Below are 69,043 nucleotides of genomic sequence, written 5' to 3'. Positions count from 1 at the left end.
TCCAATCTGATGTTAAGTAAAAACATCGGTTAAGCGCATACCGCTTAAAAGAATAAGTCGGATAAAAGCATCAGGATTTGCTTCTAGTTTGCATACTTCATTCATTTAATCCAGTGGTTCTCAACCTTTTTTCTTTCGTGGCCCAGTTTTGTTTGCATAAAAGTTCTGTGGCCCATTCAGTTTTCATGTAAGAAAAAATTACAAAAAAGGTTTATAAACAAAAAGCAGCAGAACATTGCCTTTGGAATGTTGCTGGAATCCCCTTGTTGAATCCAGGCGCTGACGCTTCACAGTACCTTTTTTCGTTAAAAAAAATTCACATCTTCATCCTTCTTGTAATTTGGATGACTAAGAACTTTACAACATAATACGCATTGTCCTTTTTCTTTTCTGTTATCAAAAATTGATGTAGGCTGCAGGGGCGCCGGAACGATTTTTGACTGGGGGGACAGGATTATGAAAAAAGGGCACTTTTGTGGCTAAAAGGCCATTATTTTTGAAGTTTTAGGCAAAGAACAATAGCACGGAAGGGCATCATGCTATGTTATAATGATGTAACATACTGTGATACAGAATTTTGTGTGGTGAATATTATTTTGAGGAAACAATGAAAGATTATAATTAGGCTAAAAGCGAATAGCAGAAATTGTTATATTGCAAAATGTGCAGTAGCTTACATGACCTCAAAAGGGCATCATTGCCCCCCTGCCACCCCATCCGCAGAAAAATTGGGGCTTTCTCCCCCCCTACCCCCGCTTCCGGCGCCCCTGGTAGGCTGCATACTGAATGTAATTTTATCAAACTTAAAGATTCAAGTACTGTATTGTCAATTCCTCCCCAAAAGAATCCACAAAATAAAATGCTGCACGTAGCCTACTAAAAAGTGGATCTGCAGAAGTTCAACAATTAAGGCTACCGCTTATATATAAAGATGGCTTAATTGTAACCACAAACTAGTCTATTACATTATAAAGTGTTGTAAAAACTGAGTTGATGGAAAACTGTAGCCTATGTTGCAATAATTAGAATGATGATTGCCACTTTGTAGCTAAAAACAGCAGCATCATTCATTGTAACTAAACAAACACACAAGTTTAAAATTGACTATAGTGACAAAATGAAACAAAATGTTTCAATAAATCTTTCAGTTTTTAAAATATATATGTATGTGGCCCACTCAAAATGCTTCTATGGCCCACCAGTGAGCCATGGCCCACTGGTTGAGAACCGCTGATTTAATCGTATAATTATACCCGTTAGTGAAAAGAGAATGTCTCTTTATTGCTTCACATTATTGTCTGCAATGTTCAAAGGCGAAATGAAGCAAAGGTGAGACAGACATATGCGATCAAAACAAAGACAAGTGTCTGTAATCCCAGGCCATAATCTTATGTGCTAGACATTGCACTACAAAGAACCAATTTTCGCACAGCTGGGCTTCATTAAAACAGAAGAGCACACAAAAGGAATAACCACACTAAAAAAGTTTAAATGCTTTTGATGTCATCCGTCGGCGACTGGCCTTCCAAGGAATGGACATGGACAAATTATTTCGGCTTAAAAGGGAAGTGTTGGAAAGCATGTCCAAAAGATTTTACCAGAAAACTTTGGAGAATTTTTTTTTAAATTGCTGAAAAAAAGTAGCCTACTGTTGTGAAATTCAGTGCATAATTTCATTTGCGCAGTTTCGTTCAGTTGAAGAACACTGCAAATTAATTATTTTACCAGACAGCGCAAAAGATTGAAAAAAAACTTTGCGATTTCAAAACAATGAGTGTGAGCCGTATACCACTATTTTCGTAGGCCACGTTCCATACTCAAAACTACACAGCTGGTACGAGCTAAAAATAGCACGCTTGAATCAAAAATGTCAACGTCAAAGTTCGCGTTGTGACGTCACAGAGATCGGTGAGATTAAAAGAAGTCCGATTGCCGCAGTTTGCAGAAAAATGCTTTGATCATACCTGCACAGCCAAGTCAGCAAAGCTGGTCTTTTTTACATTGTTTCAACGTCTGCAGATGATAAACCAATGTAAAAAGGACCAGTTTTGCTGGCTGGAACATACAGCATAGTGTTATGTAACACAGAACTAGTAAACTCTTTAAAGTTTAACCAGAATTGTAAACAGTTGTAGGAAGCATCAGTTGTAATGTGCGTTGCAGCCTAGTCAGCATAGACATCTTCCCAACAATTATGCCCATTCACAATAAACCTTTTTTTTAGTAAATTGGTTAAACGAAACAATCGTATAATCGTATCAAAACGTCTGGCAAATAGGTGATTCGATTAAGAGTAATTTTTTTATAAGACAAGAAATGGTGTGTAATGCCATCTCTCAGATTTTTACAATTTTTGAATGTGTAAAATAGAATGTATATACGAGGACAACAAAAAAAAAATTATCAAAATCAGAGTTGTACTTTTCAAGATGTCGCACATTAAAAAAATATGATTTTTAATTGTCACGCCTGAGCGATTTCGTTGATTTTTCTGTTTTCTCAAGATCTATTAGTAGGAATACAGTGAAAATTGGTTTTCTACCATTTTCGGGGTCAAGGAATTCAAAAATGTTGTCCTTGAAATGATTAACACAAACAAAATATCAAAAAATTTGATTTTAAATTTTTTTAAGCAGACTACCACCAGGAGGCGCCCCAGGAATGGTGACAAGTAAAATCAATTTTTTTTTTTTTTAAATCAATCTTTGTTGATGTGCAATTCCAGTAAACATAAGGAAAACAAGGCCCCAGCTTGTTTTAAGGTGCTATAATGCTGAAATAATAATGATAATAAAAAAAGAACAAAAATCCAGTGCCGCATCACCACAGCAAAAAATGGTAAAACACTAATTACAGATAAACATAATAGACCATATATGTAAGATTCACACACACATAAGGACAAACACTACTGCACAGTTTGATTACATATTATATATATTCCCAATTAACATTTTTATGTAGGTAGCTTGTAAAATTGACCTCTTGTTTGTGTTCAAGCTTTATTTTTACAGCAAAAAATTTCTTGAGCGGATAACTATCTTGTAAAACAACTATATATTCAATTTAATAAGTCACGAAATGCAAATATGCACTTACTGTATTTCTAAAGTACAATTCAGGTTACAAACTAGCATGAACTCAGCTGTAAATCAGACATAAGTGTGTTGTCCTGACTTTCTTGATTAGGAACATGACAGTCTAACTGGTGTTCTCTTCTAACTGCTTGCTGAAACTTCATCTTGTTTTGTAGCTCAGTTTTTCCAATCCTTTGAAGCTTTTCATTTTTCACTTGTAACCTCAGTTTATAATCATTGATAACTACTCCGTTTATAACTTCTCTTTACATTTGAATTGCTGCCATGTAATTCATTTCATCTTGAGTGAGTTTGTACTGCCTCCCATTGATTGTTGTTGGAACTTGCAGTTTAAGCAAAATGCTATCCAATGGAACCCAACAAGAATCCTCCGATATTGGCCAGTAAAACATCTGTGAAGGACCATGAGGATGCATAAACGTAATCAGTATGTCATTGTGCATAACGTCATGTTCTTTCACTAGACCTATCCACCAGGAATCATCATATTTGGCAACAACGTATGACGTATGTCTGTGGTGGAATTTCATTAAGTTGATACACATTTTTACACATAAAGAATGAATGACATCCTGCAAAATTTTCATCATCTGATACACGTTTATATTGTATTGTGCCAATTTCTTTTGGACTAAAATGGTGAAAGCTTCTTGTCCCATTGACAGTTTGTCCCCTGATATATCTATCTTGTAGCAGACTGCGTGTTTCTTCAATATCCGCTTTTAAGAAGGAGAAAAAAAGTTATCTTAGGCATTGTGTGACAGCAGTGGTTGTATGCTGTTTCAGCAGATAAAATTTTGTTGGATGGAGATGCAGTAAGACTAGCATTGGTCAGCTTTCGCTTCACACTACCCCCAATTCCGTCACAAGGTGACTTTCCGTGACTTGTGACAAAGAAGGACCAAGATGCTTTTATGCCAAAGTCTGAGTGATGGTATGTCAGGTTCAGAAAGTTTTTGAAGTTTTTGTACTGTCCACCACAGCCATCAGAGAAGTACTCAATATGTGTTAGTTGAGGATGTTGAAGTTTCACATGTGTAATAAGATGTTTCTGCAGGTTGTACACAAATGATGCATCATGTGTTAAATCATCGGACATGAAACACAAGGATTGCTCTTTGACTTGAAATATTGTTGAATCAATGTCACGAGTATAAACTGCAATGGGGTGAATTGTGCATTGTTCCTTGCACCAGTGATAACTTTGGATTTCATTTTGAACTACAAATTCATAATTTTCTGCAAAGTCTGTCAAAACAATTGCTTCATGTGGCTCCAATGTCAATTTTCGTGATTTCAAATAGTTAGCTTGTGACTTTGCAATATAAGAATGTGCTGTCAGTTTGTTGATTGCAGCAAGAGTATCTTCAACGAGTTCCTCCTTAATATATACCATTGTTTTCAAATCTGATCGGTCAGTAGAAGTCCATTGTTCTACCAAAACGGTCTCAGTCTCATCATATGTAGTCAAATTATCAAATAATTTACGTTTCAAAGCAGCCAAACCAGGACAACTTGGACAGCGATGAATCATGCAATTTTTATTTGTCACATCACATACAAGAACACTCATCATTTCTTTGCTTGGTAGCCCACATGCTGAGGCCAAGAGCTCTGCGTTTTGATGCATGCGACACACACATACATTGTGAGTTCCAGAAGCTCCTGGTGAAACGCACCATTTAGGTTTCAAAGACCAAAATTTGGAAAAACTAATTTTCAGTGTTGGATTTTGCTCTCTAAAGATATTGTAAAGTTCCCAGCCTGACCCTAGTAACAACCGTTTTTGATGGTAAACATTTTTTTGTATGCTTACTTTGTCCTTCATGCCTAGCAACATACGAGATGTTTCATCATTTTCAAAAAAATCCAAAATTTTTTGTTGTATCTCAGCTGGAGGACCAATGCTTTGTTTTCGATCATGCCGACCCAAAATCTGGGTTTTTTTTTCGGTCATTTATCGGTCATTGACCGATTTTTTAGCAAAATGTCCGAAAAAAATATAGTCAATTCGGTCAAAATGTCCGAAAAATATATAGTCAATTCGGGTGTTGCAAGGTTGAGTTTCGCTGATGAACGTTGAAAAAAGTTTTCTCAGATAAAACACGACAACGTTTCTCAGCGAAACTTAATGTTGTAACTCATAGGCGCCTAACTATTTTTTTGGCCGTGGGGGCGAAAGCGTGTTTCATCAGCAGCAACGTAAATTCAGCAAAATGTCACGCAGATGGATGACATAATTATGTCGTCACACTAGGATTGCTTTTATTGCCACACTCGGAGTTATCGCTACGTTTGACCTACCGGTACCGTTAATTATTATAAACAAAACTCGACCACTTCGGTTAAGCAAACACATGCCATGAGTCTGCGTAAACTAGCGGTTGATGGACTGCGACTCTTTAAGCTAAGCACATCATAAAGTTTAGCAACGAATTAGATTTATTACCATGAAATAAGAGACGAAAAGGTTTACTAAAAAGTAAAAGGTATACTGTAAATGGAATGACAATGTCTTGAAAATGGAATGCAAGTACTAACTTGATTATACGCTTGAAAATGTACCTGTTGAAAGTAAAATCATTCACGTTTACATCAATTCAACAGCACGTCACCTTGAATAAATTTAGAAGTTGCTGACATCCGTAAACAGCCCTTGAAAAATAGTTACGGAGAGACGTTTGATTATAGCTCCCTTTTCACTACAATATCGCAACTTATGACTGACCTGCTTTCAACTTTATGGTTGACCTGTTTTCGTGTTGCAGATGAAACAAAAGATGCGCATATTCCCGCCTTTGATCAGGTTTCTATGGCAACGGTCGTGTGTGCGCCATGCAGTTTGCGCGAGTCCGTTGTTGCGTTGATTATTCCGCATGTGCGCAATGCGGTTTGTACCAGCCTTTGTTGCGTTGGTTGGTGTTTACGTCGTGCCGAGACTTCAAGTTCATTTTCACAGCGAGCGGTTCACCGCCGCGACAATTCACTGCAGAGGTTTCGACTTTCGAAAGCAACATCGAGTCTGTTTGCAAGCGCGTAAAGCTAAACGCACGCTCCGTCTACGTAGCAAATTATGTTGTTTTTGGGTGCATTCAACATCTGATGACATTGAATCGACACAAAATGGTAGATTTTTGCTATGTCGCAGGCAGCAAAATCAGTCATTTTTACATTGATTCAACGTCTGCAGACGTTAAATCAATGTAAAAATGACAGATTTTGTTGTCTGGTGTGGAATTGTAGCATCCTACTCGTTCTAGTGATTATTTATCGCGAAGCTGTTGCGGTTTGCATTCAAAAAATGTTGTCCTGCTGCCGATCGCTAGTTCATCTATTGTTTTATGTATCAATACAGCATAAAAATTTGGCGCCTATGTTGTAGCTAGTCAGGAAGTGCAAATTTTGGTTTGTATCAGCTACTTGAAAGGAAATATTTTCCTCAGAAAAAATGACCAAAATAAATAAAAAATGACCGAATTTTTTCAAGTCATTTCGGACAAATGACCGAAAAGTGTCAGCGAAAAAAAAAACCCAGCCCAAAATTCCTTCTTCTTTTTCAATATTTCTAGCTTTGTAGATTGAGTACGTGGAGCAACCAAAATAAGTTGATGCTTTTTCAGCAGACCAAGACTGAGGAATTAGGGTCAGAATTTGTAATTTGTCAGAAAACTTTTTTGTGTTCTGAAATTTAATCTTTAATTTTGCCATGAGACTGTTTAAATCCATGCTGTCATTATGTAGTTGTTTAACTTTGTCTCTTAGTTCAAGGTCTTGGGAGTTTGCTGTCTCTAGCTCATTGGGATTCAAGCCAGACACTACAGCAAATTGTGACGTTAACTTTCTCTTGCATTTTTGCAATTTTTGGGAACATACTTTTAGTTTTTGGTGCTTGGGTTTGCTGTGCAATGGCACCAGTGGAGATTCATTCAATAGTGCGAAACTGTCATTTAAGTTTGCTGTAGATGCTTCCTTTTCTGCATTAAAAAATAAAAACTGCACTTTGAAGTTCCTTTGTGATTGGAGATGCACTCGACTCACCTTCAAAAATGCTACTATCAAAATCAATTGCCATGTTTCCTGCTTTGGTGAAACAGCGGCTGCAAAGCTTTTGTCCTGGAACAACATTTAAGTTTCCAAAACTTCTCAGTTTTTTTTGCTAATTCAAGCCCAATTGTGCGTCTACTCTGAGGAAGAGGTTTTGAAGATGCATCAACCTCATGTATTTCAAAAATGTTGCAGCATTTTTTTTAATTTATCTGAGAAAATTTTTTTAATAACCGCATTTCATGATGTGCACAAATCACAGCATCATCAGCTCTGTCCACACCAGACCTCCACCATAGTAGCTCCTGATCTTCTTCTGACAACTCCTTTACTAGCTTTACTTCATTTTCTACCTCATCTATCTTATCTTCCACATTGCACCATTCTTTCCAAATATTTCCAAAATAGCACTTGTCATTTGATCTTAACATTTTAACTGTAATCTTAAATTAATATTGCAAATGATCTGCAAATATATTTTTCATTAATAATTGCTTAGTTAGTGTATGTACAGTGTACACTCTTTATCTTCTAAACCTCTCTCAGACCTGCAACAGGCTAGGATGACAGCTGACATAGATGACCTTACAGGTCTTCGTTGCCATGCTGTTGTGCTGATAGACACTCAATTAGTATGTACTTTTAGTTTGTTTATCGCCAGCAAAACAATAAACTGAACTTAACAATAACTTCTTCTTTGCTGGAATCCAAACAGACATCGACAATCATTAATCATTTTCAAAGCATTTTCTAGAATGAGCTCTTTATTATCTGCTATTCAAGTTCTGCAGCTCTTCTTATCTCACAATTAATCATTGTTTACCAAAGGTGCATTCTCTGTTTGAAGCATAATGTTAATGCCAAGCTAGTCAGATATATACAGTCTATCTTAGAAGTCTTTCTAATTACCAAGTTACAATCTAACAGCTTATTGACTTGACTACATTGTTAACTAGGCTGAATGAGACTCAACTCAAAGTAGGTTGAAGATGTGCACTACCAGTATATTTAAGTGTTTTAGCTGTTCAGTGTTCATGCAAATAACTTTAATTGTTGACCTTTTGCTTATCTATACTCACAGCTGAAAATTGAAAATGGTTTAACTTGCAAATATGTTGTCAGCACACAAAACAAAGGCATATATTTCCATGTATCAGTAGGCTGCACTTTAGAATTGAGTTCATAATATACCCTGAACTCAACAGGCTTGGGGCACCTGATAACAAGCTGGGGCCTAGTTTTCCTTATGTTTACTGGAATAGCACATCAATAAAGAATAACTTTCAAAAAAAAAATTATGATTTTACTAGTCACCATTCTTGGGGCGCCCTCTGGTGGTAGCCTACTTAAAAAAATTTAAATTCAAACTTTTTGATATTTTCTTTGCAGCAATCATTTCAGAGACAATATTTTTGAATTCCTTGACTCCTAAAATGGTAGTTCACCAATTTTCACTGTTCTCCTACTACTAGATCTTAAGAAATAAGAAAAAACAATGAAATCACTGACGCGTGACAATTAAAAAGCACTAATTTTTAATGAGTGACATCTCGAGAAATACAACTCAGATTTTGATAATTTTTTTTTTATTCTGCTCCTATATACATTCTCTTTTACATATGTGGAAATCAGAAAAATCTGAGAGATGGCATTACAAAATCCTCATAAAATTTCTTGTCTTATAAAAAAATGACTCATAACCGATTTCGTCTGTATTTTGGAAATTTTTTTTAGTCCTGGGCAACGATCAAAACCCTAACGCTATTCCTACCTCAAACCCTTATCTCAACCCTTCCTAAATTTAATCTTAACTCTGGCAACACTAGATTGTATGGATGCAACCTAGTTCGTACCATGAACAGTTTGTACCCTCAGTTCGTACCTTGAAAAGATCGAGAAAAAAAATTAAAACAGCCAAAGTCGCTGATCGCAGTTTCCGCGATCATTTTAAAATTTTCCCCCTTAAAAGATCGTGAGAAAAATTAGCTCAAAGCCGAAGTCCGCTGATCGCAGTTTCCGCAAACAATTTTTCGCAGTTTCCGCTAACCCTAACCATAGAGTAATCTATGCTCTAACCCTAACCTTCGTTGATCGCAGTTTCCGCAAACATTTTTCCGCAGTTTCCGCTAACATTTACCCTAACCATAGAGTAATCTATGTTCTAACCCTAACCCTCGCTGATCGCAGTTTCCGTTAAACGCAGTTTCCGTTAAACGCAGTTTCCGCTTATCCATGGATCACGGAATTAGAAATTAATAAAAATTAAAAATAAGAATTAAAGATCTAATTAAAAAAATTAAAAATCTAATTCAGTGATCCATGGCTTACCCTAACTCTAACCATAGAGTAATCTATGTTCTAACCAAACCCTCGCTGATCGTAGTTTCCGCAAACATTTTTCTGCCATTTCCGTTAACCCCAACATCGAGTTTGTTTCAAATTGTTTGGGGAAACTCCAATCAGCGACTTCGGCGTTGTGTTATTAAACTGCGATCAGCGACTTCGGCTTTTTTTAATTTTTTCTCTTGATCTTTTCAGGGTACGAACTGACTGTACGAATGGTTCAAGGTACAAACTAGGTTGCACCCGATTGTATAACCATGGCATTAAGTGTGGAAAAATAGCCACTTCCTAATTATTTGTCTCTTGAAACATAGTGAACATAGCCGGGTGCTGCCTAATTCATACCATGAACAATTCGTACCATCAGTTCGTACCTTGAAAAGATCGAGAGAAAAAATTAAAAAAAGCCGAAGTTGCTGACCGCAGTTTCCACAAACATTTTAAAAGGGTTAGGGCATCGGAGTATCGGTTAGGTATCGGTATCCGCAAACAAACTGAAAAGATCAAGAGAAAAAATACAACATCGCTGATCGCAAATAGAACATCGCAGTTTCCGCAAACATTTTAAAATTTCTGGTAATGATCCTAAGAGTTTGCCGAAGTCGCTGATCGCAGTTTCCGCAAACATTTTAAAAGGGTTAGAGTTGATCGGAGTTTCCGCAAACATTTTAAAAGGGTTAGGGTTTAGGGTGTTTCCGCAAACAAACAAACTGAAAAGATTGAGACAAAAAAATAGAACAAAGCCGAAGTCACTGATTGCAGTTTCCGTTTTTCCGCAAACATTTTAAAATTTCCCGCAATGATCCTAAGAGTTTGCCGAAATCGCTGATCGCAGTTTCCGCAAACATTTTAAATAGGATAGGGTTAATCGGAGTTTCCGCAAACATTTTAAAAGGGTTAGGGGTGAGGGTTGATTGGAGTTTCCGCAAACATTTTAAAGGTAATGGTCGTAAGAGTTTTTGTTTGTTTGCGGAAAATCTTAAAATGTTTGCGGAAACTGCAATCAGCGACTTCGGCTTTTTTTAATTTTTTCTCTCGATCTTTTCAACGTACGAATTAGGTTGCATCTAAAATAGCCTACCATCATTAAACTTTTTTCTGGTGTACCGTCAGCAAATATTTATATTTTGGCATACATCTTTGCTGTAACAATCAGTATCTTGCTTTATGCCTCTTAAGTCTTAACAACCAACACAGGCTTACAAAGTAAATCAGTGAGGTAATGACGAACGCATGACCCAGTCCAATGATGCTGTTGACAAAACTCAAAACTCAAATATAATAAGATTTAGGAATAATAGGATTATTATAGAAGGGTTGCCAGATTCAAAATAATTCTGCAGCCAAACTTCAACCAAAAAATAGCCAAACACAGTAAAAAAATAGCCAAATTTCAAAACGTAAAATGCTACTAGGATTTTTGAGCTTTTTAACTGATTTATTCAAATTTTTTTCACAAATATACACCATTTATAAGGCTAAAAAGTCAAATTAACAATTAGTAGCTAATATATGTCTGGAGTGGGCAAACATTTCAACCTGGCTACTGGTGGGATGGCGCGGGGGATAAGGCGCTCGTTTTCCAATTATGCAATCCTGGTTCGACTCCCCGCTGATGCTGGTTGTTGACGAAACACCGCTTACCTCTACCCAGAGTGTAATAAATTGGGTGGGCTAGGTTGCTGAAGTAAAGGCTTCCGAGAGAAAGGAACTGCCCCGATAGCTTAATTGGTTAGCCCGATAGCTCAATTGGTTAAATTGCGCGTGACTTTTGGAACGAAGAAGCTTCAAAATCCAGCTGCGCTGGTTCGACTCTCATGGTGTGCGCTTGAGCAACGCACGTTAAGGACTGCTCTCCATTCAGCGGCATCTAATGGATGGAATAATTCCCCGTCAACAAGACTTCAACAATCGGAAACTTTACTCTGTCAATCTCGGTGACCAGGCCTGCGTCAGTGATTCAAAGCCTCTACAAGTACGGTATGCGAAACTGCCAGAATTAAACTCTGCAAGAAGCTTTCCCAGTCCGAGGATAAAGATTCAATCAAACCGGCCACCCAATACTCTCGTTAGTGCCGAAGGCTTAGTAGCCTATTAGGCCTAATGAGAACCTTATCTTCTCACCTCCCGATGCTTATGGATTCAAGTATGGGACTCACCTTTACCTAGCAAAAATTTCTCAAAGTTTGATAGGCGGGCCATGTGAGTAGGCTATCCTACAAAAAACGAATAGTGTTTAGCTGGCCAGTCAAACCAGGGGCGGATCCATAGGGGGGCAATCAGTTTGGCAAAATCGACCCAGTGATCGATTTCGAGTAGGCTAATGGATAGTACCAAATTTAAGTTATAAGTAGAGTAGACAACCGCAAACAGACATTGCAGTCAGCTGCAGCGTGGGTCAGGTGTACGTCGGAAGGCGTACACCGATGCATAGCGCTCAAGTCCGCTTTCCCGCAATGCAGGATAAAGATAATAAAACAAACAAAAAACAAAACCCCATAAGGTAGCCTACATGGACCAAACTTGGTCAAAACAAAGTCTTATGTCAGGACATCACAAAAATATCAAATCTAACAATATTTTCGGGTGGAAAGGTGATGTAAGATGCCTTCAAAGTGACTTCCCTTAATGTGACCCCCTCGGAAGGTTTATTCCACCCCATAAAGTACATGGACCAAACTTGGTCAAAATGAAGTCTTATGTCAGGACATCACAAAAATATCAAATCTAACAATATTTTCGGGTGGAAAGGTGATGTAAGATGACTTCAAAGTGACTTCCCTTAATGTGACCCCCTCGGAAGGTGTATTTCACCCCATAAAGTACACGGACCAAACTTGATCAAAACGAAGTCTTATGTCAGGACATCACAAAAATATCAAATCTAACAATAGTTTCGGGTGGAAAGGTGATGTAAGATGTCATCAAAGTGACCCCCAGAAGGTTTATTTCATCATAGAGTACATGGAGCAAACGTGGTCAAAACGAAGTCTACTAGGGCACCACAAAATATCAAATCTAACAATACTCTTGTTGTGTCCGCCTAGCCTGCTTTACACAACTTGATAGTTCAGATTTAACTTACTTGTCATAGCACTTGTATTTGCGTGGCGGAACAAAGAATCCATCCAGCGAGACACGGTAGCCACTTTAACGTAGGACAGTTTTCCATACGAATCAGCTGATTTCAGTCATGTGACTCAGTACGTGATATTCCGATCTTCTCCGATCTTTTCCGATCTTTTCGTCCGATCTTCCCCAAAGATTTTTGATACAAAGAAAATTAAGTGAATGTATCGCCACAAGCAGTGTGGCCTAATGGGTTAAGGTTAGGGCAAGGTAATAGTCATTTCGATTGCGTGGGTTCAATTCCCACCCTCTGCTAATGTTCTTTTTTCTTCTGCAACTGAACTGAGTGCAAGAAGGATCTTATTGACTGTAATCAATTGAGTTTATAAGGTTACAATCATGGCGTGAGTCACATGACTGCAAACAGCTGATTCGCATGGAAAACTGTCCTACGTTAAAGTGCCTACCGCGAGACACGAGCCATTTATATACTAGCACGTTACGGGTTTCCAATACAGATTATGTAAATACACAGACACTACATCTCTTTCCTTTTCAGAATCAAACACTATTTCGAAATGTAGTCAACAGATCAAGAATTAAACATAACAGTTCTGGTTAAACGGTAGCCACTTTAACAAGTCGAAATTCTGCCACTGAAATTGATTAGAATGCAACCGCCAACCAATCAGAACATGTTATAAGAGGCTACCGTCCAATTGTGATCCTTCTCGCACTCATCCAGAGAGTTAATGCTTGTTTTGAACTTTATTTGAAACTTCAAAATTAATGCACAAATATGAAAACAATTCACTACCATGTACTTTTTCTAATTATTTTAAAAAAGCAAAAAATGTACATTCTCGCAATACCAGAAATGCAATTGACAAGGATAATTTTTATGTTCCTCAATATTCATCTTCAATACTTCAACGTAGTTTCAAGTATACAGGAGTGGAAATTTGGAATTCAATCCCATTGGAAATAAGAAAAAAATCACCTAATTCATTTAAAAAAATTTATAAAAGTTTACTACTATCATTTTACCAATGATGATCTTCAGGACTATGTAGAACTTATATTACATGATGTATTTTGTGTTCATTCAAGCAATTATACCGTAAATTTATGTTTTAGATTCTTTTGCCTCGCTTCATTGATGTTTAATTTGTTACTTTTTCTTTTGTTGAGGGTGGCTGCTCGACTAGAAGACCTTCCAGGTCACTTCGCAGCCACCCGTTGCAGTATCCACACATAACACATTTTACGTTATCGTTTGTTTTATCCGATTTTGTTGAATATGTGTGTTTATACTCGCAACAAATAAAATGTCAATCAATCAATCAATTTGGTAATTACAGAAGAAAAAGAGAAATAGCAGTAGTGGGAATCGAACCCGCGTCAATGAAATGACTACTTTCTAGCCCTAACCCTAACCCCTAAGCCAACCAGCTGACAAAAAATCCATCACTTAATTTGCTTTCTATTATCTTCTTTTCGCCATTTTTTACGTCACTTAAACCGTAGCTTGTGATTGGTTGGCGGTTTCATTCTAATCAATTTCAGTGGCAGAATTTCGACTTGTTAAAGTGGCTACCTGGTTAAACACAACACAGTAAATTACATAACAAAGTCTTTAAACCGTTGCGGTGGTTTGATGTTGCGATGCGGCCTGGTTAGAATAACAGCGTCAGTAAGGTTATCAGGCGAAACATTTTGTTCAGGTATTACATCAGTTGAATCAGAGAAAGCCTCAGTCGAGACATTATGTCTCGAAGACACATCAGTGGTTAGGTCATTGTTTGAATCATGAAATTTCTTAACATGGGTTACGTTTCTTTTATACTTTGCATCATCATTTTCAACAATCACACAATTTCCATGCTTCTCTGTGACAATAAACGGATCTTTACGAAAGGTAGTAGAAAGTTTATCACGGCCATGTTGTTTCAATAGTACAGTGTCACCAGGTTTAATATCAGCTTGAACTGCACCACGTCTAAGATCAGCATATAACTTTCCCTTTTCCTTCATTTCTGAATCTCTGTCACGAACGGTACTACGACAGTTTATCGAACGACAGTTTATCGAACGACAGTTTATCGAAACGACAGTTTATCGAACGACAATTCATCGAACGACAGTTTATCGAAACGACAGTTTATCGAAACGACAGTTTATCGAACGACAGTTTATCGAACGACAATTTATCGAAAGACACAGGGCCGTAGCCAGACCGCAGAGCAAGGGGGGCCAACTTTTTTAAGGGGGGCCGAAAAAATTTAAATGGGCAAAATCATTATAAATGTAGTTGTTGCTCTTGAATGTTTGGATTTTGCCAGGGGGGGCGAATTTGTTTTTAGGGGGGGCGAGGCCTCCCTGGCTCCCTGCTGGCTAGGGGCCTGGAACGACAGTTAATCGAAAACCTAACCCCTAACCCCCAACCACTAACCCCTAACCGTAACCCTACCCCTAACCCTTAACCCCCAACCCCTAACTCCTAACCACTAACTCCTAACCACTAACTCCTAACCACTAACCCTAACCCTAACCTTAACCCTACCCCTTAACCCCCAACCCATACCCTTAACCCCTACCCCTAACCCTTAAACTCCAACTCCCAACCACTAACCCCTAATTCTAACCCTAACCCTTAACCTCTAGCCCCTAGCCCCTAACTCCTAGCCTCTAGCCCCTAGCCCCTTCGATGAATTGTCGTTCGATGAACTGTCGTTTCGATAAACTGTCGTTCGATGAACTGTCGTTTCGATGAACTGTCGTTTCGATAAACTGTCGTTTCGATGAATTGTCGTTCGATAAACTGTCTTTCGATAAACTGTCGTTCGATGAACTGTCGTTCGATAAATTGTCTTTCGATAAACTGTCGGGTCACGGTCACGAACAGATTTAGAATCATGGTCATAAGAACGATCAATGCATGGTAACTTAGTAGGCTACGCAATTTTCGTTTGAACAACAATTCGGCTGGACTAACTCCAGTCGTTGAGTGTGGTGTAGAGCGATACATAAGTAAATACGAATACAATTCATTTTTCCAGTTTTTACCTTCAGCTTGTGCAATTTTAATGCGTTTAAGCAATGAGCGATTTTGAATTTCAACTTCTCCGTTGGCTTGAGGCCACAATGGAGTCACTCTACGATGTAGCCTAATATTCCACATTCGCTCAAAAATGAATGAAATTCGTTGCTAATAAATTGCGGACCATTATCAGAACTTATTGAACAAGGTAAACCATGCGTTGCAAACATTTACTTTAAACTTTCAATCACTTTTTCACTAGTAACTGTTTTCATAACATCAATTTCAAAGTAACGACTAAAATAATCGATCACAACAAAAACATAATTACCGGAACGCAGAGGTCCCATTAAATCAATAGCAAGATCTTGCCAGGGTCCTTCCGGCAATTCGGTACGTTTCATGGGTTCAGGGGATACAGGTTTTGAAACAAGTTGACACCCAAAACAACTTTTACAAAAACGATCGGCATCTTTGTCTATGCCAGGCCACCATACTTTAGTACGAAGACGTCTTTTCATGACAACGATACCAGGATGGCCCTCGTGAGCTAACGTCAGAACATGTTGTCTCAATGTTTTTGGAATCACGATACGTGTACCTCGTAATAGAAGACGGCTAATGATAGCTAATTCACTTCGAACTGTTAGATAAGATTTACATTCAAGTTCACACTAGTCGTTCGAAAGAATGCAATCCATGACATTGCGCAACTCAAAATCAGCGTTTGTTGCACGCTCGATGTCACGTGTGCTCATGGAAATAGGCGCCGCTTCTTTTGCTACAAATTTCACATACTCATGCGTGTCATCAACGTGTTTGCACAACGCTTTTGAAGAAAATAAGCGAGATAAGCAATCGGCAATGTTTTGCCTCCCTGGGATATATTTCACTTCATACTGGTAAGGCATTAATCTTAAAATCCAGCGTTCCATTCTAGCATTCGGCTTGGAGCGGGGAGTGAAAATCAATTTTAACGGTTTATGATCGGTCAATAAATCAAAACTGCTCCCGTACAAATAAACGTGAAATCTTTCGCATGCCCACACAATAGCTAAAGCTTCTTTTTCAGTTTGCGAATATTTACGTTCAATTTCGGTTAAAGTACGGCTAGCATAACTAATAACATAATTTTTCCCATTTTGGTTTTGCACCAGCACTCCAGCTAAACCAAAAGGACTAGCATCAGCAATTACTTGAGTTTTAGCATGTTTGTTATAATAACCCAAAGTTACACAATTGCACAATAACGATTTTAGATTTTCAAAAGATTGCTGTTGAGCTTTACCCCAATGAAAATCAACACTTTTACGAGTTAACATACGAAGCGGTTCCGACACCGTGGCTAAATCAGGTATAAATCTAGCATTATAATTCACCAGTCCTAAAAAACTTCTTACTTCAGCAGCGTTTTCTGGTGCTCTTGCTTCCTTAACAGCTTCAACTTTTGCCTCTTCCGGGTCAATTCCTTTGGACGACAGCACATGTCCCATAAATACAAGTTTGTCTTTGTTGAATTCGCACTTTTCTTTGTTCAGCGTGAACCCACTATCTCGAATTCTTTCAAGTACCTTCTCGAGTCTTCGGTCATGCTCTTCTTGAGTCGATCCGTACACGATAATGTCATCAAGGATATTCTTGACTCCTGCACAGCCTTGTAGCGTTTGTTGCATTACTCGTTGGTACATCTCCGGAGCACAACTAACTCCAAACATCATTCTCTTGTATCGATATATTCCTTCATGCGTCACAAATGTAGTAATATTTCTAGAACTAGGTTGTAATTTAATTTGGTGATACGCCCATTTGACATCTAGTTTAGTGAATACCTTGCTTTGGTTCATGTCATGCAGCACTTCTTCAATGGTAGGCATCGGGTGACGTTCTTTTCTGACAGCTTTGTTAGCTTGGCGCATATCGACACACAAACGGATGTCTCCATTTTGCTTGGGCACGATCATTGCAAGTGAAACCCAAGTTGACGGTTCTTCAACTTTTTCTATGATGTCAAGGTCTTCCAACTGCTTCAATTTTTCTGTCAACTTGTCACGAAGGTTAAATGGAATTCGTCTTACAGGTTGACACACAGGCTTTACATTTTTATCAACAGGTATTGTTAATTGAAAGTCTTTTAATTTTCCCACACCATCGAAACATGACTTATATTTATTCAAAAACGAAGGACTTTTAGTTACAGCATTTAGTTCAGAATCAAATTTAATGATTTGTAACTTTGTGGCTGTTTTCAATCCTAGCAGCGGTTGCCCTTTTCCTTCGATCACTACAAATTCGACATTTTTCAGTGCTTTTTTTGTTGTTTCAACGTCTGCAGTGAAAATTCCTGCTATTTTTAAAGGTGCATCACTTCCATAAGCGTAGATTGTTTTGTCAGAAAGATGGCTTTTACACTTAATGCGCTGTTTTTTCAAATCTTCCCACAGTGCACGATCAATTACATTGCATGTAGCTCCCGAGTCGATAATCATTGAAATATTGATTCCACCAACATTTACCGAAACTTTTCCAGTATTGTAACTACATAGATTAAAGATATAGTCCAACTCACCATCAGCATTTCGTTTTACTTGTCTTACTTACTGTTTTACTTAATGTTATTTTTCCGGTTCGTCCTGTTGCTTCCATTCGTCGGGTTCTTTTCCACGTGGCTGGTTCCAACAGATTTTGTTCTGCAGCAGCTTGCAAAATGACCTATTTTATTGCATTTTCTACATTCTTTTCCTTGCGCTGGACAATTCCTGTCGCTGCTTTTGTGACCTTCCCTTCCACATCGGTAACATCGGAATCGAGATTAATAGCTTTTCTTAGCCGATTTAAACGTCGAGATTTTGTTGACTTCCTGACCGTATGATCTTGATTGAATTTCTGACACTTCGAATGCCAAGGCCAATTCTCTTAACGTTTTTAGATTTAAGTCACTTCCTTTTTCTAAGAGTCGCCGTCGTAACGCATCCGATCTACATTTTTCCACGACTTGATCACGAATTTGATCATCCATGTCTTCAAAACTGCACGTTTCTGCTTTTTGTTTTAATCGAGTTATAAATTGTTCTACACTTTCTTCCTCTTTTTGAAATGGAGATCTAAATACATGGCGTTCATACGGGACATTGTTTAACGGCGTAAAATAGTTAGTTAGTGCTTGAACAGCAGCTTCATAGCTGGTCAATTCCCCTTCTAAGGTAAAAAAAAATGTCCTGCACTGCCATTCCAGCACAATGCAGCAGTAGAGCTCGCTTTCTAGAAGCATTCGTGACATTCTTTCCTTCATCATACAACTCAAAAGCTCGTTTCCATCTGGTCCATCGCGTGCTTGCTCCAGGACTTTCACAGTGTTCTTTCTTTTTGATACCGTAACCGCTATGTATGAGCTGCTATCCAACCTGTCTTCTTCCTAACTTTCGACTCAAGTTCCACATGTGTTGAGTGAAGATTGATGGTATATTGTTAACAAGAGACGGGTTCAATTGTGATGTGGAATAGTCACTTCACACTCTTATTACGTCCGTCCGTTAGATTCACACATCGTAAAAGGAAGACGAAACACGTTTGTAAAACACAAGTTAAAAAAATAGAGAAAGAATGACGAGAGATTGTCGCTCAAGCGTGACAGTGCATCGCAATGATGACGTCACGATTGCGCGACAATCTGTCACAATACGGAGACAGATAACTTGGCCATAATTTCGTGAACATAGCAGCCTCCAAGATGAATATTACAATATCCATCTTCCAGAAGATTATTTTTACCTAAACGAAATTACTCAACATTGGCCAATGGCCATACCTAACACACATTAAACATAATTGCAATGTCGCATAATATTGTCGTATAAATAACATACATACGACACAGTCATGTAGATGAACCTGTAGTCCCGCACTGCTATCTGAAGGTATTTAAAACGGACCATGCTCACACGACATTACAGTACTAACATACCATACACCTAAAGTTATACAAAAACAAAGTTGTCATATGAAGATACTAAATTAAATGTGAAAGAATGAATAAGATGCTCAGCTTAGTCACAGGTATCACAAGCAAATTTGCTGTAAGCGATATTGGCGTGTACCGACTGCTGTCTTATATTCGTCATCAACCAATATTCTGCAGTGCAGTTATCTTAATTCAATTGTTTAGCCTACCGTACTCTCAACTGTTTCAAGTTTTAATTAATTAGCATTGCGTCTGGCAGCACTCGCCAAGGGTGACTGATTTCGCCTATAAAACATACTGGTGTGGAAATCTTCTCCTTTTTCGATCTACGCTCTCGCCACGGGAAGTCAGTGACGTTTCTGAATCCGCTCTGATCGCTGCAACGATTGCCGCAATAAAGATGAATTCTCAAATCTAGTGTTGCTTTCAAGTCCTACAACCCAGCAACGTCTACCCCTCAACCCAGAAGCCTTCCTTCTCCAATCCAGCAGCGTTACCACCCCAACCCAGAAGCGTTACAATGGTGACCCCGAGTACATCTTCAGAACTCACGACCTGCAACAAAGGCATCCACGCCACCTGGTAATGTACCACGTTTTTTCAAATATTTTTTTAACTTTTGTAATTATCTCCTGTACTCTACATGCATAGTTTCTAACTTCTATTTCTACGGTACCTTAACCTTGTGGTTGCCATACAAACCACTGCATGCTAAAATTTTTAACCTTATGTAATTATCTACGGTAGTCTTTATGCATCGTTTATAACTTCCATTTTTTTCTACGGTACCTTATCTTTACTGTTGCTATAAAACCACTGCATAAAATTTTTTTAACTAATTGCAAGTAGCCTATTGCCGCCCTTATTCCTCTTTCATTTCCCCACTATGCCTCGTTTTCTTACAGTTTCTCGTGGCGTCACTCCCCATACAACGGTATTCGTCATACTTACATTGCTTCAACGTTTGCTGACGTTGCATCAATGTAAGGGTGACGGATCCACCTCTGTGTCTTTATAATCAAGTTTATCGCCTTCATGACGTAGCCTAACCACTGCAATGTCAACTAACTACGTCATGATGTCTCATTGCGCGCTGGTCAACTGCCAGCGCAAATATTTCTGTGTTTACATAAGCAACCGCCATACACCTACTGTATTGTTTCACATGCTGCAAACCCACTTGTCAGCCTACCGATTGTATCTCGGTATGTAGCCTACATCACCGCCTCGCACACGGCTTCAGCCTGCGCTTGCCGCCATTTTGTCACAGCAATTTACTGTCCTGGCAAGACGTCAAAACTGCATCCATTCTGTAGCTTACGTCCTGGACAAGACGTCAAAACTGCATGCATTTCTCCATTCTACAGTCATGTGACGTTACAACAACTTTTTATGCTCGTGTTTTTTTTTTTTAATGAGTGCTAAGCCTACTCAGTAGGCCTACCTATACTACGACTCTCATAGTTTCTTGTCTCGTTTCCTACCTATCCAGCCGGCATTGCCTTGCCAATTTTATAACTTGTATGCCTGCATGTATCGCTATTCTTTTTTTCATTATGTGTCCCATCATCAGCCGGCGTCTGCCACCCATGGCACTGCCATGCAACATATTGCAACTACTTGTATCCCCGCATGCATCGCTTTTTTTTAATGTGTCTGAACTGCTTATGTGTAACTTTCTAGCGGTCGCTACTTTGTATCAATTTTGTTTCAGACCTGCCTATCAACACGGTTGCTGCGAGAGGTTGATGCGAGACTTCAAGGAACTTCAATACAGCACCACGATGATGACACGACAAGCTCACTGATGAGACCACTTCAACATGGCACCACAGCACCCCATGTTCTCCACGACTTGCACTGAGTTGAACAGTCCCTCATCATATACCTCAACACGAGATGCCTCCACGGAGATGACCCTCAATACGGCTATCCACAGCCACCGACGCAACTCTAACATGGTAAACCCCATGTCTGCCGCTACTTGCGACACAACCTTCGACATGCAATTGCTGCATTGTCCATCCTTCAAGCCTTCTCTGCGTCAGAAGCACACCACGACGTCTCAAGCCTTCTCCATGTCAGAAGCACACCACGACGTCAACCAAACCAGTGCCGCTATTTTGCGCCACTTTTGACATGCAATGGCGCATGTCACACAGCTTGCAATTATACAAGCTGGCCTCCTTCGTGTTATATTCGTCCCGTATCAACGGACTCACAACTCAACAGCTGTAGTGCTCGTCATCCATTAATGGACTACGAACTGAACTGCTTATCACCTGCTGTCGTGCTCATCATATATCATCGAACTTTCACATCAACTGCTGTCTCGTCCTCCCTCATCAAAAAAAAACTCGAACTAATAGTATGACTCTCGGACATTCATGTCTCGCACAATCCTGCGCGCGCACCGCTTAGCCTATGTACTTTTTACTTTTCTGGTTTGCTTCCATGGATGTCAAGTCCTATCTCTTCGGAGGCGGGGCATGGACAGCCATGGAAGCTTACCTGTTTGTGTAACCTACTTAATTCTACCACACTTGTAATTTTGACTATCATTGGAGTTTACCGTTGCGCCCCAGCATTCAATTTCACTCACTACATCATAACCTAATTATTCGTCATTCACGACGTTTCATCTACGTTTCAACGTCGTTTTGACTGGGGCCAACGTATGTACCGACTGCTGTCTTATATTCGTCATCAACCAATATTCTGCAGTGCAGTTATCTTAATTCAATTGTTTAGCCTACTGTTACGAACTCGCCCCTTCTCAAATTATGTTTAAATACCGTATTGTCAAGCATGAGCGATTTCGGACATGCGATGTTTTTGTCTCTTCGCTATGGTTAATTTTCGCTCTTTTCGGTTTCGTCTACTGCTAAGGTAAGAGCTTACATTTTTCTTGTAATTGTTTCTTTCATTGTTTGTTTGTGACTCATAGTGTTCTGCTTGCATAATATACTGTTTTCCTACTTAGTTGTCTATGGGCTAAGGTTTAGATAGGTCACAGTTTAAGCAAGAGGTTCAGGTCAACAGACTGGAAGGAGCGATCTGCAACTAGTTCTCAGGCAGTAGACAAACACATAGGCCACTTGTTGGTAACCGTGGAGTCGACTTAGGTTCAGATTCTACATTTATTACAAGAAAAGTAATTGGCTTTTCCTTTTGTTGGAATTCAGTCCCTTTAAGAAGGTACCTAGGTTGCTTTAAGCTTCTGATTTCATTTGGTTTAATCTAACATTCTTTGGAGTTGTTAGTAGCCTTTTGATAATTTATTGTTTTCATTGTAGTTGCTCATAGTTTCGCAACTGTGTTTTGGCTGTTAGTAGTTTTTAATGGTTTATTGTCTTTCATTGTAATTGCTCATAGTTTCGCAACTGTGTTTTGGCTGTTAGTAGCCTTTTGATAACTTATTGTCTTTCATTGTAGTTGCTCATAGTTTCGCAACTGTGTTTTGGCTGTTAGTAGTTTTTAATGGTTTATTGTCTTTCATTGTAATTGCTCATAGTTCCGCATCTGTGTTGGCTGCTAGTTAGCCAATTGATCTATTTTATCTCATTGTTGTTGCGGATAGCTTTAACTCTGTAGTTAACCTTGTCACAGTGGTTAAACTTAAGTGAGTTTACAGGCAATTACAGGAACCCTTATTGGAGAGAGTTGCTGCTACGAACAACTTCGTGGGTTGTTATTTGCTGTGTTATCATTTTTACAAATTGCAATAAGTAGGCATATCATAAGCCACTATGGCAGAGTCTGAGGATACGGTAGCAGTCAATCAGTCTTTTCCTAGTTCACCTTCAGTAAGTGCTGAGTCGGAGTTTGCTTCGATCCTGCGCGAGATGCAAAAGGAGATGGCTCTAGCTAGAGAGCAGGCTCAACGCAGGGAAGAGGCCTTGATGTCTCTGCTCACGGCCAAGTTGAAATTATCAGAATCAGAGCCTGAAGTGACTAAAGGGGAAGATGAGCCATCTGGGTCTAGTCACACGATGAAACCATCTGGGTCTAGTCACACGATGAAACCATCTGGGTCTGGTCACTCGATGAAACCATCTGTCAAACAAGAACCCCATGAAGATGAGCACGATCAAAATTATAGTCGCAGTGGTACTCCCCATGATGAGTCGATGTACCATGTGCTAGATGAGGTTGAAGGCAATCCCAGCTCCCAGGATACGACTCCAGTAGGTACCCTTGGAAGTCAGTCTGTGAGGGTTAGAGCATCCCATGAATCCCCAAGTATACCACATCGTTTACCTCCAGGTTTGCATCATCTGAATCCGTCCCCCATGCACCTTCCGCAACTTCAAATAAGGAAATTCTGTGGTGATGTCGCTCACTATCCAACATTTGCGCAAGAGTTTGGGGCATTTGTGGAACCCTATTGCACCAATGATCACCACAAATTAATGTTCCTTCAAATGTATGTTCAGGATGAGGCAGCCGAAGTTATTCAGGGTTGTTCTTCATACGTGGACAAAACTAAAGCTTATTACAAGGCTTGGGAGTTACTACATGGTAGATATGGAAGTGGTGTCCAGCTCATGCACAGAGCGAAGGAAGATCTCTTAAAGGGTCCACGAATTCTTGAGCATGAGTCTGGGTCACTTAATCAGCTGGTAATTAAAATGAACAGCTGTAAATGTTTGTTTGAAAGTAAGGGCATTTTAGGTGAATTGAACGGTTCAGAAGTGCTAGGCAAAATCTTGTTGCGACTTCCCGTTAAGTTACAGGAACAGTTTGCCAAGCTGTCATACAGCAAGGAAGGTTGTGGCCAAAGAGCTACATTTAGTGACTTGATTGGAGTGGTGGATGATGCTGCCCATTACTCACAATCAGAATGGGCGCAACAAGTGTTCCAGAATCGTGCTAAGCCTAACCCCAGTAAAGCAAGAGAAGCGACAAGGCAGCCAAGGTTCAAGACCTTTGCTACTAAGGCAGCCGGTGCAGAAGAAGCAAAGCAATCGTGCAAGTTGTGCAGTGATGTGCACCCATTGTGGTCTTGTTCTTCATTCTTGGACATGTCATAGGACGCAAGGTTTAAGTTTGTCAAGTCGAAAGGTCTTTGCTATAACTGCCTTAAAGAAGGTCATTTAAGTAGGGCATGCAAGTTCCAAAGAGCATGTAAGGTTTGTAACCGAAGACATAACACCTTGGTTCACCTTAATTCAAGACAGCGTGATTCCACAGCGAATGCAGAAAGTGTTTCCGATAGACAGGAAACTGTAGCCGTCGCACGCAAAGGTCCAAGTAGTAAGGTGTCTGCTATGCTCAACATTCTGCCAGTGAGAGTGTGGGAGGAAGGTTCGAAGAAATTCACAACAACGTATGCGATGATGGATACTGGGTCTACCACCTGTTTGTGCAGTGCTAGCTTGGTTCGCAAATTGAATCTAAAAACAAAAAGAGATGATATTGAGCTGCAATGCATTAGTGGGGTAAGTAAGTGTGGAATAAGCACAGGAAAGTTGTGTGTTCAGGGAATAAATGAGGATCAATCCTTTAGAATTCCTTCGTGTAGAGTGCTAAGCGAGTTGCCTCGTTTGGAAGATAACATCCCTGGTGCCAATTTGTTAAAAGGTTATCCTCACTTGGCAGATGTAAACCTTCCCCAATTGCAGTCAAAAAAGGTGGAGTTGCTAATAGGGGCTAATGCTCATGAGATGTTTAGAACGTCTGAGCAAAGGTATGGCCAGTTTGGGCAGCCATTTGCGCTACATACTGCTCTGGGATGGACTATCTTTGGGTCAGACTATGAGTCAGTATCGGACGCAAATGGTGTCTGCTCAACATGCTTGTTCGTTAAGTCGTCACCTGCTGACAGCTCATGTCAGCAGATAATTAACATTTTAAATCAGGATTTTCAGGACATCGACGAACCCCAAATAGGTGCGCCCTCTTTGAATGACCGACAAGCACTGAAGGTTATGGAAGACACCATTCGCAAACAAGGAGACCACTATGAGATGGAACTGCCATGGAAAGAGAATGCGACACTGCCTAACAACCGACCTGTTGCAGAAAAGCGACTTGGAGGTCTGAAACGTAAATTAAAGGCAAATCCGGATTTGCACGGTCAGTATTGCGAGAAAGTTAATGATTACATTCAAAGTGGTTATGCTAGTCGTGTGCCTGATGATAAATTAAAGTGTTCGGATACCGTCTGGTACCTGCCTCACCATTGCACCGGGAAAAAGTTCCGTGTGGTTTTCGACTGTGCTGCTAAGTTTCAAAACGTTTCCTTAAATGATAAACTCTTACAGGGACCAGACCTCAACAATAACTTAACGGGTGTATTGTTGCGATTCAGGCAAGGTAATGTCGCTGTTGCAGCAGACATAAAGGCCATGTTTCACCAGGTCTTTGTGTCTGAGAAGGACAGAGATGCCCTTCGATTTTTGTGGTGGCCGGATGGAGATATGAGCCAGACCCCTGTCGACTACAGGATGAACGTCCTGGTCTTTGGAGCTACATGCTCTCCGAGTTGTGCTGCGTTTGCCTTGAAGAAAACTGCCAGTGACAACGTAACTGCAGCTACTGAGGAAGTATTACAAACTGTACATAAAAATTTTTATGTGGATGATTTGTTAAAATCTTACGACACTTCGCAGGAAGCTATTGCAGCAGTCACCCAATTGAAGTCACTCTTAGCCAGTGGGGGTTTTAACCTTACAAAATTTTTAAGCAACACGGTCGAGGTGACAAGTTCTATCCCCGAAGCAGATCGAGCATCGTCTGTGCTGGACTTGAACCTTCGTGACCTACCCACAGAGCGAGCACTTGGTGTCTACTGGAACATCGCGACGGATAGCTTCACCATCAAGGAAGCGTGTCAGGGTGGAGCGACCTGGGATGAACCGCTGGAGGAGTCACGAAGACAGACGTGGGAGGCTTGGCTGAATGGACTTCCCCATCTTGGTGGTATTTCCATCCATCGAAGCCTCAAACGTCAGGACCAGGTAGTTGACCATATTGGTTTGCACGTGTTCAGTGATGCTAGCGTCACTGGTTATGGCGTTGCATGTTATATTCGAACCGTTTATGTTGATGGACAGATAGACAACGTATTTTGCATGGGTAAATCACGTGTAGCCCCTCTCAAGCCAGTGACCGTTCCGCGTCTCGAATTGACCGCCGCCACCATCGCTGTGAAGTTATGTTCGTTCATTTGTCGCGAAATGGACTTGAATTTTGATAGTGTGGTTATGTGGACGGACGCGACGATTGTGCTTCAGTATATTAACAATGTTTCTACCCGTTTTCAAACTTTTGTGGCCAACCGCCTGCAACAAATTCACGCACATACTGTACCCCGTCAGTGGCGCCATGTTCCTACTGAAGAAAACCCCGCTGATATTGCATCACGCGGGTTAATGCCTGACAAGGCTGATGTTGCTGACTTGTGGTTCAAGGGGCCACCATTTTTACGTAAACCCGAGGCTAGTTGGCCTCAACAACCAAATTGCATCAAGGACCTTACCTCGGATGACCCAGAGTTGAAAAAGACAAACATCTGCGCCATCGTCACATCTCCCGTGAGCTATCTGCATGAGCTGCTAGCGCGCTGCTCTAAGTACAAGACCGCACAACGACTAACCGCCTGGTGGTTGAAATGGAAGCAATTCATGAAATGGAAGTATTTGTCAGGTTTCTCGCCGCCGGTTGTAGGACGTCTCACCGTGGATGAACTGAACAACGCCACTATAGCAATCGTACAGCAAGTTCAATGGGACGCCTTTCATGACGCCATGCGTGCTTTGCCAAACGTGTCCGATTGTACGTCACCAGAAAGACTACACCCCGACAAAGAAATGCGAAACGCCAGCTACTTCCAAGAGTTGCGTCAACTAAGCCCCTTTGTTCTGAACGGGGTCATGCGTTCGGATGGGCGTTTACAAAATTCAGCTCTCCCTTTTCAAACCAAACATCCAATCATTCTTCCCAGCAAGCATCGAATAACTGACATGATAATTCAGGACCACCATGAGAAAGAAGGCCACAGTGGAGTATCTCATGTCCTAAATTCGATTCGTAAACAATTCTGGATACTGCGCGGACGCGCAGCCGTGCGAAGAGTGCTTCATTCCTGCTTTAAGTGCCGCCTTTGGAATAGCAGTACCGGAAGTCAACGCATGGCAAGTCTTCCCGAGGCCAGGGTCACAGCTGGAAACCCACCCTTTGCTGCGACAGGTGTGGATCTGATGGGTCCACTCGTTGTAAGGCTTGGCAGAAGTGACGTAAAGCGATACGTCGTCGTTTTTACCTGTATGGCAACTAGGGCCGTCCACCTAGAAATCGCCCAGTCGCTGGAGGCCTCCGCTTTCATCCAGTCCTTTCGTCGGTTCACCAGCAGAAGACAAAAGCCAAAGCTAATGTTCAGCGACAACGGCACAAATTTCAAAGGCGCCGAACGAGAGTTGAATGACGGCATCAAAGCTTGGAACGGCCAGCAACTTCAGGAGGCAATGCTCCAGGACAATATCGAGTGGTCATTTAATGTTCCGACTTGTTCCCACGCAGGTGGCGTTTGGGAAAGAATGATTCGTAGCATTCGAAAAATCATGCGTGCTGTTGTTGGTGAAGCCACTCTCGACGACTTCGATTTGCTTACCCTGGTAACTGAAATTGAATCGATCCTTAACAACCGTCCAATAACAGACGTGTCCACAGATCCCAGAGATTTAATTGCCTTAACTCCATCAATGTTGTTAACCGGCTCTATCGACGACTCATTGCCGCCAGACGTTTTTATGAAGAGTGATCGATACAAGCGGTCGTGGCGTAAGACGCAATACCTAGCAGAAATGTTCTGGAGCCGTTGGATGAGTGAGTACCTTCCTTTGCTGCAGCCTAGGCAGAAGTGGTGGGGTACTTCACCCAACCTTGAACCAGGTGATCTCGTGCTACTGATGGACAACAACGCTAAACGGGGCACCTGGCCTAAAGCCATCGTTCAAGAATGCTTTCCCGACAAGGACGGCCTTGTGCGAAGGGTCCGCGTGCGAACAGCAGATGCAGTGCTCATGAGGGATACCAGGAAGATCTGTCTGCTCGAGGGACATTTGCAAGACTATGTTTGAAATTGTCTGTTGCAGGACTGTAAAACTGACTTGAACTAATTTTGTAGTACCTTGTGGCCTTTCATCGGCGTTTTTATTTCAAAGGCCGTTTTTCTTTTATTATTACTGACTTGTTTAATATTCTGTAGTATTTGGTTTCGGTGGTGGCGGTGACTTTAATAGTGTTTCACCTGTTGTTTATTCCCGTACATGTCAGCTATTGTTTATCTCTGGCTTTGTGGCTGACTTATGTGCTACAGTGTTTCTCAGTTGTAGCGTGACTGAAGGCTTCACTCAACATTAGAATGACGTTTTAATCTTGAGTGAAACGGCTATGTAGGCCTAATATTATATTCCAGTCACTGTTGCATGCCTGTATTGGCGTTTATTTGTGTGGACGCTCTCATTCTTGTCGATTCATCTCGACGTTGCTGCTGCACCTGTTGTTTATTCCCGTATATGTCAGCTATTGTTTATCTCCGGTTTGTGGCTGACTTAAGTGCTACAGTGTTTCTCAGTCGTAGCGTGACTGAAGGCTTCACTCAACATTAGAATGACGTTTTAATCTTGAGTGAAACGACTACGTAGTATTATATTCCAGTCTCTATTGCATGCCTGTATTGGCGTTTATTTGTGTGAACGCTCTCATTCTCGTTGTCGATTCATCTCGACGTTGCTGTGGCATATGAAAATTTCGTATACTGATGTGTAATGTGCTGGTCTCTATTTTCCGCTGTGTCACTCGCTGCCTCGGCTTGCTCTGACACCGTTGACAATGGTGACCAGTTAGGCGTGTTTTCAATTTTACGTGTTCAGCCCAAGAGGCTTAAGTTTGTTACATGTAGCCCACTTTACCTTGAAGTTTTATAGTGTGACATTGAAGTCTAGCGTCAGCTTTCCAATCTGTCGATGTCGTTACTCCTTAGAGCCTTATTGTGTATAGAATTGTACGATGGGTCGTTGTGTATTTCATTCAATTCATACGCATTTTTCTGTTATTTGGCCGCTTTGGTCAGGCTTAAATTTCTGATGTTAGGCTATTCAAACATGTTACGATCACCCAGTGGAAATTATGTTCGGACTCGTTTTGTAGGGATAGAAAATGTCTTTCGCATTTTCGGGGCCGGTATGTTACGAACTCGCCCCTTCTCAAATTATGTTTAAATACCGTATTGTCAAGCATGAGCGATTTCGGACATGCGATGTTTTTGTCTCTTCGCTATGGTTAATTTTCGCTCTTTTCGGTTTCGTCTACTGCTAAGGTAAGAGCTTACATTTTTCTTGTAATTGTTTCTTTCATTGTTTGTTTGTGACTCATAGTGTTCTGCTTGCATAATATACTGTTTTCCTACTTAGTTGTCTATGGGCTAAGGTTTAGATAGGTCACAGTTTAAGCAAGAGGTTCAGGTCAACAGACTGGAAGGAGCGATCTGCAACTAGTTCTCAGGCAGTAGACAAACACATAGGCCACTTGTTGGTAACCGTGGAGTCGACTTAGGTTCAGATTCTACACCTACCGTACTCTCAACTGTTTCAAGTTTTAATTAATTAGCATTGCGTCTGGCAGCACTCGCCAAGGGTGACTGATTTCGCCTATAAAACATACTGGTGTGGAAATCTTCTCCTTTTTCGATCTACGCTCTCGCCACGGGAAGTCAGTGACGTTTCTGAATCCGCTCTGATCGCTGCAACGATTGTCGCAATAAAGATGAATTCTCAAATCTAGTGTTGCTTTCAAGTCCTACAACCCAGCAACGTCTACCCCTCAACCCAGAAGCCTTCCTTCTCCAATCCAGCAGCGTTACCACCCCAACCCAGAAGCGTTACAGGCGTAACTCAAAGTGACAATATGTACTTGATAAATACATACGGTTCCAGCCAGACTGTATCTATTTAATTTGTAAACAGCCAGCATAAGCATCATACATCACACAATTAAACATTAATAAAAAAGTGAACACATTTTCTATGAGTGACGTCCCTTAACGTCCATCTGGGGGGCCCGAACCAACTGGAGCGAGCACAGCAGTGCGTGCCCGCGTGCCCTCCACCGGAGCAACGCAAGAAATATCACGAAGCACGGTTTCAACGTGCGACTTCTTTGTGTTAGTGTCCCATGCTACCACAGCCACCCTCACCCTTCTCACAAACTCTTTTCCCTTTCGATGCTGTGGTAAAATTTCAACCACTCTGCCGATTCGGTAGTCCCCTCGTTTAGGCCGATCATTCATATCCCATACCAGGACCAAGTCTCCGGGTTCTAAATTGCGACAGATGTCTCTCCATTTTCTTCGACCCCGCAACTTAGGTAGACAGAAATCTGTCCAGTGACCCCAAAACTTATCAGCGAGTGACATGCTCTGCCGCGAATCTGCCAGCGTGGCCGCTTTTAACTCCTGCCTTAATTCATCCACCATGCAGTCGCGCGTCAAATTTTCACGTTTCAACCAGTTCACGTTCTCAAGATCATCGCAAACCTGTACTTTCCTGACTGTGGCACGACTGTCCGAACAAAGAGGAGACCGCCCCCCACCGGCTAGCCATCCCAACGGTGTGTTGATCGCGTGCGGCTCATACAACGTTTTACCAACTCGCTCTTCAAGCACAGTTAACAAGAATGGACAGTCGTCGCCTATCAAAATGTCCACAGTCTGACGATTTTCTAATTCAAACACACTAATGTCATCAAAATGTCTGTAACCACTCAATTCTTGCTTATGAGGCAAGGTTTCAATGTCATCGCTCCATGGCGTCGAACAAACAACATTATCTATATTAAAACTCTCACCAGTCGACAACGATTTTACCACAAATTTGACCAAACCAGCATCAACTTTCGCATCACCGTTTAATGTTTTCATGGTAAAGGAAATGTTTTCATAGGGCTGTAAACCCAACTCTGCACACAATGATTTTGATACCAGCGTTATCTGGGATCCATAATCAAGCTGACAGTACACCAACTTTTCTAAGCCAGTTGCCGGGTTTATGACCTTCACAGCAACTGTTCGGTTTAAAACTTTACAAGGTGTCACTTTCACATTTCTCAAAGAGACTGATTTTTCTCTACCTTGAACTCCAGTTTTATTAACCGCAGACTTGTCAACTTTGTCCACAGCGGACTCGCGTACCTTCTTTGGAACTGGTTTGTTTGCTGGCCTATCATTAACGACCCATTCATGCAACATAGAGAAATGCTTTGGCGTTTTGTAGTTAGCGTCCTGACACTGATCACAGTTCATGGCACAGCGACAATCTCTAGCCCGATGCTTTCCTCCACAATTATAACAGAGCCAATGTTTGTAGAAAAACTCTTCACGCTTTGCCACAGTCATACCCTGCAAACGATGACATACCTCCACACCATGATCCACATTCACACCAAACGAAAGGCAACACTCACACAACGAGACACTCGTTTTTGACGTTGCGGAATTTATATTACCATAGCCGTCAACCTTGGCCGCCGTATGTTTCACTTGAAATGCACCGCGTCCCTTTTACTCTCCGACTTACCAACAGAATGGTTATTGCTCGACTTATGGTCCTCACTCATTAACCAAACGCCAAAGTCGGTTGATTTCGCATTTTCTTCCGCAATGACAAATTGCAACAAACTATCAAAGGAAGGGTCTGCTGTACCACCAAATTTATCACCTAAGAAATCAATGAAGCGTTGACGCGCATAAACGGGAAAACGTTTAGCTAGATCACAGACAAATTTCCCTTCAAGGTAGTCCAACCGCTTGTATGCTGCCGCATATATTTGGCAATCTAGTAATTCTGCCCGAAACTTGCGCCAACCAGTAATGTCAGCCCCCGACACACGCGGCCCAAATCGGATACTTTTAACACAAGCCTCAGAATTAAAACCGCCGCGAACAGAAAATCTTAAAGACAAACGCTCCAATGCCATATTAGCACGCATTGCTTCGTTGTAACCTGGGGTGCTACTGATCACCAAGCTTATGTCTTGAGCAGCAGTTTTAATACATGCTGCTCTAATCAAGCTCAGTCTCATATCCTCATATGGGCATTTTTCTAACAAAGCATTTATCTCGTTTTTAAAAACAATAAAGGGCATAGAAAACCCGTCATATTTTATGAGCGAGGCCATGTCAAGATAGTCCTTCCTTGACGCCTTTTCGCACGCTCCGTCGTAGGCTAGGGGCGGTTGCTGTTCTCTCCTTGCCATCACGTCACTTTCATGCAGGGGTAAGCCATAATACCCATCATGGACTGCACTACCCTTAGGGATATACCTAGTAGTACCAGTAAATCCTGGCGGAGGTCTAATAGGTCTCTCATAGACAGGTACATTCAATCTAGGAGCCATTAACTTATCTGCTTCGTTAGCAGCCTCCATATGGGCACAGAATTTAGACAACACTGCGTTAGGGGTCTTTTTTGAAACAGCTGGTTTCTCGCTTTCATTGAAATGGATACCCTCTTTCACCTGGGCGCTCGTCTTGGAATCCCGCGTGCGATAACTCCTCAAGCTATGTGTCTTCTCTGTATAGCATTCCGACATGGCCATCTGCTTCTGCAAGCTTGCTCGCACTTGCAATTCCCTCAGCTCTCTGGCCAGCTTACGCTCTTCTCGGGCTTCCTGTTCCCGGGCCTCCTTCAATTTCCTTGTCTCTCGCGCCTCATCTAAGCGGTTCTCAATTTGAATCTGTTCTAATTGAGTTTCCAGATCAATCTGAGCTAGAATATGCGCAGACCTTCTGCTTTTCCCTGCAGATGAGGGAGGGACCCCAATTGTTATGTTTGGCAGGGAAGCTGAATTGACTGGGAGCGAGTCTGTTAGCTCCTCCCATCGTTCCTTACATCTCCTCACCAACATCTCGAACTCGGGGGCGACTCGAGGTTTGGCGTCCTCTTTCTGCGCAATGGCACAAAAGTCTCTAACCCTCCAATCTAGAGCCTTGACATGCTGTGATTCAAATTGTAAGACTTGGTCTCTAGTTCTCAATTCCTCAAGCTGTCTCGTGGCCGCACTGATGTCACTAAGTAGCTGACGCCTTCGTTGACGTGCTTCTCTGTCATTCGGTAGCCCTAACACTTCCTGGTGAACCTCCTCTCTACCGACCTCTGAGGGCAGTTGTGATCGTGCTAATGAGCCACTCACCGGAGGCCGCGCTACGGTGGCCCCATTCTCCGCCACAGATCCACCTCGCCCCACCAAAGAGCGGCGGACCAGCCCCTGTACTAGGGTGGTCCAAAAAAAACTTTTTTTGTAAATGTTAATGTCTCACCCTAAAATATTGTTACCATTGATGAGAAAATGATATATGTGAATTTTCATAAAGATTGGTTGATATTTAGGGGTTGCTACCGGGGTTCAAAGTTTTGTCGTTTGCCCCCATTTTAACGTTTTAAGAGGATGTGATACAGATATGATACGGTACAGTAAAAAATATGGTACAGTGCCATGGCATATTGCAAGAAAAATACAGTTTAATAATTACTCTATATAGTCTGTTTATAAACTCATGTACGTCTGTATTACGAATTATACTAACTGGTCTACATATATATACAAAATGTGCGACTTTGTATACTTGTGTTTAAAGTTCAGAGACTAAATTTGACAATCAATAACAGCTTTAGAAGACAGTAAATAAACTACATGTACAAATGTACATGATGTAAACTAATATACATAGTACATACATAGTTATTACCCTCTAAACCAGGGGTTCTCAACCGTGGCCTTCGGCCCCCCAAGGGGACCACAGAGCGTTCTCAGGGGAGCCACGATAAAAAGCTTCATTAATAAATTATAACATGTATTGATGAATTATAACAGAATTGTGACACAAAAAACACTCATGTAGGTGTTAGTATCGTAAAGCTAGCTAAAAGCATGTTTTTTCATCATATGTTCTATCTCACTGCATGTTGCATCATCTTTTGTGATTGTAACGTAACAATTAAGGATACGCTTGATTTACTAGCGTAGTCTATTACGAAAAAGAAAGCATTAAATCATTTAATCATTCGTTAACTGTTTTTATTGATTTCGTTTCATTGTTCTTTAAACAAATACATTTTTATTTTGCTCAAGGGGGCCATGGTCTTTTAGAGCCACAGTCTGGGGGGCCATGACTCAGAAAAGGTTGAGAACCACTGTCTAAACCCTTGACAGCCTGTTTCACCCTAAAAGGGTAATCATCAGAAAGTCCTCCTTTTAGGTTAAAACAGGCTGTCAAGGGTTTAGAGCAGTGGTTCCCAACCTTTTTGACCTTGCGGCACCCTATCGAAGAGATAAATAGTTTGCGGCATCCTGGCAAAACTGGGTCAATTTTATGAGATTTCTGTATTTCAAGTAACTGTATGAAATAGCACAGAATGAGTTGTACAGTATAGCGCGCATAAATAAATGTATTTATTCAAAATTTAGTGTGAAATTTGGGCTTGACTTCTTGCACAAGTCCCTTAATATCTCGAGGCACATTCGACAAAGCCACCCACATTTCTTCCTCGACTATAAGCAGTCGTTCTCGTTTTTTTAGTTTTAATGTTCGTTTGTACGGAAAATCCACTAATTTGGAGACCCAATTGTAATCGCAAAGCAATTCACAAAATATATTCATATAAGTATAAAGCAGTGCTCCGCAACCGGTGTGCCGCGGGATAACTATCATCAGAACATACTTTTTGAAAAGAAAGGAGTTTTTATGTTTTAAAAATTCTCGCTTTACCACTGCAAGACAACTCAAACTCTAGCTAGACTTCCCACAGTGCATTTATGATTTTTTTGCCTCACATTGAAGTTTTCGCAATGGGAAGGCTGCCCTAGTTTTAAAAAAGGCTGGTTAACGTGGTAGTGCGTTTTTAGAAGTCAGGCTAGGTCATTTTGAATTGTCAGTTAGCAGTGTTTAATGAAAAATTTCGTAATATTGAAAGCACAGCTATTAAGTGTAGTAGCCAACGTTTTGTCAATGGCGAGTCCATAACAAACGAGTAGCCTAATTATTTTGCAAAGAACTTCCAGCCAGGAACGAACGACTGGCCAGGAAATTTTTAGAGTGACCAACGAGTTTTTCATAACCCATGGTATCCATTGGAATAACTGCATCAACGTTTGCACAGATGGTGCTTCAGCAATGGTGGGCGAAGGAAGAAGTTTAGCTGCATGGGTAAAACGTCAAAATCCAGCCATTCAACTTATGTATTGCTGCTTACACAGGGAAGCCTTGATGATCAAACATTTTACAAGGGAGCTGACAGAAACAATGAATGACTGTATCCAAATTGTTAACTTTATTAAAGCAAGAAACAAGCGCAAATATCTCATTAAAAAGATGATAGTTATTTTTTACATTTTGAAAATGTGTCGGCCGAATTGTGCCGCAAAATTTTAAAGAGTTTTTAAGTGTGCCGTGAGTAAATAAAGGTTGCGAAGCACTGGTATAAAGAATAAATCAATTATAACTTAGCCTTTTCTCGATTAGCTATGTAGGCTATCGTGTTTGTATGCGCAGGTATGGTATCCCCCATGCAAAAGTTTCTATTTTATAGTGGTTCGCAAACAATCGTGCAATTTTATAATCGTGCTGGGTCACACAATCCGATAATCCATCACTGCAATTTGACTTTGTGCGCCGTGAAACGCAAAATAAAATCATGAAACCTGGCAATAATGATGCGTTTCAAACGTTTTTATGGAAAAAACAGCAACGATTCAAAATCTCTTTCACGCTGTTATTCCTGGGCGAGAAAACAAAGGCTTATTGTGGATTAGAGTTAAAATAAATAAATAAATTCCACACTTAACGGGTTAAAGTTAAAATATCTCGCGGCACCCTTGAGCATTGCAATTGGCACCCCGGTTGGGACATTGCCGAGCGTGGAGTGGCGTTGATCACGGAATACAACACATTACACACATGTGACGAAGAACAAAAACAGTATCTTTTGCGTGTCGTCGCCGATCACCGTCAGCGATATCCAGACTGCAGTAGAAAGACCCTCGCGCAATAATTCCTGTATGTAGTTTATTTGTTGTATTCTAAAGCTGTTAATGAATGTCCAATTTAGTCTCTGAATTTTAAACACAAGTATACAAAGTCGCAGCGGTGACGCGCTCGCTTTCCAATTATGCAATCCTGGTTTGACTCCCGGCTTATACTGGTTGTTGACAAACACCGCCCACGCCCACCTCTACCCAGGGTATAATATATTGGGTGGGCGTAGTTGCTGAAGTAAAGGCGGCCGAGAGAAAGGAACTGGCCACCCTACTCTCGTTAGTGCCGAAGGCTTAGTATAATGAGAACCTCATCCCTCGATGCTTGTATTCAAGTATGGGACTCACCTTTACCTTATACAAAGTCGCACATTTCGTACATGTACACCAGTTAGTATAATTCGTAATACAGACACATGAGTTTATAAACAGACCATAGAGTAATTATTAAACTGTATTTTTATTGCAATATACAATGGCACTGTACCGTATTTTTTACTGTACCGTATCATATCATATCCTCTCGAAACGTTAAAATGGGGGCAAACGACAAAACTTTGAACCCCGGTAGCAACCCCTAAATATCAACCAATCTTTATGAAAATTCACATATATCATTTTCTCATCAATGGTAACAATATTTTAGGGTGAGACATTAACATTTACAAAAAAAGTTTTTTTTGGACCACCCTACCCTGTACACTCCCCAGCCCGCCCGAGACCCACAGACAGTCCTCAACGGAAGCGGCACTCATAGTTATTTCAGTAACTTATTAAATGGAATATGTACGGTAATCAACAAATTATCTTTTACTACTAAATTGCAGTAGGCTACACAAATTTGCTATAAAAGCTCGATAACATACACAATCAAATAAGTAGCACACTGACCAGAGGCAGGAAATAGTCCTCGCACCACTGCCCTTACGAGAAGCGTCGCACTCTTTGTCCACGTGATCCAGTTTCAAAATGGCGTCGCGCGCTTCGTCTTGTGGTCGGTGGAATAACACAGTTTCTTGCTCTCCTCGGACAGTTCGATCGTCGACGGATTGTTGGTCTGGTGACCGTTCCCCAGCCGCTTCAGGCAGTATAAAGTAACCGTGCTTATACTGCCCCACAGTAGAATTAGTGACTTCTCTAGCTGGAGATCTAGTTTCGCTTTTTCGATTGCTGTTCTTTGGCCGCTTCGGTTGGCCAGCAATATGCGTTTTACAACACCAGTAAAAAACAATTCTTGTAGCTTCACGATTGAAGTGACCAGCGTGGCACAATTGAAGATGGGTACGGTAACTACAGATTCACGATTGAAGTGACATCCCGTTTCACAATTGAAGATTTTCTACAGACTCACGATTGAAGTGACCAGAGCCACACAATTGAAGATGGGTAACTACAGCCTCACGATTGAAGTGACCTCCCGTTTAACACAATTGAAGATGTTCTTTCTTTTTGATAACCGCTATGTATATGAGCTGCTATCCAACCTGTCTTCTTCCTAACTTTCGACCAGGGATATCTATAACTACGGGATTGGAAACTCTATGGAACTGAAAACCATTTTATACACCAGTAGGGTCACTTTTCTTTGTGCGCTGCTGTGATAAATAATCACATAAATTGATCTCAAAGGTCAGCAAGTAGTAGGCTAAACGAACAACCAAAAGTGTAACAATCAATTCACCTGCTGTAAATTGTAAGGTCTACTCTTGCCTGGTTTGTTTATTTGTTTGTATTCCATTAGTGGTCATGTTGTATTTTGCTTGCTGCTTAAAAAATTTCCAGACTGACTATTGGTTATAGTTCTGATGACATCTTAAACGAATTGGTTTCGTACTGGATTGGTCTGTGAACAAGTTGATGATACAACAACATATTTCACTGATTGCTGAACACTCCTCATTTACGTACTTCTGATCCGAATTGCAGTACGCAAAATGCTAAAGAACAACAGTAGGCGGTTTTGGACTTGTTGCATTTATTCATTTTTTGGATTCATTGTTTTTTTTCTAGCAGCGCAAATGTACTTTTATATTCAATTAAGTTTTAATATGAGTGTATATTTTGTATTAATATTGTAAAATCGAATTTTGTATACCTTTTAGTCGGCATTTTATTTTGTTAATCTTTCTGTAGTCGTAGTAATGTGATGACCCTACTGATGTATAGCACTGAATAGAGTTTCCAATCCCGTAGTTATAGATATCCCTGCTTTCGACTCAAGTTCCACATGTGTTGAGTGAAGATTGATGGTATATTGTTAACAAGAGACGGGTTCAATTGTGATGTGGAATAGTCACTTCACACTCTTATTACGTCCGTCCGTTAGATTCACACATCGTAAAAGGAAGACGAAACACGTTTGTAAAACACAAGTTAGAAAAATAGAGAAAGAATGACGAGAGATTGTCGCTCAAGCGTGACAGTGCATCGCAATGATGACGTCACGATTGCGCGACAATCTGTCACAATACGGAGACAGATAACTTGGCCATAATTTCGTGAACACACAGTCAAAAGGTTGTAAATCAAACGTAGGTATCTCCATTCTTTTCTGAGTATTATCCTCGTCGCCAGAATTGTTGTGTCCGCCTAGCCTGCTTTACACAACTTGATAGTTCAGATTTAACTTACTTGTCATAGCACTTGTATTTGCGTGGCGGAACAAAGAATCCAAACAGCGAGACACGAGTCATTTATATACTAGCACGTTACGGGTTTCCAATACAGATTATGTAAATACACAGACACTACAGATAGCTCATTTAGTGAGCTTTTAAACCGACGGCATCCAAAGTGGCTCTCTGTGACCTTTGTGCATTTGCACTTTGTGTATTACTTCGTTGTTTTTGTTTTGGATATGGACAACTTTGTCTGACGCAAATTGGCTCGCAGTCTAGAGCCTGCATGTTCGACTCCAGCCACCCGCACTTGCTGTTGTTTCTCTGGGCAAGAAACTTAACGATAATTGCCTCTACCTAGTGATCGATTTCGAGTAATGGGTAGTACCAAATTTAAGTCATAAGTAGAGTAGACAACCGGAAACAGACATTGCCGTCGGCTGCAGCGTGGGTCAGGTGTATGTCGGAAGGCGTACACCGATGCATAGCGCTCAAGTCCGCTTTCCCGCAATGCAGGATAAAGATAAACAAACAAACAAACAAAATAATAAAATAAAAAATTTAAAAGTGATCTTCTGGCAACACTGGTTTGTTCATTTTTTTTCGGTAGGCACTTTAACCATAGATATCTTAAATATAGATATGCAACTCAGCAATCGTGGAATTATCGTCACGCTCGACTGACTTTATGGACACAATCAACAATCAAGGTTGCCAGCTTGGCTAGCGTATCTATGGTAGGCTATTATTGTACGGTTTGGGCTTGGCGAGTGGTAGCTTTTGAGCTCCTTTGGAATATTTTTGATGGCGTATCATATATTTCAAGTTTTCACAGAATAGCCTACTATGAAAAATCAAGACAATAATCTTTCTTCACGTAGGTTATGCAACTTCTGTTTCATGATCGTTGGAACTATCATTTAAGCTTATTTCCAGTGACTCATTAAAGCTTGTTGTAGGCAGTTTACAAACCTGAGATAGAGAGGCGCCGGAACGATTTTAGGGTGAGATATACGGTAGCGATAATTGTCAAACATTTTCAGGGGTTGTCGAGGATTTTCAGGGGTTGTCAGGCATTGTAGAGTAGCTACTTTCAGGCATTGTTGGGAATTTCCAGGCATTGTCGATCAATATCAGTGGTTGACAGGGTTTGGTAGTCATTATGGAACATTTTCAGGCATTGTCGAACATTTTCAGGAATTGTCAAACATTTTCAGGGGTTGTCGAGAATTTTCAGGGGTTGTCAGGCATTGTAGAGTAGCTACTTTCAGGCATTGTTGGGAATTTCAAGGCATTGTCTAGGATTTCCAGGCATTGTCGATCAATATCAATGGTTGACAGGCTTGTCAACCATTATCAGTCATTATCGGAAATTTTCAAGAATTGTCGAATATTTTTAGGTGTCAGGGGCTCTCAGGCATTATAAAGTACTTTAGATTCTTTCTGGCAGGCATTGTCGGCAGTGGCGTAGCTAGGGAATGTGCCGCCCGGTGTGGATTCAGATTTTGCCGCCCCTTCAAGAAAAAGCATGTGAAAACAGGCCCGATTTAGGGGGGGGCAGAGGGTGCAGGTACCCCGGACCCCCCGACTTTTAAAGGGCCCCCCTACGTGAAAAAAATGTGATTTTTTTACTATTAGCTTTTGTGGTTTCTGCAAAATGCTGTGCAGTGCTGGATTGATGCTACTGTAGACGTCGAGGGGGTGTTTCGCGCCGTAGGCAAATTTTTTTGCACGGGGGCACCTGATCTAAAAGTACCCGGGCCCCCCATTAGCTAAATCCGGCCCTGTGTGAAAATGAAATGCGTTTTTTATCAGATTATAATCAAAATCAAAAATCGTAGTCTGAAATTGCCGCCCCCAGACGTGCCGCCCGGGGCGGTCCTCCCCTCCTTCCCCCCCCCCTAGCTACGCCACTGATTGTCGGACATCTTCAGGCATTGTCTAGGATTTCCAGGCATTGTCGAACATATTCAGTGGTTGATGGTTTGTTAGGCGTTGTCGAACGTTTTCTTGGGTTGTCGATCATTACCAGGTTTTGACAGGTTTGTCAGGCATTGTCGATACTTATGATAGCCAGGTCATTTAAACGCTGCTGTGTTTGTGTATACCGTAAATACGTTTACAACCTACGCAAAATAGAAAGGGATCATTCTGCTGCGCATGCAAAGCTGGGAATAAAAATGCATGAAAATGTTCGACAATGCCTGACAAACGTGTCAAAAACCAATAATGATCGACAATGCCTGGAAATCTTAGACAATGCTAGGAAATGCCCAACAATGCCTGAAAGTAGCTTAATCTAGAATGCCTGACTACCCCTGAAAATGCTAGACAACCCCTGAAAATGTTCGACAATGCCTGACAAACCCGTCAACCACTAATAATGATCAACAATGCCTGGAAATCCTAGACAATGCCTGGAAATTCCCAACAATGCCTGAAAGTAGCTACTCTGCAATGCCTGACAACCCCTGAAAATGCTCGACAATCCCTGAAAATGTTCGACAATGCCTGAAAATGTTCCATAATGACTACCAAACCTGTCAAACACTGATATTGATCGACAATGCCTGCAAATCCTAGATAATGCCTAGAAATTCCCAACAATGCCTGAAAGTAGCTACTCTACAATGCCTGACAACCCCTGAAAATGCTCGACAATTCCTGAACATGTTCGACAATGCCTGAAAATGTTCCATAATGACTACCAAACCTGTCAAACACTGATATTGATCGACAATGCCTGGAAATCCTAGACAATGCCTGGAAATTCCCAACAATGACTGAAAATAGCTACTCTACAATGCCTGACAACCCCTGAAAATGCTCGACAACCCCTGAGTATGTTCGATAATGCCTGAAAATGTTCGACAATGCCTCACAAGCCTGTCAACCACTGATAATGATCGACAATGCCTGGAAATCCTACACAATGCCTAGAAATTCCCAACAATGCCTGAAAGTAGTTAGCCTACTCTACAATACCTGAAACCCCTGAAAATGTTCGACAACTCCTGAAAATGCTCCACAACCCCCCAAAAAGCCGACAATGCCCGACAATGCCTGACAATGCCCGACAATGCCTACAATGCCTGACAAAGGGTATTTAGAGGTATCCTCTGTGACTGTGATTTGTTTTCAATCGCCAGAATCTCCATAAAGCAGTCCATGCGGAACGAGAATGTGACGTCATCACAAGCAATCCATACGTCAACTTGAAAACGAAGAAAGTTTTATTTAAACAAAAACCAAAAAAATATATTAAAAATAAAGTTGTTTTGCTGTGCCAAGTTTGAAGTCAATGCATACAGCCATAGCTACGCTGTTAGCCTTCAAACATCTTACGCACCACTGAGTTGCATATCTATATATAAGATATCTATGCTTTAACGTAGGACAGGTTTCCTTGTGAATCAGCTGTTTGCAGTCATGTGACTCATTGTGATTGTAACCTTATAAACTCAATTGATTACAGTCTTTAAGATCCTTCTTGCACTCAGTTCAGTTGCAGAAGGAAAAAGAACATTAGCAGAGGGTGGGAATCGAACCCACGCAATCGAAATGACTATTCCCTTGCCCTAACCCTAACTCATTAGGCCACGCTGCTGTGGCGATACATTCACTTAATTTTCTTTGTATCAAAAATGTTTGGAGAAGATCGGAGAAGATCGGAATATCACGTGCTGAGTCACATGACTGAAATCAGCTGATTCGCACGGACAACTGTCCTATGTTAAAGCATAGATATCTTACATATAGATATGCAACTCAGCAATCGTGGAATTATCGTCACGCTCGACTGACTTTATGGACATAATCAACAATCAAGGTTGCCAGCTTGGCTATCGTATCTATGATGGGCTATTATTGTACGGTTTGGGCTTGGCGAGTGGTGGCTTTTGAGCTCTTTTGGAATATTTTGTTTGGCGTATATTTCAAGTTTTCACAGAATAGCCTACTATGAAAAATCAAGACAATAATCTTTCTTCACGTAGGTTATGCAACTTCTGTTTCATGATCGTTGGAACTATCATTTAAGCTTATTTCCAGTGACTCATTAAAGCTTGTTGTAGGCAGTTTACAAACCTGAGATAGAGGGGCGCCGGAACGATTTTAGGGTGAGATATACGGTAGCGATAATTGCCAAACATTTTCAGGGGTTGTCGAGGATTTCCAGGGGTTGTCAGGCATTGTAGAGTGGCTACTTTCAGGCATTGTTGGGAATTTCCAGGCATTGTTGGGAATTTCCAGGCATTGTCTAGGATTTCCAGGCATTGTCGATCAATATCAGTGGTTGACAGGTTTGGTAGTCATTAATGACTCATTATGGAACATTTTCAAGCATTGTCGAACATTTTCAGGGATTGTCGAACATTTTCAGGGGTTGTCGAGCATTTTCAATGGTTGTCAGGCATTGTAGAGTAGGCCTACCGTATAGCTACTTTCAGGCATTGTCGGTAATTTCAAGGCATTGTCTAGGATTTCCAGGCATTGTCGATCATTATCAATGGTTGACAGGCTTGTGAACCATTATCAGTCATTGTCCGAAATTTTTAATCGAACATTTTTAGGTGTCAGGGGCTCTCAGGCATTGTAAAGTAGGCGTAGCTAGGGAATGTGCCGCCCGGAGTGGATTCAAATTTTGCCGCTCCTTTAAGAAAAAGCATGTGAAAACAGACCCGGATTTAGAGGGGGGGCAGAGGGTGCAGGTACCCCGGACCCTCCGACTTTTAAAGGGCCCCCCTACGTGAAAAAAATGTGATTTTTTTTCTTTTTTTCTTTTAGCTTTTGTGGTTTCTGCAAAATACTGTGCAGTGCTGGATTAATGCTACTGTAGACGTCGAGGGGGTGTTTCGCGCCGTAGGCGAATTTTTTTGCACGGGACCCCTGATCTAAAAGTGCCCCGGGCCCCCCATTAGCTAAATCCGGCCCTGTGTGAAAATGAAATGCGTTTTTTATCAGATTATAATCAAAATCAAAAATCGTAGTCTGAAAGTGCCGCCCCCAGACGTGCCGCCCGGAGCGGTCCGCCCCTCCCTCCCCCCCTAGCTACGCCACTGATTGTCGGACATCTTCAGGCATTGTCTAGGATTTTCAGGCATTGTCGAACATATTCAGTGGTTGATAGGTTTGTTAGGCATTGTCGAACGTTTTCTTGGGTTGTCGATCATTACCAGGTTTTGACAGGTTTGTCAGGCATTGTCGATACTTATGATAGCCAGGTCATTTAAACGCTGCTGTGTTTGTGTATACCGTAAATATGTTTACAACCTACGCAAAATAGAAAGGGATCATTCTGCTGCGCATGCAAAGCTGGGAATAAAAATGTATGAAAATGTTCGACAATGCCTGACAAATGTGTCAAAAACCAATAATGATCAACAATGCCTGGAAATCCTAGACAATGCTAGGAAATGCCCAACAATGCCTGAAAGTAGCTTAATCTAGAATGCCTGACTACCCCTAAAAATGTTCGACAATGCCTGACAAACCCCTCAACCACTAATAATGATCAACAATGCCTGGAAATCCTAGACAATGCCTGGAAATTCCCAACAATGCCTGAAAGTAGCCACTCTACAATGCCTGACAACCCCTGGAAATCCTCGACAACCCCTGAAAATGTTCCATAATGACTACCAAACCTGTCGAACACTGATATTGATCGACAATGCCTGGAAATCCTAGACAATGCCTGGAAGTTCCCAACAAATGTCTGAAAGTAGCTACTCTACAATGCCTGACAACACCTGAAAATGCTCGACAATCCCTGAAAATGTTCGACAATGCCTGAAAATGTTCCATAATGACTACCAAACCTGTCGAACACTGATATTGATCGACAATGCCTGGAAATCCTAGATAATGCCTGGAAATTCCCAACAATGCCTGAAAGTAGCTACTCTACAATGCCTGACAACCCCTGAAAATGCTCGACAACCCCTGAATATGTTCGACAATGCCTGAAAATGTTCCATAATGACTACCAAACCTGTCAAACACTGATATTGATCAACAATGCCTGGAAATCCTAGACAATGCCTGGAAATTCCCAACAATGCCTGAAAGTAGCTACTCTACAATGCCTGACAACCCCTGAAAATGCTCGACAACCCCTGAATATGTTCGATAATGCCTGAAAATGATCGACAATGCCTCACAAGCCTGTCAACCACTGATAATGATCGACAATGCCTGGAAATTCTACACAATGCCTAGAAATTCCCAACAATGCCTGAAAGTAGTTAGCCTACTCTACAATAGCTGAAACCCCTGAAAGTGTTCGACAACCCCTGAAAATGCTCCACAACCCCCCAAAAAGCAGACAATGCCCGACAATGCCTGACAATGCCCGACAATGGGTATTTAGAGCCTTAGAGGTACCCTCTGTGACTGTGATTTGTTTTCAATCGCCAGAATCTCCATAAAGCAGTCCATGCGGAACGAGAATGTGACGTCATCACAAGCAATCCATACGTCAACTTGAAAACGAAGAAAGTTTTATTTAAACAAAAACCAAAAAAATATATTAAAAATAAAGTTGTTTTGCTGTGCCAAGTTTGAAGTCAATGCATACAGCCATAGCTACGCTGTTAGCCTTCAAACATCATTACGCACCACTGAGTTGCATATCTATATGTAAGATATCTATGGTTAAAGAGTCTACCTTTTTTTTCTTTGTGAGTAGGATCAGAGTCAGGGTTGCCATATTGGCGTTTTTCCTGCCAAATTCCACAAATTTGGCGTTTTTTGAAAGCGTTTGGCATGAGAAAATTACGTTTGGCAGTTTGGCATTTTTTTGGCATTTTTTATTTTTGCGTCTGGCATTTTTTTGTAATTATTACGGTACCGGTACAACTCACCACTACAGTTTTTTAAAAAAACTTTTATTAATGAAAGTCCATCAAAAAACTTTAATTTATGGTCTGGAAACTCCGAATTCCTAATTTATTGAAATGGAAGCTCCAGACCAGAGGCCACTGGCCAGTCACACCAGTGTTGTCAGATTGGGCGATTTATCTGCAATTGGGCTACTTTTAGTTGGGCTTGGCGCTAAAAAATGTTGGTTTGCGACTTGCGCTTTTTTGGGCTACTTTCAGACTTTAATTTGGCGCGAGACCGCGCTTTTTGGCTTTCTATTTGTATTTTTTAACGCAGGCCAACGTTGGATCGGTGTGGAAGTGGCGAGTTTAGCTGACAGGGGTCTAAAATTATCGCTTTATCAACGCAACTTTTATCAAAGCACGCTTGATATCTTTAAGACATAACTTCCCTAGGTATAATTGAATTTCGCAAGATGATGATGTTGTTTTTTGCTAGTTTGTTTTATTTGTTTTTTGTCATTGTTTCATGTCGTCAAGTTATAGCCTATCTATTTTGTGAGTCGTGCAAGGCCTGGTGCGTTGCGCTTGAAATGGCTTTGCCCGTGGTAGGATTTCTTTGTGGGGTTTTCTTTGCCTGCCTTGCTCTTTGCTATGAGCTAAACGCATCAAGACGTGTTCCCCTTACGACCATCAGCACTCTTGATAACGCACCATGGCCGATCTTCATAGCAACTGTCCATACAAATCTTCAATATATCAGCTAAAGTTATGTAGGCTAATAAAGTTATAGCCTATATATGTTTATTTGTTTTGTAACATTTTTTATTTTTTTATTTTCCCTTTATATCTTAAATTTTTCTGAAGGTGTTGCGACCGTGCCAAATTTTTTTCAACTCAATAACTTACTTCGATCACAAGCACGTTTTAACGTTCGCGTTTTGTCGCTTCTACCTTTTTCTTGACCTTTGCTATGTTGATGTGTATTGTTTTGATATGATGGTCAGAAATAAAAAAACAACTGAACTGAACTGAACTATTTGCATTTATTCGTGGGTATCGGTGTGAAATGTGGAATGATAAATTATAACAAGTCGTAACAATTGATGTATTGTTACGCTATCATTGCTGTAACGTGCTGACCAAAAGTAACCTTACGCCTGCTGCTTTTCTTGAGTGTCCTTGCGTCATATTGCCGTTGTGAAATCTGCGTTTGTTAGTAATTTGAAACACTAACAGTAATTGTGCGTTCTCTTGCAATCGGTAGTTTGATCCACATCTACGTAGTCTTACATTTTTTTAGCGCTGTAGCCTACATCTGCCGCATGCTGCATTGTTTGAAGCACTCTAATCACACTGAGTTTCCTTTGTTTAAATCAACCGTCTAGCACAGGGGTCACCAAGCTACGGCCTGCGGGCCAGAACCGTCCGCGAACTCATTTCATCTGGCCCGCCACGTGCTGCGGAAATTACAGCTGCACTACAACTGTTAAGGAAAAAAGTTACCAATCTTTTTGTAAAGGAGTGACGTGTTCTGTTTTTATCGTTAGGCCACCACAAATGGGAACAGCCTAGGCCAAATTTGGAAAAATGTAATGTTTTTTCAAGAGAACGATGCCCTCTAGTGTATCACAGCAGGGGATAACTATTCCAGCAACCTTTCAATTTTCATCACAACTTTGCTATTCCACCGCTGACTTTGTTATTTATTGTGCTCAATTCAAGTCAATGGAGATTTTAAATAGTCGTATATCTTTTCGCAATTTACATCCGGCCCGCAGCTGTTAATCTCGCAGCAATCCGGCCCTCAGAGAAAAAAGTTTGGTGACAGCATTAAACTAAAATCAGTCTGGCTTTTGCTCAGTCATAGGGTGGTGTGTTAATTTCAGTCTTTTCTTGAAAGTCACAGTGTCAGTTCAGTTATGGTTGTAGTTTAGTGATTTCGATTCAGTTCATTGTATTCTGTTTGTTATCAAAGCATTATTTGGCTGCAAAGTTTTCGATCAGGAAGTTTGTTTTTACTTTGCAATAAACTCATACTAGCAGAAAACTAAGGTATCATTTTCAGATCATCCCCACTAGCCTACTATGCTTGTACTCGGGATGTTGCTTTAACAGTTACAGCTATATAATTCAGAAGAAGTTCAGATAATTCGACGTCCGCTACAGTGAACAAAGATGTTCTTTTTGCCATGCCCCTTAGGGGGCATGCCCGCAGACGCCCCTAGAAAACTCGCGCCTTCGGCTGTCGACGTTGCGACGTCAAATTGGGCTACTTTTAGATTGCTTTGGCGCATTTTTGGGCTCTTTTTTTGAAAAATTTCTGGCAACACTGAGTCACACCAGTCAGTCCAGGGCTCCCATTCCTGGGTTTTTAAACCCAGATCTGGGTTTTTTGCTACCCGTCTGGGTTTTTAAGTTTTTTTTATATAAAACGTTGATATCTGGGTTTTTTTTCTGCATTTTTAACTTTTCTTAAATATCTATTGATTTTGCATAAAATTATAGAAATCGCGAGCTGAATTATCCATTCTAAGTAATTATTTTGCTACAAAATATAGCCTATCTAAAATAAATTCTGTTTGATTTGAAAGCTATAAGCTAGTTCCCTCTCTTGATCACAAGTAATGCATTCAGTTTCCAGTTTGAGTACCGGTAATGACTTTCAGTCAAGTTCAATTGCAGTTTTACCAGGCTGCTCTGCTGAGTGAGTATCACTAGTTTTGGTTCAATTGCTAGTTTTGTGAAAGATTTGTTGATAGCAAAACAGGCCATAAAAAGAGCGGGGCAAAATTGTCATACCTGGGAACCTAAAAGAAAATTGGTGAGCAAAGTAATGGAGGGTGTTTGCCATCAATGTTATGAAAAACGACTCCAAGGACAAAAAGACTTGCAGAAAATAACTCTTGTAAGTTTAGAATGAAATGTATTTGCATAGTTGATGGGTGGTACAAAATTTAAAGATAGCAGAAAGTGTAGTAGACATCTCAAAGCTTTTCTATTAGCTATTATGAACATCTGGGTTTTTTTTAGGCAATCTGGGTTTTTTTAAGATAAAATCTAGGTTTTTTTCAAATTTGTGGATGGGACCACTGCCAGTCACCATTCGGCATACACCAACCAAAGTTGGAGTTGGACTGGGCAGCTGGAGGGATGCGGTTTTGACATTTATTTTCTTGCCAATAGTAAGTGTTAACAGGGTATGGTTAATGATGCGTAGTCGCACTGTTTGAGTTGAAAGCATAGCTTAAGCCAGAGATCTTGTAGAAATTTGAACCGGAACGTATTTGGCCTACCGGTATGCTGTACTGTGTATGAATGGCTGGCTGGGCTGAACATGTTGACATACAGGTAGGCAGTAGGCTATAAACCTATACGGAAGGCTACTGTCTCGAAGAGCACACGGTCACTGTGCAACCTACCAGGAATTTCGTTGACTTGAGCTGCTGAATTGGTACCGGAAGTTCCTCACCAGTACCGTACATGCAGTCTATTATATATGGCATGTGAAAAAGCAGATGAAAATGAAATGCGTTTTTTTATCAGATTATAATCAAAATCTAAAATTGTAGTCTGCAAGTGCCGCCCCCAGACGTGCCGCCCGGGGTGGTCTGCCCCCCCACCCCCCTAGATACGCCACTGTAGATCACCTTCAGTTAAGCTTATTCAAACAGAATATTTGCGATACAAAAGTTTCAGACAGCTGTTTGATATTATAAATGCATGTGAAAACCCATCGAATGCCAGAATAGCTCCACATCCACTTGTAAAAACATGCACTACAAGGCCAATTGTTTTTTATCACCTTCCTCTGGTTGCGCTTGGTTGATGCTTGATAGCTCCAGCTATGTGGCCGCGTACAACCTTTGAAAGTTTGTTTTAATTTAGCTTGATACATGCAGTTTGTGTTTTATTATTCATACTAAGTGGTTTATCAAGTTAAATTGAGACAATATACCATCAGACAGAGCTATATGTAGCACCAAATAGTATGGTGTATGACCTTTCTGACTAACAGGACAAGTAAATCAGAGTTGCCAACCTTGCGGTTTTCACGCCCAACTGGGCTAGTTTTCGTCCTGAGTTGCGGGATTTTTTTGAAGTTGCGGGTTGCGGTTTTTTGGGCTGGTTTGGGTAATGTGTCTCAAACCAACATGAGATTGCTAAAACTTGTTAAAAGGAGAGAATTTAGTCCAGATTCAAATGTAGCCTACTGTAGTTAGGTTGAGGTAAGTTGTAGGCCTATAGAATGCTGTAAGTTGCTGCTCTAGTGCTGTCATGTCAGCCATTAGATTGGTCTCATAAAGAAGGCGAGTTTATTTTGTGCGTGTGAGATGCATAAATTAAAGTTTTATTATTTTTCTATTTTCATTAAGAAAGTTTACATAAAAGTTCAGTAGGCTTACAAAGCTTTACTTAACGCTGTTGTGTTCATAGCAAGGCATTGTTTACCATGAGAAAGTGGTCAAAATATGGCAAACGTTACAGAAATGAATATAATTAAGACAAAGCAGAGAAACAAAATGAATCAGGACATGCTTGAATCCCTCATGCATGTGCGTGGATATATGGACTGCCACAGCATTTGTTGCTACAGTTTTAAGCCATCTCTGAAATTGTTAAATAAGTTTGACGTGAATATGCATGATCAATGATCATAAACATGTAGATAATGTGTAATTGGTCAAAATTGGACATACCATGCCTGCTGAGCTGACCTGTGTTTAGTAAAGTTACATCCTATTACAGTAGTATTTGTTATTTTGTTTGCAAAGTAATTATCTCAATTTTTACACATTGATTGTTCTTTTTTTGCAGGTACATGCTAAATTCAGCGTAAAATTATGAGATCTAGATATATTTGACATCAGTAGGCTATATATGATTGAATTGAGTCTGACAAAAATATTTTGAATGTTTGAAGTATATTGGAAATTGGGCTGGTTCAGTGATCAGTTTGGGCAGGAATCATTTTCAAAGGTTGGCAACCCTGTTAGGATATCCTAGGCTCATAGCGAGCAATAGCAAATAAAATCAGTCAGATTTCAATCAATAAATCATTTTATTTTTCGTCATTAACGCGTCTGGGACGAAAAAAATACTAACTACAAAAATTGATATAGACCTACCAGCACGTTAATGAACAGGAAAAGGTAGCAAAACCTTGAAAGGTTTTCACAGTATATTGGTTAGCGCGTCACTTCTGGAACGAAGAAGCTTCAAGATCAATAGTGGTGCTGGTTCGGCTCTCGGGGTATGCGCTTGAGCAACGCACGTTAAGGACTGCTCTCCATTCAGCAGCATCTAATGGATGGAATAATTCCCCGACAACAAGACTTCAACAATCGGAAACTTCACTCTGTCAATCTCGGTGACCGGGCCTGCGTCAGTGATTCAAAGCCTCTACGGCTATGCGAAACTGCCAGGATTAAGCTCTGCAAGAAGCTTTCCCAGTCCGAGGATAAAGATTCAATCAATCAGTACGTGTAGTAAATGCCTGGAATAATTTACCACCAACAGTTATAAATGCACTTAGTTTGAATGCATTCAAGGCAAGGCTTGACAAGCACTGGAGCAGTGATCCATTGAAATCATCTTATGATGTTATGTATTAAGTGACAGTACTATTGTGTATGTATTTTTCATGTACGTATGATCGTATTTTTAATGTCTTCTAAAAGCTTATATATGTTATCAGATGTTAATTGATGGTTAGAGTTATTAGTTATGAAACTAGCTGTTAACCTAATTAACAGCAAATGTGTATGTATATCAGAATGATGAAAAAGCACCTCGGTGCTTACAGCATCAAATATTTATTAGGCTGTGGCTATATTTACACTATATAGTGTAATAATAATAGCCTGAATAGTGTTGCCAGATAAGGAATTCTGCCCAAATTTGAGAAAAGTTCAAAGCTGTTGAAAACAAAAACTTGTATTTTGGAAAATTTTTTTTAGTCCTGAGAAGATCAAAACTTTAATCTTATTCCTAACTCTTACCTTAACCCTTCCCAACTCTGGCAACACCAGATTGTGGAAAAATAGCCACTTCCTATTTATCATACCGTACGCACCGACTTCCAGGGGGGCCGGGGGGCGGCGCCCCCCATAAATTTATGATTGAGGGGCAACAAAAATGGCGATTACATGTGGTGTTTCAAAGATAGATACTTCGCGAAAAAGATTTAAATCGTTTAAACGGACTTAAAGAACGCCGAAAGCGAAAAGCAGCCTACGTTGCTTTTGACGCAAAAAAGCAGCTGATCGCATGGCTTTCTCTGGAACGTGAATTACTACTGAGATGCGCACTGCATCTTCCCGCGCGTTAGGAGCAACTTCAAAGTCAAAACGTAGTGAAAAAGCAAATGCGAGGTTGAATTTTTTTCTCAGTTCACGAGTTATCCAAATGTCCGTTAGGTTTTTTGTGTTTTACTTCAAACATGAAATCGATTTTAGCAAATTTTATCGAGTTGAAACTACGACACAACGAACAAATACAACTTGAAGAAAAAATGCATTTTTCAAATATTGCATTTTTCAAATATTTCAATTGTGAAAATATATACATCTCATACACTCATGCACTACCGTATAATTTTATAAATTTACAGTTAAAAAGTGGAATTTTCCTGCTATAATCAAACAGAAAGAAAAGTTAGTGTGGTATTTTGCAAAATTTGTAAAGAATTTTATGACGGAAACAAATCGGAATTAGAAAAGCTACGGGGTCCAGTGATGAAAGTAGTACGAAATTCTATATCATAAATGGTTCTTTGGCAGTAAAGTAATGCTTCCGATCATATGGCATCGCGCGTTCATGAACGGCCAGTTTTGCGTCTTCAAGTATTCCAGTGACGACGCGACAACCTCATCCTCCGATACAGCATCTGATGATTCCGATTCTGACAGCTAGTTCTTTATCAAACAGACTCGTGTTTGCTCGCAGTATCTCAATTGTACCGAAATTATGTTAGTGTAAACGTAAATCGAGGCAATCATCTCGCAGTGAGATATTAATTTGTTACCGGTACCTGGTTGAACAATTAACGTTATTTTTTGATAATTCAACGTCACTAGATGTCGAATTAATGTAAAACAAACGTAAATTTCTTCTTGGGCATTGTTACGCAGGCAGCAAAATTCGTTATTTTTGCATTGACTTCACTGTAAAAATGATGATTTTTGCTGTCTAGGTAAGCAATGTAACCCGCCAGGAAAATTAAATAGATTTGTGCTGACTCGAACGTTGAATCAACCCAAAATTAACTTACTTTTTCCCCCTGAGTTATTTAACGTAACAGCGTGCGTATCGCTACTTTTGGTATTATTACATCACAATAAATCAAACAGTGTGGTCGTGATAGACTACTCTAGTATATTTTTCGCGTCTCGTTTTTTCGATTCAACGTCTACAGACGTTGAATCAATGTAAAAACGACGGGTTTTGCTAGCTGGGTTATGTGCTTTTGTGAATGCAAGTGCAAAATCGCCCATTACGTTACCACAGAAACCCTTCTAGTGGGTGGAAGTCGAGTTGCAACCGTGTTTATCTGTCTACTATTTTTTATTCACATTGCAAAACATTTCTGCAATCTTGAAACAACAAGTGCATTAGTCAGACATAAATACAAACTTGCAAACACGTTGACAACTAAAAGTAGCTTACTTCGGTTATTTTATCTATAAAAGAAAACCGTTGTGTCGAATAGCACGAAACGTGTGTGGCGAAATGTTTGATGACAGACGTTAGAACTTCAACCAAAGCATTTTCCCGCAGTGTTCAAAATGTTCTGGGAGAGAACTCCTTTCCATAAAAATAGCGGCTTTTTTCATATGTATTTCTGAACATCTGGTCGGAAACTAGGCTGTTTTCTACATGTGAAAAACTTTCATAGCAAGTATCCAACAGTCATTTTACCAGAGCAATATTGTTAATTGGCTCAAACGGCGAAATACAAACTGGCATAGACGTTCACAACTCAACGTAGCCTAGGTTATTTCATCTATAAAAGAAACCCGTTGTGTCGAATAGCACGAAACGTGTGTTGCGAAATGTTTGATGCCAGGCGTTGCAACTTCGATCAAAGCATTTTCCCGCAGTGTTCAAAATGGCGGCGCTGACGCCTTGGGAGTTTCTCGTGTGAAGCGTCGTTTTTAGACCTTGCTTTGAAGTAGGCTACCTGGCGCAAGAAAGTTTACGTAAGTCAGCACTCTTATGATTGCATCACGTGATGCCCCCCCCCCCCCCCCCGATTGTTCCTCGACCTGACGACGTTTAGTCCTCTCTCAGTTTTTTTTCCTTTTTATTTTCCTTTTTTTTTTTCGTTTTTTTTTTTTTTTTCCGTAACGCACGGCGTTTGTCAAATAGTGATGGCGCGTGTCGAGTGACCTCGTCACCAAAAAAGGCAAAAATGCGTCGTTCGGCATGGGACACCCTTTTAAATGGTGAGGTTGTCAGAAAAAATGACTCCGGCAAAAAATTTTTGAAATTGGAAATTCAGTTTGGGTGGCCCTCTAAAGTTTTCCGCCCTCCTCCAAAATACTAAATCTGCATAATTATCTCAAAAACTGCTTGATCTAGAGATTCAGTTTTTGTGTCAAAAGATGCAGAAAGCATGATTTCCTATCTGCTTTCTGAACAGTGATTGCTTCTATCTTGAGTAGAAACTAGAAATACAGTTATTTAGAAAAACCTGTTTTAGGTATTCTAGCGCAAAACGGCGCTGAACAAGTATTGTGGCCCAAGCTATTCAATAAACAAAGTTCATAAACTAAACTATAAAACTGGTAAAGCAATAAACGAAATAAGTGTTCTTAAACTTTTATGTATTCAACTATTCATACATAGCTAAAATGCCCGTTTTTTGTCATATTCCTTGGAGAAACTCCTGAGCGTGGAATCCGCTTTCAAGCTTCAGGTGCCGTGCGTCGCGCTCGTTGGATGGCGAAGGCGATTATGCAAAAAGCTTGGTCTGCATTTATTGCATCTGTTTGAAGAAATGGTTGGACTAGCCTCGTTTGACTCTCGATTGTCTGTGGAAAGTAAAAAGGTAATGGTGGCAACCATGTTAGATGAAACAGCAGAACATCCACCAAGGAGACCAAGAGTCAAAGTAGTAAGTAGAGGCGTTTCTTGGCAATAAGAGTCTAGAACAGTAGGCCTATTGCACCTCTAATTCAAAATGGCTTCTTCAGCTGTTGGGTGAAGATGAAGCAATACTTATACTTTTAAAAGATCCTGTTCATTGGACTGAAGATGGTGCATTTATTCAAGCTTTGCACATGGTGAAGGGACTTTCAGCAGTCAATGACAGAGCAGAGAGAGAAGTTGCTCTAATCCAAGATTTTAACAAACTCTTAACTGAAGATGAGGACCAACTTCAGTTTCTTTTGCAAGTTGTTACAACACAGGAAACTGTTACCAAATTGCAACAAGAACAATGTGGTCGATTCTTCTTCTTCGTTTAAACCATCTTCGTCACTCCAGGGGTCGAGGGGCTCTGCCTTTTACCACCCTTGGGCAGTGGTGGTGACGCGGTTTAGATGCTTGAGCAGGTGTCGAGCAGCCATTGAATTGATTCATCATCCAATTCAAGAAGATCACGCACATCATTTGGTGCAGTTACAGATGGTGTGGTCTGTGGTTTGTTCCTCCTTGCCACACTCACAGATTGCGGATGGAGCCATACCCCATTTGTGCGTGTTGGAGCGGAATAGTCCGACGCCAGTAGCCCAGTACACAGGCGGTTGAGCCGCACCCAGGCCTTCCTTGGCAAATGCATTTCGATTGGATGGGGGCTGGTGTCGGACATAAAACTTGTGGAGTTCTTGTGGAGTCTTGTGGAGTTCTTCTTCCACTCTGAGCTCCATTTGTAATCCTACCAGGCCGCTGCGCTGGTGGATTGGTCTTCAGCGGTTTTCATCAGGAGTTGTGCAGCACGTACAAATGGGTGTCTCGATTTCAGTCGCCGAGGATGCTCGATTACTCGCTCACAGACTCATAGAGACTTGAGTGGAGCAAGTGGTTGGAGTTTGTAGTGTGGCGAGAAAGAGACAGGATGGCTTCTTTGCGACGAAACTCAGCTGGTTGGTTGCCTGCAAGGACAGCAAGATTGTCTGATGGTGTAGGTCAGTGGTTTCCAACTCATGGGTCGCAACCCAAAGTTGGGTCGCTTGTTTTTCAGGCATATTGTATCTAGTGTGAAAAAAATAACAATAAAAAAAAGTTAAAACGTGAAGAGATCGATCACGTGAAGAGATCGATCACAAAACTGAAAATATAAACACAAGTCATGAAGCGTTTCATGTCGAGACATCGGAAAGCTTTGTAGCATGATCGTAGTGCAAGAAGTTTTAACAATTTTCGCTTTTATTATTGTTATTATTATTATTAAATGTAAACCCAACAAAAATTTCAGTCTCAAACATAAATTAACTTGACAAAGTTACGGGATGTATATTGTAACGTGCACTATATGTCACGAACGCTATGTCGGACAAACTATGACAAAGTTTTCCACACGTTGGACCAGTATAGTCTGGTGTGGTAAAACGCATCAAAGACAAAGCCCCAAGTGCTGTATGGTCTTATTGCTTTCTCCACAGAGAGGCCTTTGCTGCAAAAAAGCCGTCTCAAGAGCTGCACGAAGTGTTGAATGATGTGAAGTGTGTAAACGTCATCAAAACAAGTCCACTAAATTGGCATTTGTTTTCGTCTTTGTGGATTCTGATTATTATCCAGCATTGCTGTTGCACACAGAAGTGCGATAGTTGTCACGAGGTCGTGTCCTGAAGCGAGTTTGTAATTTGCAAGAGGAGATTGCTATCTTCCTGAGGCAACAGAACTGTGTGAGATTAGCCGAGAAGTTTTTGCAAGAAGATTTCAAGGCAAAAGTTGCTTACCTTGCCGATATATTTGATTTTCTGAATTCTCTAAATTTATACCAAGGCAACGGTTTTACGGTGATTGATCGCGTCGCAACAGTTTCTGCTTACAACAAAAAACTCATATTCTGGAAAAGTTATGTCACCAGAGATGAGTACGATATATTTCTTCAGCTAACGCAATATATCTGTGGCAATGAAGTTGATATTAAGCAAACGATATAATTAAACACCTGGAACAGTTTGCCAAAAAGTTTGTGCACTACTATGGAGAATCTCTAACACTTAATAACCAAAATGATTGGATAATGATCCATTTGTTGGAAAAGATCTGCTTCAACTTTGCATCCATGTTGCAGAACAGTTTATGGACATAACGACAGTAGTAGCAAACCGTATTTCTTTTGCGTCCTTCAAAGACAAATACCCCAAAGATTCTGCAAACATCCACTTTTGGGCTTCCGTGTACAAAGTGTATCCCACAGTTTCACAATTAGAAATTCAAAAACAGGTTTCATTTGCAACAACTTGGCTTTGTAAGATTGGATTTAGCGCCATGTGTGTATTGAAAACTGAACAGCGAAACCGGCTGGAAGTTAAAGCCGACATGCGGCTATGCCTAAGCAAAGTAACGCCTCGATTTCAAAAACTCACTGACAGCAAGCCAGCACAGCTAGGCTATCTCATTAGTGATTTGATAAACATATTATTTTCGGAAAAAGTTACTGCTTTTGTAGTGCTGTTTGTTTGCAACACAATCTTGTATGGCTTTTAAAATATTACAATTTGCTTGGGTCACAAGATTTTACCGAACTGAGTTTTTTTTTAAATGGGTCGCCTTAAAAACGAGTTGGGAACCACTGGTGTAGGTCACAGACATCCTATCACGATACGCAAGGCAATATATAAAATATTGTCGATAATATCGCTTCTCGCAGTACTGACCTGAATTACATTTTGAAATGATATTCGTCACCAGTGTTCCCTCTAAAGTGCAAAAATTAAGAAAAAAAAAACGAAATTCTGTAGACGTGGTCACAAAAAAGGTTGTGAAATCAAGGTTTGGACAGATTTCACGAGTCCTAATTTCTTAGAGGGAACGCTGATCGTCACATATTTTTATAGAGCTACCGGTACCGTACCTTTTGTATTAAAATGTGTTTTTTTTTTCTAAATAACTGCTTTTGTATTCAAGATAGATGCATTCAATGTTTAGAAAGCAGATAGAAAACCATGTTTTCTGCATCTTTTAACACAAAAACCGTATCTCTAGCTCAAGGGGTTTTCGAGATACACAGATTTGGTATTTCGAGGGAGAGCACAGAACTTTAGGAAAGGAGGGCCACCCCAAAATCAACTTCAAATTTAAAAAAAATTGCAGGAGTTATTTTTTCTGACAACCTCACCACATGAAAGGGTGTCCCAAGCAAAATTCAAAAAGTCAATTTTAAAAGCCACTCTACTAAATAAGGATTTAACCTATTTCATCCCTTGAACACTTCGTCTCCCGAAATCGGGTGACGAAGTGTTCATCCTCAATTTTCACCCTATAGAAATGATAATTTTTAAGGATGTGCCGATTAATCCGAATCGGCAGGTATCGGCAATTTTTGGGGAATCGGCATCGGAAAAAATTGCCGATTCTTTATCAAAGTTTCCTAATCAAAAGTAGCGCGAGCGCGTGGAAATACCGATCAAAGTACGGCTTCTTTGAACAACCGCATCAGCATCAACTAGCATTCGGAGAGCGGTAGTGTAATTATGACGATTGTCCGCCATTTTGTAAACTCTTGTTTAGTAGGCACGAGATCAAAATACTTTCTTTCTTTGAAATTGCGAAAAACGTTCAAAGAGAAAATCAGACCAGATAAAATATATAAGTTGAATGATTACACACAACGGTTAGAAGTTAAAGGAGAAATGGATTGTTACGTAAGTTATTAGCTTGCAGTATGCGAGGCGCTAAAAGCAAGAAGAGAAAAAGCGAGGGAGTATAAACTGCAAAGAAAATGAGAGCAACTGTCTGAAAGATTCAAAACGCTTTTAGGATAAAACAAAGGGCGTCAATGGAAAACAACGTGTGAAGTTGCAAGTTGTATCTTTTCAGACGCTGAATTGCAGTGAATTAATCTTGTCACTTAGTAAACACGTGAAAAAAGATTACCTCGTTTGCGCAATAATCACTCGATTGTTTGTTCAACCCATGAAACGGACTATGTTACAGCCAAATGCTGTCCCAGCTCTAGTCGGCATTCGGCAAAATTAGGGAGTTTTCTTTGATCTGTAGAATATACCTTAATGCAGACATTTTTAGTTGATGTTACTGCATTTTAATTTACGTGCCTTTAATTTTGAATATTAAAAAGCGGAAATGTTCTTTGTAATTATTGTTTAATCGTTGTAAAATTCGTAGTCACTGAAAGTTGCTTAATGTTAATTTACTAAGCAGAGAGAAGTGAACTCCAAATTGTATAGGCCTATTACGCTTAATGCGTTCAACAAACAATCATGTGATTGCGCAAACGTAATCAAACCAGCTACCCGGTAATCTTCAAGTGTTTGCTAAGCAACAAGATTGGCTGCAACTCTGCATTCGAAAACAATAGTAATTTCTTCACAATATGTTTTTCTTTTTTCGCCTATTGATGCACTTTGAATGCAAGGCTGGTGTGTTACTTTTTTAAAGGTTTTTGTATATTCAGTACCGCTGCGTTCATTTTATTTTACACTCTAGTCTTTTTCTCTTCTTGTTTCTGGCACCTTCTTGATTCTTGAATTCTGCGAGAAAAATACTGCAAACCGCACAAGATAATATTTTGCACACTGCATTAAGCTACGTTTATTTTGCTCTCTGTGAGCAATGGCGATTTTTCTCTTTTCACTGATTTCTGCGACAAATAAAACGCGTGTCTATCACCACTTTGTAGCGCGCAAGAAGTAAACAACTACCGTAAAAAATCACGCTGTCTAGAGCAGGCGACAAAGTGAACGCTTTTAGACACTTCAAAGGCAGCAACTTGCAACAAAATCGCAACCACTTGTAAAGCGCCAACTAAAAGCAGCTTTAATCATTTAACCAAAGAATCGGTATCGGAATCGGCAAATATTTAAGAATCGGCATCGGAATCAGCAGTTGCTAGATATAGCCTCTGAGGCTATATGCACACGTCCACTCAAGCATGACATTTTTTTCTTTCATCTTCGATTGTAAGCAAAGATCGATAAAAACAATGATGAAAAATTGTGTATATAACTTCTAAATTCAGAGTTTTTTTTTTCTCGCTGAATTGGTGGCTTGTGCAATGTTTCTTTAGTTGGTATTTCGAAAGATATCAGTTCAATACCAACCGAAAGCACTTTTTTTAAAACTAAATTTTAATTCGTAGCAACTCAATCGTGACTGCTTTTTTGTGTTGAATTTTTAATTTGAGTAGCCTCTAACCCAATTTTTTTATGTCTTATTATTGTAATATGAGTAATAGTTAAAAGTTTTTTTTTAATTTGCTAGAATTTGAGAATTTTTTGTCTACATAGTTTCCGAGTTTTAGTAACGCCTATGAACCTTTTGTAACTTTTCTGCATACTTTGCATCGTTGAACGATCGCAAAACCAGGCATATTAATGCATAACTAATGCCCCTTTTTGCAAAATTTGGAAATTTTTTCCACATTTACTAACACTCAGATTTGATTTGGAGTTACAGTGTGCTAGTGGTGATATAATAAATTTATCATTGTCTGTGCAGCCTTTCAAACAGGAAGTCCCGGAATGCTTCGTCGTAAACCATCTACTATAAAGCTTCAAGTTGAGGATTTGACCGAATTTACTGACCACTTGGTAAGTAATGCATATGTAAATATCAAAAGTTTATTCAACTCAGGTGTAGCAGTTACTGATCTCACCAAAGGCACCCTACACCTTACGTGATGTGAGAAACATTTTAAATGAACTTATTGCTATAGTTTGACATGGTACTGCTATTTTGCATTCATCAAATGCTGGCATTTGCACAACAATCTAACCCAGGGCTACTCAACTAATGTTAACAGAGGTCCAGTTTGACAAGCTGAATATTTTTAGCGGTCCGATGAATAAGTTATTTCACACGCAAACCACGAAAGGTAAACTATCTGTAGTTCTGTACCAAACCACTTTCTTAGATAAAATGTAACTCGACTTGGATTTCTGGGAAAGTGTTGGAAAATCTGGGGGACGAATCCCTCCCAGCAACTAGGATAATCACAATAAAAATTGCTTCCTCCCAGTAGAAATATGTTTAAATAAGCCATTAAACGTGGCAATGAGGTTATTTTCCCAAAAGCTCAAGGTCCACCATCAACACCCAGAAGGTCCGAATTCGGACCGCAGTCCGCCAGTTGAGTAGCCCTGATCTAACCTCTTAGTATAATTTATTAAGTTAAGAATCGATTTCTCTATAGTAATAGCATCTTCAGCTTATTCAAATAGAATCACAAATAATTTATATACCGTAAAAATTTATTTAAATTTAGTTAATTCCAACATTCCGAATACAGTAACTTTGAGCTTCTGTGTAATAGCTCAATCATTGTTATTTTAATCACTTTGCCTTAAAATCAGGAGTCTTTTAGGGTAAGCCCCTGGCAGTGGAGTAAACTGGCAGGCATATCTCATAAAATTATCACTTTTAAATGCGAGTGAGTCACACTAGTTAATGGAGATGGCAATTGAGCTTTTTGAAGGTCATGTGATGTACTGTGAATAGTGAATACTCGAATATGGGTCGAGACTTTCCCTAAAAAGCAGTGGTCGACCCATTTACCGACAAGAGTAATTTTACAGAATAAATTTTTTTCAGTTTTATTTTGCACACAGTGGAAGTTGAAGCTAGGTCAATTGCTGATTTTCTGTGTTCATGAGTGGAATTACTTTGATTCCTATCATGCATCCTATGATAACAAAATAATATGTTCTGTTGAATCATTACGTAATCTCACAGCTGTTGAAGACCTCACATCATGTAAATAGCACATATTTAGCCTACCTCTCATTGCTGTAAATAGTGGTTTGCAATTATTTTATTCCAATTCCCATCTGGTAACCCACTGAAATATTCCTGTTTGTGCTTGTCATTCATGGGTTGTTACGTCATAGAATATCCTGAAGTGAAACAAAATAACAAACAATGTTTGGTCACCAGGCTACATGACCCATGTTGGTCAGGGCAGTTGAAGTTGCTCTACTTAGAAATTTCCATGCCATCTGTCAATGCCAATACTTAGGTAAACCATAGAATGGTAGTGCTGGAAATAAGGTGTAGCTTATTCAACTTTTCACAAGAATATGAAAATGGCACCGGTTTTCAGTGAAAGAGTAGTATTCACACATGGTTGACCTATACTTTGCTGTCATATTGCATTATTATACAGGTATTTGCATGTCAATATTGCTCTACAGGGATTCATTGCCTACATGCAGCTCTAGGTGGGTCTCCGCTACTTTATATCGCTACTCGGGCTAAAGTAGTGCTCGCTACTTGCTACCAATCAATGAAAGTAGCATGCTACCGCTACTTGGGCTAAAGTAGCGTGTGCTATCACTACTTCTGCTACTTTTCTTAAACTGACACAGAAAGCACTTTATTGTGACGTCAAAATTACCTTGAAAAGGAATGATTTCATTCGTTTTTTACTAGATACTTGCTGTGACGCAAAAGTGATTTAACATATATTTGAAACAAGAAGGTGCAAGCTACGTAGCCTACACACAAAAGACTGCATCCTAACATGTTATATTTGTTGTAACTTGTCTTGTTTAAACAAAATTGGATAACTATTGCTTCACAACAAGTGTTTAGTGAAAAAAATTGTGGTGAGAACTTGTAAGATGAATTCATGTCAATTAGTCTTGCAGTGAGATGTTTCTGCAACAGGTCGGCTGAGATCAATTGTTTGACATCAAGTTGGCTATGACAGGATGTCAGTATTTAATATTTGGAAACGAAATCACGAAATGAACTCCTATGATATTTCAACAGTAGCCTACCAAGAAACTTTACAACCCATTAGTCAATTACATTTCTGCACACAATCTATTGTGATACTCTGCTGGTAGTGTTCTATTTGTAAAGAATTTATTTTCCCATTGTACATGTGCTTATATCACTCCCTGTGCTGTGAAGCTGTGGCAAAACATGCTTTATCACAAACAATGAAACATCATGGGGACCAGGAGGAGTGTTTCTGAAAATAAAAAGTAGTTGCTCAGTATTCTTGTATAAGCTTAGCTTACCCACTTTTGTACACAGAAATACTATAGATTATGAATCCATTGTCAAGCAGTTTACAAGGCTAACTAAAAAGTAAGAACATTAATGGATGACTCTTATTACTATATATACACTATACAGTGTACACTTTTTATTTTCTGCACATGTATTAGTTGTCTGATGTTTGATCCAGGGTTCGATCTTAGCACTGGTTCTCTGGCCAATGTCTAGTGCGAGTTCCCTGCGGAATGCGGACCAGTACGAATCGTTTCGCACTGGTCCGACTGTCCAGTGCGAAAATATCATCGTATTATGTCGTTAAGAGTGCGTGGTTCTCGTTTGCGCTTCTCTTCAAACAACAAAACACGTAATCCGTGCGTGTAAAACCGTAAGAAAAAGCAATCACAGCATCACGTGACGGTGTAAATCGTAAGAAAAAAGCAATTGCAACATCACGTGACGGTGTTAAATCGTAAGAAAAAAGCAATCGCAATATCACGTGACGGTGTTAAATCGTAAGAAAAAGGGTAATCGCAACAACACGTGAGCTCTGGTAGCCTAGTACAGTACTCAAGAGATTTGATGCATAAAAATGTTAAGATTGAGCAGATTATACAGTTTTGTTAAGATTATACAGTCAGCAGAAATAAAAGGTTTTGACCCCAAACCTGCCATACATCTATGGCTGGCAAACGATTCATCTGTTTGATTGATTGAATTTTTATCCTCGAACTGGGAAAGCTTCTTGCAGAGCTTAATCCTGGCAGTTTCGCATACTTGTAGAGCAGCGTTTCTTAACCGGGGGTGCCAGCACCCCTTGGGGGTGCTGGAATTGACTTTAGGGGGTGCTAAATGCATGCAGTACAATATCAAAAAATGCCCTTTTACTTTTCTGCATTTTTTCGTCTTTCTGCCAGTATCAGCAGATTCGCAAATGGAGTGACGAATATGTCAAGTATGGCTTTACTGTATTCCTGGACAATCGTGGAGGACCAGACCGGGCACAGTGTATGACCTGCCATTTCGTCTCTTGCAACTCAGATTTGAAGCCTGCTAGACTCCGGTAACACCATTTGAAGCATCCAACTGCAGAACGTTAACATACTCTCGAGACCCTTTTTACATTGCTTTCCTTTCAATAATGCAGGCCAAAGTTTAATGGCGGCACCGAAATTTTGACATGCTTTTTGCTCGCTGGCGGTATATTTTATAGTGAAGTTTCTTGTTGTCTAACAAACTGTGCTGTCGTTTCAAGAGAGTTGATTCACTTACATATGGTTATAATTGAATTTCTGTTGGAAAATGAAAGTCAAATACCAAATCCTGAATCAAAACAGCAGTACAGTTTGTTAGACAACAATAAGAGACTTCATTACAAAGTATATCGCCATCGATGTGAAAGCATGTCAAGATTTCGGCCTCTACTAAACTTTTGGCCGGCACTGTAGTAGTTGTATGTTAATGATAGTTAGGGGGTGCTAGACTGTTCAAGCTTGTTTACAGGGGTGCTAGAGTCAGAAAAGGTTAAGAAACGCTGTTGTAGAGGCTTTGAATCACTGACGCAGGCCCGGTCATCGAGATTGACAGAGTGAAGTTTCCGATTGTTGAAGTTTTGTTGCCGGGGAATTCCATCCATTAGATGCCGCTGAATGGAGAGCAGTCCTTAACGTGCGTTGCTCAAGCGCACACCCCGAGAGTCGAACCAGCGCCGCTTGATCTTGAAGCTTCTTCGTTCCAGAAGCGACGCGCTAACCAATTGAGCTATCGGAGCGGATTACTATGGTCAGTGAGGTCAGTAATCTGTAATCAGGTCAGTAATCTTACTATGGTCAGTAATCTGTGAGGTCAAGAAGGCCCGACACTGGCTATGTGTTTATAAGGCCAGACAAACACACATCGGATTCTGATTATGACCCCGTGATCGTCCCGTCATCAGATTCAGATTATGACCCATCATCGAATTCAGAAATTGAAGAAGAGTCCCAAGTAGGTTGAAGACTCAACGTGGATTGAATGTCTTGCCTAGATAAACTGTTGTTACTGTTATTGCCATTATTTTCCCTGGGTTGGCCTCGTGCTTCCCACGACAATCTTGTTTTTATCAGTAAACGGGCGGACCAGTGTGATCTCGTGCGGACCAGTACAAATGGTGAGCCACTGGTCCGGTTGGCCAGTACGAAAAAAGTTAAGGTCGAACCCTGGATACCATATGAATGTTCATGTGTACAAGCTGAATCTAACACACCCTTGCCTTACAGCATCTTTGGACAATTGCGTAACTTTGCTACACGTACAAGTAGCATTTTTATTGTAATTTTGATTTTTTTGCTTTGCAGAAACAAACTAAATCACAAACCAAGAATCACGACAATAACCTTCAAAAATCAAACAACGACACGTTCACAATATTACAATCTATTCGAGGTGCTAACCGGATTAACGCAAACGACAATAAAGCAAGACGTGCCAATATTCAGACCCGGATTGGGTTTGACCCACAACCTATAACTCCCGAATCTACTTCTCACTATCAAAATTTACATTAAATCAAGTGAGTTTCTTTTTTGTGATTTTGATCGTTTAGCCATAGAGTACAGGACAGGCCCTATACTATTTATCTTTCACATTTTGTGCAGTCGCAATATGCAGTCGCAATCGCATTATGCTTTTTTAAGTTTTTTTTATATTGGATTCTTTCAGATAAGTGTTGTGTGTTTGTGAACAATAAGCTGATAAAGGTAGTTTCACATCTATCTTTTTCAAGGTTGTATAAACAATTTCTTTTGCCATCTTTATTTTATTTCAGTCTTTTTCACTATGGCTACCAGTTCCAAGGAGAAGTTTTTTGCCAGGAACACTCTGTCTGTGCTATTGATTGCCATGGAGAACCATAGAGTAGTTGTTGAAACTAAAAATCAAAGCACCATCACAGGTTTGCTTCATCAGTCGGATGGCTATGGGAACTTGTTATTACGTCAGGCTAAGCTCATAAGTTTGGATGGGAAACAAGTTAAGGCTGAGGAGATGCACGTAAAGGTAACTGCTTGGTTATAGGCAAATTGTTCGTAAGCAATTGTTCGTAAAGCAATTGTTCGTAAGCAATTGTTCGTAAGCAATTGTTCGTAAAACAATTGTTCGTAAACTGTTTTTCGTAAAATGAAATCCGTAAAACAATTCTTCGTAACGCATTTCTTCGTATACATCAAATTTTAACTGCATGCACGAAAAAATGCTTTAGGAAGAATTGTTTTACGAAGAATTAATTTTACGAACAATTGTTTTACGAACAATTTGTCGGACACCAACTGCTTGGATAGACACCAACAGAAACGTGAAAATAGAATCAAAAGAGTTATGTTCCCCAGAAATTGTTGTAATAACATAAAGCATGACCCTGAATTGGATATAACATAGTGTGTGAAATTTTTAAGATCTTTGCATCTATTTTTATAATCGTTTGTGAGTTAATATTGTGATGACAATTATCCATATGCTTTAAAACCACTATACTACTGGGATATTTTGCTCCACACCACATACCAAACACGGTCCAAGTAAGGTTCATCACATTTGTAGTGAGAGTACCATAAGTTCAACTTTTACTCAAAGGTCAATTGCTGCATAACTTCTTGATTTTTGCGCATTCTAATTTACACGAAGTTTTGTGTGGGATATTTTGTTAATTTGGTTTTCGTAAACAGTCCTTACTATACAGAATTTACAATTGCGTAACTTTTTAAAAGATATGGACACTTGTAAACACTTTGAGAATTCTATTTTTAGTTTAAGCTGTTTTATTTTTATTGACGTTGATGCTAAAGCAAACTATATAGCAACTGTAGCCTACTTGATAGTTCCATCTCAAATGCAATTGGTTTGTGATTACGTCGGTTTTAATGCAGGGATCTGCAGTAAAATACGTTCATCTTCCTGATAACGTTGATCCTTTGGTTGCAATTAAAAATGAATTATCCAAGAAAAAGCCAACCCCTCAAATGCCACACAAGTACAAGAAAACTTGAAGAATTGAATTACTATGTCACAAACTGGACTTTGAAAACTTCTTGCACGTTGTCAGATACTTGATAAAGTTGACATTACAACATGGGGATTGGGGATGTGTTCATTGCATGTCCTTTTAAATAACGGTTGTGTGATTTTATGAACCACTCTACTTTTCGCACATTTTGGTGTATAATTTTAATTTGAAAATCTAGTTAAAATGAACAGTCCTGGATGGCTTACTAGCCGCCCTACATTATAGGAGAGGTGTGGGATCTATCAATTCTTGTTGTTGATTTTTTACATGAATAGTGGTGAAATTTTTGTCCATTTCGCTCCAAAATTCAACATTGTGTACACTACAGTGTACGCAAATGGTAAGCTACTGTAGCATTTTTTTTTGAAATATCTGAGAATGACAATTTCTCATATGGTGTTTTTGTTGATTTGACTGCTCATTGAATGACATTCAACTGAATTTATAGTCAGAAAACCGTAGATGCTATAAAGCATTCAATACGTAATACACCTGCCGAGTGGAAGATTTGTTAGAACTAGTATTGGTGTTTTGTTGGTGAAGGGAAGTAAACATAAACCTAAGTGTTACAGTGATTTTTTGATAAATTGTTGCATTACAATTACAAACCATTTTTGATTTTATGAATCTGCTTACTGAGTTGCGGTGAAGACCTTCGCGTAGGGGAATTTTGTCATATGTTTTCTTTGTTGGAAAGGTCACTAGTGATAAAATGACCTCCGGCCATTTGTTTTAACTCTGGGTCGGAGGTAATACTGGCTCCGGCCCGGAGCCGGATGTTTGCGTGCCTGTGTTTAGGTTCATAACCTTAAATCTTTTTTGCATCATTGCGGCACTGTAGTAATGCAAGAATAGGCTACACATAACTTATTAAATTAAAAAAGAGGGGGGGTTTGCGACACTTTTTAACCTTAAATGGGCGTAAAGTCCACAAGGGATCCACCTAAAGCAGATACTTAAAGCATCTAAATATAGTGAAAAAAAATATTTGAATCAATTTTAAGATATTAACGTCTACCCTTTAAAGTACGTGTTAATTTGAAGAGAAGGAGACATTATTTGTGGTCTCTGTTAAAGAAGGACCTTTAGTGCAAACTAGCTCACGTTAAAATTATTTGGATTTGAACAAGTCGATTCATAGAACTCACGACGTGATACATCTTCTTTTCCACCATACTATACTTCTCGTGCGTGCGTTAAACCTTTAGCTATTCTGATTGGGGCAGTGTGCAAATAGGTTAGATTCTGTTGAATATGATTTTTTATTGGCAATTTGTTTATTGCAAAGTAGAAACACAAATTCTTTATTGGCAACTTGTAGTCAGATGTGGGAGGCAAAAGCTTGCAAAAAATGAACAATGATTGCCATTTTAAAGTGCGAGATGGTCAAATTCAACAAAGGTAAAACCACAATGTATTTTCGAGCATATACTGGAACTAAGAAAACGAAAAACAAAACCTATTTACAGCACTTTTAAAACACTATTGTGTGAAAAAATATACATGACTGCAAAAATGACACTGCAAGATGATAAACACGATTAACGCTGTGGTGGTGCATGTCAGGGTTGATAGTTTGATTATTTCATGAGCTGGTTTAAAAGCTTGCCGTTTTTTTAGCTAAACTAAGGCTTAAATATTAACGTGATAAAGAAAAGAGTGGACAAGCAAGTAGTTCAGCCTTTTATCAGTTGATGGCTATGTCGTTCTTTGCTTAAATGTTAGTAAGTTCTCAAATCTCAATATAGCTTGTGCTGCTTGGTGTTGAAAAATACTGTAGACCTAAACCATCCTTTTCAAAACACAAGAAATATCTATAGCACTACAACTCAGCAATTCCTCCAGC

The 69,043-nt window shown here is 40.1% G+C and overlaps 2 protein-coding genes across 4 annotated transcripts; both read left to right on the top strand.

The window, feature by feature from the left end:
- The first annotated feature begins 24,822 nt into the window (after positions 1–24,822).
- Positions 24,823–28,635, top strand: LOC145768927 (uncharacterized). Its single transcript, XM_082580530.1, has one exon. It carries the CDS (start codon positions 24,823–24,825, stop codon positions 28,633–28,635), a length of 3,813 nt encoding a protein of 1,270 aa, XP_082436656.1.
- A 20,490-nt stretch (positions 28,636–49,125) lies between these two features.
- Positions 49,126–67,809, top strand: LOC145769285 (U7 snRNA-associated Sm-like protein LSm10). Of its 3 annotated transcripts, none has more exons than XM_082580872.1 (5): positions 49,126–49,210; positions 60,657–60,748; positions 65,495–65,709; positions 65,965–66,194; positions 67,061–67,809. In XM_082580872.1, the coding sequence occupies exons 4-5, from the start codon at positions 65,976–65,978 to the stop codon at positions 67,178–67,180; spliced, it is 339 nt and encodes a 112-aa protein (XP_082436998.1). In that variant the 5' UTR covers positions 49,126–49,210; positions 60,657–60,748; positions 65,495–65,709; positions 65,965–65,975; the 3' UTR covers positions 67,181–67,809. The 3 variants fall into 3 exon arrangements, with proteins under 3 accessions (XP_082436998.1, XP_082436997.1, XP_082436996.1); XM_082580871.1 differs by lacking the exon at positions 49,126–49,210 and adding an exon at positions 50,848–51,005; XM_082580870.1 differs by lacking the exon at positions 49,126–49,210 and having other exon boundaries at positions 60,613–60,748.
- The last annotated feature ends 1,234 nt before the right edge of the window (positions 67,810–69,043 follow it).

This window comes from Aplidium turbinatum, chromosome 4, assembly GCF_918807975.1.
Source record: "Aplidium turbinatum chromosome 4, kaAplTurb1.1, whole genome shotgun sequence".
Classification (NCBI taxonomy): Eukaryota; Metazoa; Chordata; class Ascidiacea; order Aplousobranchia; family Polyclinidae; genus Aplidium; species Aplidium turbinatum.
Note: the sequence above shows the minus strand (reverse complement) of the source record. Positions and strands in the feature narration are given on the sequence as shown.

Excerpts from the sequence above, each read along its gene's own strand:
- LOC145769285 (XM_082580872.1), top strand. The coding sequence starts at position 65,976 with ATGGCTACCAGTTCCAAGGAGAAGTTTTTTGCCAGGAACACTCTGTCT. Across the intron at positions 66,195-67,060 it reads CTGAGGAGATGCACGTAAAG|GGATCTGCAGTAAAATACGT; the intron begins GTAACTGCTTGG and ends GTTTTAATGCAG.
- LOC145768927 (XM_082580530.1), top strand. The coding sequence starts at position 24,823 with ATGCTCAACATTCTGCCAGTGAGAGTGTGGGAGGAAGGTTCGAAGAAA.